This window comes from Cetorhinus maximus, chromosome 15 (genome assembly GCF_964194155.1).
Source record: "Cetorhinus maximus chromosome 15, sCetMax3.hap1.1, whole genome shotgun sequence".
Lineage (NCBI taxonomy): Eukaryota > Metazoa > Chordata > Chondrichthyes > Lamniformes > Cetorhinidae > Cetorhinus > Cetorhinus maximus.
The window spans coordinates 4,338,961-4,411,049 of NC_135893.1; the positions used below are offsets into that span (position 1 = coordinate 4,338,961).

Sequence of the window (72,089 nt, forward strand, 5' to 3'; positions counted from 1 at the left end):
ATGGCAGAAAGGTCTGAGGCAATGACCTTTCCCCATTGTGCCTTTGCAGTGGCTGCCCCAAGCTTTAGTGTGTCCCTCAGCACGTAGTCCTGGACCTTGGAATGTGCCAGTCTGCAACACTCGGTTGGGGACAACTCTTTGTACTGGAAGACCAACAAGTTTCAGGCAGACCAAAGAGCGTCTTTCACCGAGTTGATGATCCTCCAGCTGCAGTTGATGTTTGTCTCGGTGTGTGTCCCTGGGAACAGCCCGTAGAGCACAGAGTCCTGTGTCACAGAACTGCTCGCGATGAACCTCGACAAAAACCACTGCATCTCTCTCCAGACCTTCTTTGCAAAGGTACATTCCACAAGGAGGTGAACAACGGTCTCTTCCCCACCACAGCCACCTTGAGGGCAACGTGCAGAGGGGGTGAGACTCCTGGTGTGTAGGAAGGATCTGACAGGGAGGGCCTTTCTCACCACCAGCTAAGTTACATCTTGGTGCTTGTTGGAAAGTTCTGGTGATGAGGCATTCTGCCAAATGACTTTGACAGTCTGCTCGGGCAATCATCCCACAGGATCCACCATCTCCTTTTCCCGCAGGGCCTCTAGGACGATAAGTTTGGACCACTGCCTGATGGACTTATGGTCAAAGGTGTTTCTCTGCATAAAATTTTCCACGAGGGACAGGTGGTACGGCGCGGTCCAACTACTTGAAGCGTTCCCCAGCAGCGTGGCCAGACCCATCCTTCGCAACACCGGGGACAGGTAGAGCCACAGCATGTAGTGACACTTGGTGTTTGCGTACCGAGGGTCTACGCACAGCTTTATGCAGCCACACACAAAGGTGGCCATCAGGATGAGGGTGATGTTGGGCACGTTTTTCCCTTTATGTAGAAGCTTGTACAGCGTGTCCCTTTGAACACAATCCATTTTTGACCTCCAGATAAAGCGGAAGATGGCTTGGGTGATCGCCACAGTGCAGAAGTGAGGAATGGGCCAGACCTGTACCACATACAGCAACACCGAGAGTGCCTCACACCTGATGACCAGGTTCTTAACCGCAATGTAGATGGAGCGTTGCTCCCACATGCCCAGTTTTCTTTTCGCCAGAGCCACTCACTCCTTCCAGTTTCTAACGCATGCCCTGGTCCCTCCGAACCATATCTCCAGCACCTTCAGGCCGTCTGACCCGATGGTGAAGGGGATAAAGAATTGGCCAGCCCAGTTGCCAAAGATGGTTGTCTCGCATATTTAATCATTGTCTCTGCAGTGCCAGGTTACATATGCTTCCATTTTGCACAGAATGCCAGCTCACATCATTCACTTAACCCCTTAGGTGCTGAAGGGCACTGACTGAAAATTGACAATTTCCCATCAGTCAGCATGTGCAGCTACTGTGATTGATGATTTGTGCCTAAAGTTTACAATATAATGATAGACTGAAAAGATACCCCAGTCATGTAAAGCTGCTGCGGCCCTTTGCATATTGCACTTGAACGCAAATGAACAGGCTGATGGGCACACACCAATGAGGTCAGTAGTAGGAGAAACCATGCATGAGCCGATGGACACAATGTGAGCCGAGTGTATACGTACAACTGTTCCTGGTGCCTGTTATGGTTGGAGTTACAATAGGACAAAAATGACTAAAGCAATGCTTTCAGATAACCCTCATAACTTATTTAATGTATATTTACACATAAGGATTGCCTTAATAAATCAATACATGATGAATTTCCAAACTGTAAAACATTTGGAAATTAAACGTCTGTCAGGTTAACCTCGTAACGAATGTGAAATGCTTGTGTTTGGCTCAGGCTTGTTGGGAAAATGTGTGGCAAACAAATCATGAAGATACCAGGTGAGGTGGCAATGCCAGGCGGTGAAAGCCAGGGTTGAACCAGTCATGGTGGGGCTCATCTCTCAGTTTATAAAGGTCCTTTTTAGCCTAGTTTCAATATCACTCAGACAGTGGCTTCTTAACAATTGTTTCCAACAAATACCATCCACAATTGATCGACACCCTTGTTTTCTCTGTGCCTGCAACCTCAAGTAAGCAGATATTGAAAAATGTCTCGTGGCATCCAGACTTATTTTTGTTGCTATGGGACAATTGAAAGAAAACAACTTGCATTTTTTAATATATAGAAAAAGAACAACTTGCATTTATATTATCGCTGTACCTTTCTCATCAGCTCCCATTATTTCCTACTGTATACCCTGTCCTCTAGTGCAGTTACTGGTAAGATATAAATAGCCACCAGACATCTCAAAGCACTTTACAGATATGAAATGTAGCAAGGTGGCCAAAATCAAAAAGATCTCAACACTTTTTGTGACAAGGAATCATGTAATTATAGCATTTTTGATGATCTGTCGTGAAATGCAAATACTTGAAAGCCACTTCGAATGGGTGGAATTAGTAGATTTCAAGTGGGCAGAAACATTAAATTTCCCTTTGTTTACCTTTAATTACAGTCAAGACTCTGGACTGATGCATTTGTATCAATTCACCGAGGTGACCTCAGCACTTCAGCATTCAATGACCCCACTTAAAGCGTAAATTAAGGATGGGTAACAAAGGCTGTCCTTGTCAGCAATGCACACATTACATTCCTTGAAAGAATATATATAAAAAAACTCTTGAAAATTAATGTGACCCCAGTTGCCAGGAAAAAAATAACAGCAATAGAGTAGCACAGTAACATTTAGCGTTTTATTAACATAAAATAATACATCTTATAAACATGAAAATCTGTGTTTTTATTGTACTTGGTAAAAACATTGTTTTAGATACACATAGTTTTCAGATAAGCTCTCCATATTCCAGGGACAGGAGTCAGTGAAACTTTTCTCATTCCCACACACATGGGCAGAATTTTGCTGTCGGTGAGCAGGGGGCTGGGGCCCGCTCGCTGATGCATAAAATGATGCGGGATGATGTTGGGCGGAACCCCCAATGTCTCCCCGCCCCATTTAAATCTTCAGGAAGGCGGGGGCACAGTGAGATCAGCCGCGGGCCTGCCGACCTGTCAATGGCCAATTAAGGCCCTTAAGGCTGGTGGGCAGGCCAGGAGCCCCGGCCGCAAATAGAAAAAACATGAAACCTCATCCAGCGGCGGGATGAGGTCTCATGCAGGGTTTTAAAAAGTTTAATAAAGTTGTTCTGTAAATTATGAACATGTCCCATCTCATGAGGGGCACATGTTAGGGAAGTTCTTTTTTTAAATTGGAAGCGATCTCCCTGAGACAGCACTTAGCCTCAGGGAGATGTGTGCTCTTTCGTGCGCACGTGTTTTTGGGGAATGCCCCCCGCCCGCACAGGGCTCCCGCCAGACGTCATGCTGGGCGGGACTTAATTGGCCGGCCCACGTAAAATGGCGGCACGGCCCGCTTCTCCGGCGGTGATCGGCTCCCCGCCCGCTGGAGATTGGGTTGGGCCCACCCGCCCGACAGGCAGAAAATTCTGCCCATTGTGTGTAATCAGCTTCTCCCCCATCACATACACCAACACACTCTTTCCCAATCTCATCACACACACCAACATACTCTTTCCCAATCTCATCACACACACCGACACACTCTTTCCCAATCTCATCACACACACCAACATACTCTTTCCCAATCTCATCACATACACCAACATACTCTTTCCCAATCTCATCACACACACCAACATACTCTTTCCCAATCTCATCACACACACCGACACACTCTTTCCCAATCTCATCACACACACCGACACACTCTTTCCCAATCTCATCACACGCACCAACACACTCTTTCCCAATCTCATCACACACACCTACACACTCTTTCCCAATCTCATCACACACACCGACACACTCTTTCCCAATCTCATCACACACACCGACACACTCTTTCCCAACCTCATCACACACACCGACACACTCTTTCCCAATCTCATCACACACACCAACACACTCTTTCCCAATCTCATCACACACACCAACACACTCTTTCCCAACCTCATCACACACACCAACACACTCTTTCCCAACCTCATCACACACACCAACACACTCTTTCCCAATCTCATCACACACACACACCAACACACTTTCCCAACCTATTTCCCCAACACACTCACTCAGCAACTCCTCTTCCTAAACCCCACGTGCCCTCCCTCCCGGGGCTGGAGCACAAAGCTGGGCAGTGGGCTGCAGCTGGTTTGGGGCCTCGGATTGGGCGAGAGGATCCAGCCGTCCTCTGTCAGATAATCTGTTTTTGTGATGTTGGTTGAGGGACCCATATTGGCCAGGACCCTGTGGAGAACTCTCCTGCTCTTCAAAATAAATGGCACTGGATTCTTTAAGTGCATCTTAGTGCGCCGACAGGGCCTCTGTTTAATGTCTTATCCAAACAGACAGGCAGCACCTCTAACAGTATTGTACTTCCTCAGTACAGCACTGGAGTTTCAGCCTAGATTTTTGTGCCAAGTTGCTGGAGAGAGACCTCAGCCTACAACCAGTGCTCCAGCTCTTACAAATTGTATGTCTCCATAAATTCACAAGGAAAATTTCGCCTCAAGTCATGATCTTGCACAGGGGTTGTGACTGGGCAGTGAGAGGGTTACTGACCAGTGCGCTGAGTGGTCAAGGCGAATTGAATAAACTGTGACCAGAGACGGCCCCTGCTCCTCTAGTGCTCCCCCCATGCACGCTCTGCTCCCCCTGCCCACACTCTGCTCTCGTCTAACCACACTTCTACCACAAAAACAAAAATACCTGGAAAAACTCAGCAGGTCTGACAGCATCTGCGGAGAGGGATACAGTTGATGTTTCGAGTCCGTATGACCCTTCATCAGAACTAAGACATATAGAAATGAGATGCAATATATTAAGACATTAAGGGAAGCGAGCTAGTGGCAGATGGCCCTTGTGCGGGTGGGGTGGGGGCGAAGGGATCTAAATGGGCTAAAAGGTGGAGATGAAACAATAGATTGAAATAAATTTAAAAATAGGAGGGAAAAGAAAAAAGTATAAAAAAGATAATAAATTATTGGGAAAAGGGGGATCGGAAAGGGGGTGGGGATGGAGGAGAGAGTTCATGATCTGAAAGTGTTGAACTCAATACTAAGTCAGGAAGGCTGTAAAGTGCCTAGTCGGAAGATGAGATGCTGTTCCTCCAGTTTGCTTTGAGCTTCAGTTGAACATTGCAGCAGGCCAAGGACGGACATGTGGGCATGAGAGCAGGGTGGAGAGTTGAAATGGCAAGCGACAGGGAGGTCTGGGTCATGCTTGCAGACAGACCGAAGGTGTTCCGCAAAGCAGTCACCCAGTCTGCGTTTGGTCTCCCCAATGTAGAGGAGACTTCTACCACTAACTGATCACTGTCCCAGCACCCCCGTTATCTGATGGCAAATTGAACAGTACAGAAAAAAGTGGAATTTCTTTATCAGAATCATTACCCGGACATCTATAGGAAATACCTCGCTTTTCTTAAATGAGTTATGAAAATAATTATCCAATGAAGTTTACAATGTAATGATAGACTGAAAAGATACCCCAGTCGTGTAAAGCTGCTGTAGCCCTTTGCATATTACACTTGAATGCAAATGAACAGGCTGATGGGCACACACCAATGAGGTCAGTGGTAGGAGAAACCACGCATGAGCCGATGGACAGTGTGAGCCGAGTGTGTACGTACAACTGGTCCTGGTGCCTGTTGTGTTTGGAGTTAGAATAGGACAAAAATGACTTAAGCAATGCTTTCAGATAATCCTCGTTGTAACTTATATAACACATATTTACATACTTAATACATATATTTACACATTAGGATTGCCTTAATAAATCGATACATGATGAATTTCCAAACTGTAAAACATTTGGAAATTAAACGTCTGTCAGGTTAACCTCGTAACGAATGTGAAATGCTCGTGTTTGACTCAGGCTTGTTGGGAAAATGGTTGGCAAACAAATCATGAAGATACCAGGTGAGGTGGCAATGCCAGGCGGTGAAAGCCAGGGTTGAACCAGTCATGGTGGGGCTCATCTCTTGGTTTATAAAGGTCCTTTTTAGCAAATTGAACAGTACAGAAAAAAGTGGAATTTCTTTATCAGAATCTTTACCCGGACATCTATAGGAAATACCTCGCTTTTCTTAAATGAGTTATGAAAATAATTATCCAATGAAATTTATAAATCACCTGTTAAGCTATGATTTTTTTTTAGTTTTAAAAAGTTTGTTTACTGAGTTGAGAGACATTAGGGTTGATGTGTTTGGAAAATCGTCTGATTCAGATGGAAGATTGCTCGCCACTGAGCGATAGCTGGCTCATCCATTCTCTGCTGGGATCTTCTACCATTTTTCCACAACGGAGTCAAGTGAAATCAACCAAGCAAAGTCAACAGGTGTTCAAACGTCCTTTTCCGAGTTCTTGTTCCGCTCATGCTGGACTCGATTTACCATCCGGGCTTTTGACATCAGATACAAATTTTCACGATTCATCTTTGTATTTCAAAAATGAATGCATCCATTAAAATGCATTAAAGTCAGGAAGAAAATGTTAAAATGGGTACATGTTAAATTGACATATGGGTACAGTCCACCAATGTTCAACAAAAATTACAACACCAGCCAACAGTTTATTCCTTCTCCTCTGATCTAGCTGCCCGGATGTCTCACCGAGGATGGCAGTATTTGAGCTGGCTGGTGCTCAATCTGAATTGTGGTTCAGGTCTGATTATTCTGGGTGTACGCTACATAAATCACACACAGTTCAGATAATTTGAATATTCTGAAAGGTTGTAACAGGCTGGCATTATAAGTTGTAAATGAACTTGCTGTCTTGGTAGTTCTGAATTTGCGAGTGCCCGTGGTTTCAAGATGCAGCTTGTATCTTTTACATGATGGATTTGGTGCTCCCAATGAGTTTCTGTTCAGATGTATTTATTTGTAGAGGTTTCACCGTGCTTCCATGTTCACTTCTTTTGACAACCCTCTCTTGTCTTCCTGTACTGACTGTACCAAAATGAATTTGGATTTGACAAGTCAATCGCACAAAACACCCAAACCAAACAGACCAAAGTAATCATATTTTTCTGATATTCATTTCATGTTGGCCAGTCCGTGAAGTAATTTCAAAGGAACTTTTGGATTCTTGAATCACAAGGATCTCCTAAAAACGAAAAATACAGAAATGTCACTTTAGAGTTACTGTTTTTATCAAATGATGATACAGACAAAATGAAGAGTCTAAAGACCAATATGTACAGAAAAGGAAAATAATTAGGTGGTGAAACTGAACCAATTTGCATGAAGCAATGGAAAGGTCCTTTAATACAATGGAGCTAATGGTCATCTGACAAATCTATGCATGTACTTGAAATTACAATAGTACAATAGTGTGAGAGATGACCTTAGTTCTAAAGATCAAGACGTAGAATCAGTATGGATAGAGATAAGAAATAATAAAAGTAAGAAGTCACCTGTGGGAGTAGTTTATAAGTGGTATCTTACCAGTAACTGCACTGTCGGACAAGGTATACAGTACGAAATAATGGGGGCTGATGAGAAAGGTACAGCGATAATCATGAGTGATTTCAATATACATGTAGGTTGGACGAATCAGAGTGGCAAAGGTAGCCTGGAAGATGAGTTCATAGAGGCACATTCTACAGCCAACCAGAGAACAGGCTATTCTAGATCTGGTAATTGTTATGACTGGGTGAGGAGGAGTGAGCTGGCTCCCCTTTCATTCAGCCCCGCAGGTTGGCTACAACAAAGGTTTTTAAAAATTATTTTTCCCGTAGATACCTTTTCTAGTCCAAATGTATTTACTTTTTAACAAGGAGTCAATCAAACCAGGTTTACTTGAGTCAAAGAAAGAGTAAGTTTATTAGTTACTAAACCAAAGAAAAAAATAATAAAAGACGTGACGACACATACAGAGAGAGGGAGAGAGAGAGAGATGCTTCCTGCTCTTTTTCAGCAGCATTCTTAGATGACTGTCATGTTTCTTCCTGCTTGTCCCTCTCTCTGCTTTTGGCAGAGCCAGTTTTTAAACTAATTTCTGTACATTCCAAGAAGGGATTCCAATTGACATCTATTGTTGTCGTGATCCCAGTTTTTCTCTTTCATCTCAGAAACGTTTTGACACATTTTGAGATATAAATCAACAGGAGATGGAGTTGTTTCATCCTCCAAAGGGGTTTTGAGTGTCTGGTTGGGTGTAACTGGCTGAGCAGCAAATCCCATTATCTTCACAGAATTACAGGGAATTAAAAGTCCAGCACTTTGCACTTTTAATGCCTTCCTATCAAGAATCCCTGTTTCAACTGGGCCTCGACACACCTCCACCTGCAGGTATGAAATTCCATGCAACATCAGAGAGCAGGTGTGTAGTGCAAATCATACAGAAACTTTCCAACAAAGTGGTCACTTAGAATTTTTTTATTCATTCGTGGGATGTGCACTTCACTGGCTGAGCCAGTATTTATTGCCCATCCCTAGTTGTCCTTGAGAAGGTAGTGGTGAGCTGCCTTCTTGAACTGCTGCAGTCCATGTGGTGCAGGTACACCCACAGTGCTGTTAAGAAGGGAGTTTCAGGATTTGGACCCAGTGACAGTGAAGGAACGGCGATATATTTCCAAGTCAGGATGGTGAGTGACTTGGAGGGGAGCTTCCAGGTGGTGGTGTGCCCACCTATCTGCTGCCCTTGTCCTTTTAGATGGTAGTGGTCGTGGGTTTGGAAGATGCTGGCTGAGGAGGTTTGGTAAATTTCTGGATATCAGATGACTGCTGGTATCCATCTTTGGTCAGTGTCTTTACTTGCATTTAAAAAAAACAGGACTTCTTTAAACAGTTCAATATGCCCGTGGTTAGCTGGTGAAGTTGTTGGTAGATCTCAGTCAATAATCATGTCTGTCATCATGACATAATGTGCAATGACACAGAATTGATTCATGACCTCATAGTAAAGGAGCTCCAGGCTGTCAGTGATCATAACAAGATTGTTATACTTTCCAGTGAGAAAGAAAGACTCTTGGAGAAGATGCATCATTCGCACCAAACTAAGGAAGTTAAAAGATAGTATCAGGTTGAAAGAAAAAGTGTACAATTCCGCGAAGATTAGTGGCAGGTCTGAAAATTGAACAGGATACTTAAAAAAAAGCAAATAATAATAAAAAAAACACGAGAAATCAGAAATTAGAATGAGAGACAGCTAGCTAAAAATATAAAAAAACAGAAAGTAAGACATTTCTATGGATATTTAAAAAAGAAAAGAGTAACTAAAGTGAGTGTTGGTCCTCTAGAGAGAGTGTCTGGGAAATTAATACGGGGAAATAAGGGATGCATTTTGGTAGGAAGAACACATGGAGAGACAATATAAAATAAGGGGTTCAATTCTTAAGGGGGTGCAGGGGCAGAGGGACCTGGGTGTATATGTGCATAGGTCATTGACGGTGGCAGGACAGGTGGCGAGAGCAGTTAATACAGCATCCAGTATCCTAGGGTTTATTAATAGGGGCATAGAGTACAAGAGCAAGGAGATTATGCTGCGTTTACATAAGACACTAGTTAGACCTCAGCTAGAGTATTGTGTACAGTTCTGGGCACCACACTTTCGGAAGGATGCGAATGCATTGGAGACAGTGCATAAGAGGTTTACAAGAATGGTTCCAGGGATGAAGATAGATTGAAGAGGTTGGGACCATTCTCCTTGGAGAGGAGATTTGATAGAGGTGTTCAAAATCATGAGGGGGCTGAATAGAGTAGATAGGGAGAAACTGTTCCCACTTGTACAAGGATCGAGAACAAGGGGGCAGAGATTTAAAGTGATTTGCAAAAGAAGAGAATGTGATGTGACAAAAAACTTTTTCACACAGCGAGTGGTTCAAGTCTGGAATGCACTGCCTGGACACGTGGTGGAGACAGGTTCAATCGAGGCATTCATGAGGGCATTGGATGATTATTTGAATAGAAACAATGAGCAAGGGTATGGGGAAAAGGCAGGAGAATAGCACAACGTCATAAAGCTAATTCGGAGAGCCAGTGCAGACACAAATAACATCCTATATATAACTATAAATCAAGAAGTGAAAGGAAGGGAGGAACTTAAAACTATTACAATTATCAGGGAAAGAGTAATGAGAAAATTATTGGAACTAAAAATTGACAAGTCCCCAGATCCTGATGGACTTCATCTTAAAAGTGGCTGCTGAGATAGTAGATGCATCAGTTTTAATCTTCCAAAATTGCCTAGATTCTGGAAAGGTCCCATTAGTTTGGAAAATAGAGTTTGTAACTCCTCCATTCAAAGAAGATACAGAAAGCAGGAAACTACCGGCCAATTAGCCTAACATCTGCCACAGGGAAAATACTAGAATCTATTATTAAGGAGGTTTCTGCAGGGTACCTTGAGAATCATAATGCAATCTGGCAGAATCAATGTGGTTTTGAGAAAGGGAAATTGTGTTTGACTAATTTATTAGAGTTATTTGAGTAAGTTACAAGCATTGTGAATAAAGGGGAACCTGTAGATGTGGTGTACTTGGATTTCCAAACAGCATTTGGTAAGGTGGCACAAAGGTTACTACACAAAATAGGAGCTCATGGTGTAGGGGGTAACATATTAGCATGGATCAAGGATTGGTTAGCTAACAGGAAACAGAGAGGCGGGGTAAATGGGTCATCTTCAGGTTGGCAAGATGTCGTCAGTGGAGTGCCACAGGGATCAGTGCTAGGGCTTCAACTATTTGCAATCTTTATTCATGACTTGGATGAAAGGACCAAAATGTGTGGTTGCTAGATTTACTGACAACAAAGTTAGGTTGGAAAGTAAGTTATGAAGAGAACATAAGGAGACTGCAAAGAGAGATAGATAAGCTAAATGAATGGACAAAAATTTGGTAGATAAAGTATAATGTGGGGAAATATGAATTTTGGCAGGAAAAACAGAAAAGAAGCATATTACTTAAATGCTAATTAATAGCATTTATTTCACATTTAAATAATGCTAAATTATTTTAGCATTATTTATATTGGTGGCAGAATGGTAATGTCGCTGGACTCGTAATCCAGAGGCACAGCTAATACTTTGGGGACACGTGTTTAAATTCCACCACAGCAGCCAATGGAATTTAAATTCAATCACATCTGGAATTGAAAGCTCGTTTCAGTATTGGTGATCATGGAGCTATAATCAATTGATATAAAAACCCATTTGGTTCACTATGTCCTTTAGGGAAGGAAATTTGCCGTCCTTACCTGGTTTGGCCTACATGTGACTCCAAACCCACAGCAATGTGGTTGACTCTAAACTGCCCTCTGAAATGGCCCAGCAAGTCACTCAGTTCAAAGGCAATTCAGGATGGGCAATAAATGCTCGCCTTGCCAGTGACACCCACATCCCATGAAAGAATTTGTAAAAACTCTGCAGTACAGAGGGATCTGGGTGTACATGAGTCACAAAAGGTCAGTAAGCAGTTACTGCAAATGATTAGGAAGAAAAATGGAATGTTGTTAATTATTGCAAAGGGAATGGAATATAAAAGTAGGGAAGCTTTGCTACAGCTCTACAGGGTGTTGGTGAGACCATATCTGGAATACTCTGTATAGTTTTAGTCTCCTTATTTAAGAAATGATATAAATGCATTAGAAACAGTGCATAGATGGTTCACTTGACTGATTCCTGGGATGAAGAGCTAGTATTATGAGAAAAGCTTGTGCAGACTGGGTCTGTAACTACAGGAGTTTAGAATGAGAGGTGATCTTATTGAAATATAGAAGGTCCTGAGGGAACTTGACAGGATGGATGCTGAAAGGATGTTTTCCCTTGTGGGAAGGACTGGAACTAGGGGACACAGTTTAAAAATAAGGGGTCTCCCATTTAAGATGGAGATGAGGAGAATTTTTTTCTCTCAAAGGGTCATTAGTCTGTGGAATTCTCTTCCCCTGAGAGCAGTGGAGGCTAGGTCATTGAATATTTTTAAGGCTGAGTTGGATAGATTCTTGATGGACAAGGGAGTCAAAGGGTAAAGGTCAGACAGAAAATTAGAGGCCACAATCATATTGAGCCATGATCTTATCAAATGGTGGAGCAGGCTCGAGGGGCCGAATGGCCTATTCCTGTTCATTCATATGTTTGTATGTAATTATGATTGCTGGAACTAAAATATTATTTGAAAGATTTTTAGTCTTTTAACTTGAAAGTTGTTCTCCAGGCTGTGTAACTATGACTTTAAGAGAACAGTGCACCATGATATTAACATACCATGCTGCTTTGTAAGAAGTAAGGGATTCTGCTTCATGATTTCCAGCATCACACGCCCACAACTGAAGCAGGATGATAAGCAAAGGTGCAGGATTTCCCCAAAGAGAAAGGAGGCTGAAGGCACAATGAAACCCGGGTCTCCATGTTTCCATTCAGAGGCCTCGGAATAGGACAGTGAAAGTGGCATTATAGTGAGTTGGAAGGCGAGTATAACTCAGACAAGAAAAAATGAAACAGGCAAAAATCACTCATATTAAAATGTGAAGACATCTCAGCATAAAAAATAAGAACCATATATATAAGCAGAACAAGGAGCTGAAGAGGTGAAAATTCACTGTCAACTCAGCTGATTTTAAAGATTCTAAAGTAAAAAATACCAGCCAATAAAGAATACGCCATCTCAGTGCCTATTTCTCTTTGTGGGACCTCTCTATGCTCAAATTAGATTTCACATTTCCTTAGTTATGATAGTGATTATTGTTCAAAAGAATTTTAATGGCAGGGAAGGTCCTGAGGTTATGAAAGGCGCTACATAAATGCAAATTTCTTTCTTCTATTATGAATGCCCAATTTTGACATTAAACTATATTTATTTTTACTTAGTGACTAAAGATAGTTTTCCTCCCTTTCTGTGTCAGTTACTGGCTGCCACATAAGTTGGCTCAATTGAGGAAAGCCAGCACAGACTTGTTAAAGGTAAACTGTATTTAACCAGTTTGATTGTGTTTTTTGATGTGGTAACAAAGAGGGTTGATGAAGGTAATGTGATTGATGTGGTGCACATGGACTTCCAAAAGGCATTTGATCAAGTGCCACATGGTAGAGTTGGAACAACGTTGAAGCCCATGGAATAAAAGGGAGAGTGACAACATTATCAGGCCATTAGTGGTGAACTTTGGACAGGAGGAAGGTACACTCCACCACTTTCCAAGATGAAGGTGAGAAACAAACAAATCACCCTTAGGGGAGTGCGAAGCGAGAGACATTTCCTATAATCCAGACAACCGTCGAAACTTGTGACTGTCTAAAGAGATATTAAAAATGCAAAGTCCTGGATATTGAAACAATAGCTGTCACAGACAGACACACCCAAATCCTCTTGGAAATACATAATGGGTGACGTATTTCAGGGCAAGGCTGCCCTGTCAGAAATTGTGGAGAGTTACCTGTCATTTGGTCGTTGTTTAAATCTGCTGTTTTCTTCCTGGAGCAGTCTTCTGTTTTCTTGCTTTCAGGTAATAAATAGCCTTCACTTGGTCTCTAACATGGAGAGATAAGTTATTAACCTTGCAAGTATGGTAAGTCACGTTTTGAAAGTAATGCTTCATTTGTCTGAGCTTGATGTTGTGAATGTGACAACGAATAAAGCAGGATATTTGTTCTACGTTCTGAATTGATTGTCATTAGAACACACCAAACGTAACCCTGAGAACTCTGAAGTTTCCAGCTTGAAGAACATTCTCTCTGATCACTTCATCCTCTTTATCTTATATACCCACAGCTGGTAACCTTCTGCGAGCATGTTTCCCCATAAGCTGAAGTGTACATGACCAATGTTCACCTTGGCTAGTCACTGCCAATTTTGATTTGATCACTTCAAAGTTTACCATCATTCCATTAGCACAGTCAAGTCCTCTTAATCTGGACAGCAGAAATAACTTCAGGTTGCTCCTCTCCATAACAAATAGGGCCATACCTTCCTTGGAGAGGCAATCAGTGTCAGGGCCATTGCCGTGTAAACCCTTACCTTTGAAGTTCCGAGAGGGGTTCCCCAGCACATCTTTGGGGTGCCCCCCAAATCAGACACTGGGGAGCTCAGAAGTTACGGCCCATGGTCTTCTCTAATCACCTTCCATGGGGCCCTCCATCCTCATTACTGACACCACATGTTGCCTCAGAACTATGTTTCACCTCTCGCACCATTCATTTTTAGAATGTTTTCATGAGATGTGGATGGTGCCGACAAGGTCAGCCATCCTTAATTGCCCTTGAACTGAGTGGCTTGCTAGGCCACTTCAGAGAGCAATTAAGAGTCAACCACATGGCTGTGGGTCTGGAGTCACATGCAGGCCAGACCAGGCAAGGACGACAGGTTTCCTTCTCTAAAAGGACATCAGTGAACCAGATGGGAATTTAAGACAATAGATGGTTGTTTCAGGGTCACCAATACTGAGGCTAGCTTTATATTACAGATTTTATTAATTAATTGAATTTCAATTCCACCAGCTGCCATGATGGGATTTGAACTTGTGTCCACAGAGCATGAGCCTGAGCTTCTGGATTATCAGCACAATGACATCATCACTACACCACCATCTCCCCTTCAGATCAGATCCTAATCTGCCCACAACACTGAAACCATAATGATTCTCGCAAATGACATTTTATATAAGTGCAACTGTGGCTTATTGTCCATGCATATGGACTCCTCCACTGTCTTGCACACCATGGAATACTGCACCTTCCTCAAACTGCTCTCCCCACTGTTCACTTTTGTGACACTGCTTTTTCCTGGTTTCACTCCTACCTTCACACCATAAAGCGACAATGTTTCAACTAGTTTCTCCTCCTATTCCCTCAAGGGCGCCTCTGGAGTCAATCATTGGCCTCTTTTTTTATTGAATAACTCCTACCCTTTGATGATATTATCCTAAAGCACAAGTCAATTAGTACATGTATGCTGAAGACACCCATTACTATCTTGTCACCTGTGCCATCGATTACACTTGGCTGATAGACATCACCTATCTGACACAAGACCCAGATGAACCAAAACTTCCTCCAGCTTTATATCAACAAGAGTGGACCTTGAATTCCCATAGGCATTTATATACCTCAATCCTAGACTCTGTCTCCCATCCCATCTCCTATTTCTTGTCAGTCCTGGGTATGAAGCCTTTGCATATTGTGTTGACCTGGAGCTCAGCTTCCTCCCTGTCATCCAACCTGTCGCCAATTTAATTTTCTTTCACTTGTTATATTGTCTACCACTGCCTCTATTTGTTCTCTTGGCTACCGAGACTCTAATCTTAGCTTTTATTATTTTACAGCTCGATTTCTCCAACATTCTCTTCACCATCTCCCGCTTTTCCCATTCATAAACTACAAATCATCCAGAATTCCATGACAAGTTTTCCCGCCAGCGACAAGATCTGTCTTTGCTAAACTCCACGAGTTTCCAGTTTCTCTGAAAATCAAGATCTTGGGACAATTTTACAGGGAAAATGACTGATATAATGCCAACTTTAGAATCATATTGGAACATGTTTATGGAATGTTTTGAGTTTTTAGATTTGTAGATAATACTATTTTACATGTGTGACTATGTATATTAAGAATATATATTTACCTTTCCAGCTGTCGTTTTATCAGCATCTGTCGCTAAGAGAAAAATAGAAGCAAAATAGAAGTAAAGGCTGTGAACATGATTTATTCCATTTTGTTCTACTTTACCAGCTTTTATTAACATTAAAATAGCAGGTGTTCTTCATAGCAAATGACACACTGGCCTCAATTTTAATACATTCTCACCCTTGCTCAGCACATGTGGCAAAGGTTAAAATTAGGCCGAGGTGACTTAACGGCTGAGGCTGCATCGTACCGACCTGGCACCATCTTACCTTTGCCAAAATTGAAGTCAACCAAGACCCTCACTACCGGCAGATAGGACCTGCCAGTAAATTAAATTCAAAGTCTCAGCCTGAAGATACCAATCAGGCTGCAACGTAATAAACAAAGTCAGGGGGACGTCCACACTGACTGCAGCAAAATACCAAAAAATCTCAGTTAGGACTCCTTGTGGGCCAGGTGGATCAGGAATGCTCTCCCTCCGCCTCACCAGGCTTTGCAAGGAGTCCTTTGATCTCCTAAGACCTGGCTTCCCTCAATTGTTCTTGAACCTTCAACTCCCATCTGCACTTCCTCTACCCCCCACGATCTCCTCCAGGCCCCTCTTCCCACTAATTGTCAGATACTGATCCCATGATTTCTCTGTTGTGACCTCCTGCTGCCAAATTTCCTCACGGGTTTGACAGCAGTATACACTGTTCAAGAGAAAAGTAAATTATTTCCAATCTAATTGAAAGAATATGGCAAATCATACTGGAACAGGAAGATGTACACAGTAAATCAAAAGAAGTACTCACCTTCACGTTTTGAACGCCTTCTATTTCTCTTCCAAATAAAAAAAGCCACCGTGCAAGCTATGATGAGCACCACGATGACAACAGGCACAATTATATTGACCAAATTAGGCTTTTTTTCACATATCGTGTCAGTACTAGAGGTCCCTAGTTTGACCTGATTTTGGTTGCGTTCCTTACAACTGGGGAAAATGCAGAAAAAAGTTAAATCAAATATCCACGTTAGTTGTTGTATTAATATTTATAATGAACCTGTGACAATTAATCTCTTATGGAAATCTTATTCCAAGCCCATTACCATTACAGGAAATGATGGAAGGCTGATTCATTATATTTAATCAAAATAACTACTGGCCAGGCACCTTGAATAACTACAAGATCCTCTTCAAAATAGACCCATGGGATTTTTCACTTCCACCTAAAAGGACAGATGGATCCTCAGTTTAATATTACTTGTTGAATAAGGCACTGAAGTGCAGCCTAGATTTTTGTGCTCAAGTCTCTGGAGTGTGGCTTGAATCCATGGGCATATGACTCAAAAAGGTGCTTTCCCACATTCTCTTCTCCATAAACCTCAAGTCATCCAAAACTCTGTTACCTGCACCCTAACTTGCAGCAAGTCCTGTTTCTGATCCCACTTGTGCGCGCTGACTTTCATTGGCTCCCGGTCAGCAACAACTTGATTTTAAAATTCTCATCCTCATTTTCAAATCTCTCCATAGCCTTGTCCCACTCTATCTCTGTAAGCTACCTCAGCCCCACAACCCTCTGAGATCTGTGCTCCTCTAATTCTGACCTCCTGTACGTTCCCAATTATAACTGCTCCACTAGTGGGGTCACGCCTTCATTTGCCAAGGCCCCACGCTCTGGAATTCCCTCCCTACATCTTTCCCCCTCTCTACCTCCCTTTCCTCCTTCAAGACAATCCTTAAAACACACCTCTTTGACCAAGCTTTTGGTCATCTCACCTAATATTTCCTTATGTGACTCGGTGTACAGTGCTCCTGTGAATAGCCTTGGGACGTTTCGTTACTTTAACTGTGCTTTTTTGTTGTTGTTGTTGCTTTGACTGAGGCATGGCTACAACTATTTCAAATCCACTTCGGCTTATAAGTGTCAACTAACATTTGTGCCGCTGTTATTACCAAGTAGTTGGTAAAGCTGAGTTATTTAAAAATCTCAGAGGGAAACTTTAAATAACTGTAATAACCTATATTTTTAAGTGGTATGTTTCAGATGCAGCTAGAAATTCAAGAATCAGACCACCAGTCCTCGAGAGGTTTTATATTAAACTAAATGAAACATTTCATTAAGTTACAACACATTAAACACATATACATGGCTACAAATTACCACTATCTGAACATATAACAAATTGCCAAACTAATCTCCATTGAGGCAACAGCAACACATAGGGGAGAATAATCCCCCCGTCGGGGGGGTTTGTGCGGGGATGGGCAGGAGCGAGCGCGAACCCGATCGGCGCTCCCGATCCGGTGGGCGCCGCCAGTTTACGTGGGTGGGCCAATTAAGGCCCACCCATCGTGACGCACAGCCGGAAGCACTGAGCAGTCCCTGTGCGGGCAGTGGGGGGGGATTCTCTGAGAGGTTCCCTGCGCTCTTAGAGATCTCCCCGAGGCACAGAGGCGCCTCAGGGAGATTGGTTTCAGCGCTAAAGTTTGAAATAAAGGTTTGTAACACTTTTAAAACATGTCCCCTCATGTGACACTATCACATGAGCTGGGACATGTCAAAGGCTAAAAGTATAAATTGTTATTACGTTTTAAAACACTTCATGAAACCTCAACCCGCCCATTGATGAAGTTTCATGAAAAATGGGAAAACCGCCTGGGCTCTTCACGAGCCCGCCAACCTTAAGATTGGGCGGGCAGCAATCTTAACCATTCTTAACAGGTTTAATGACTTCCTCAAGGGCCTTAGACAGTTTGGCGGGTGCGTAGCTGACATGGCTACATGTCCGCCGAACTGACAATCTAAATGATGCGCGGTGACATTGGGACGACCGATCGACATCACTGCGCAGGTAAGAGAGTTTTGGATGACATTTTACGCGTCAGCGAGTGGACCCCGCCCCCGCTCGCCAACAGGAAAATTATTCCCATAGACTTTCAAGCAGACACCAGGCAAAGCATTTTCACTTAACGCATTCAAAATAAGGTTCCTTTCACTTTGGTTCCTTGCACACACAGTGGTAGGCTTAAAGGCATTGATCTTACATTGCCTCTGCCCTGCACGCACAAAACTGGTACCGGTTAAATCCAGCATATCTCATTGAATGTAAATTCTCATTGTATCACTCGTCCTTTTGAACTCCACCTCTTCTAACAGTAAAACCCTTTTCATAGTACCAATTTTATTCGTAATATAAACATATTGCTTGGTCTCTGCTAGCTAGGTGCCAGATTTCACTCGCCTTCTTGAATGCTCTATTCAACAAAATGCAAATGCACTCTACCTCTCTTATATCTCAAAACTAGTACACATCAAAGCACTCAGACTAGCTGGCTTTAATCCAATTAAGACACACCTATTGAGTGTCATGGGGAGATGGTTAGATTCTCTCTTGTTGGAGATGACCATTGCTTGACACTTGTGTGGCTGTCATGAAGCGATTAATGTATATAATATTATTGGAAATTTGTTTTAAAAATAGAGGTTTTTTTGTTCTTATTTTGGATTTCCAGTATCCGCTGTATTTTGCTTTTATGTTCATTTCCCAAAGAGGGGGTAATCAACCAGCTGTAGAAGTTGGTGGGTTGGGCCTGCTGCGGGGCGAGGGGAAAGGGGGCTGAAACAGATGTTGGGTGGGTGCAAGATTCTTAAAAGCCCACAAAAATTTCCTTTTTTGGAGGCCTCTGGTGATGTCTTTAAGAATCGCCAGTTAGGCCTTTCAACTTAGGCCAATCCCCCCGTATCAATATCCTGGGGGGTTTCCATTGACCAGAAACTGAGCTGGAGCAGCCATATACATACTGTGGCTACAAGGGCAGGTCAGAGGCTGTGAATTCTGAGGCGGGTAACTCACCTCCTGACTCCCCAAAGCCTGCCCACCATCAACCAGGCACAAGTCAGGAGTTTGATGGAATACTCTCCACTTGCCTGGATGAGCGCAGCTCCAATAACACTCGATAAGCTCCATACCATTTAAGACAAAGCAGCCGCTTGAGTGACGTCCCATCCACCACTTTAAATATTCACTCCCTCCTCCACCAATACACAGTGGTAGCAGTGTATACCATCTACAAGATGAACTGCAGCAACTCACCAAGGTCCCTTCCAGTACCTTCCAACCCACGACCTCTACCTAAGAATAAGGCAGCAGATGCTTGGGAACACTGTTCCCTTCCAAGCCATACACCACCCTGAATTGGAACTCTGTTTCTGTGCCTTCACTGACACTGGGTCAAAATTATGGGACTCCCTTCCTAACAGTGCTGTGGGTATACCGACACCAAGAGTGCAATGGCTCAAGGAGATAGCTCACCACCACCTTCTCAAGGGCAATTAGGGATGGTCAATAAATGCTGGACTAGCCAGCAATGCCCATGTCCTGTGAAAGGATGGAAAAAAAAAATAATTTTCATGAAACTTCAGTAACAAGGATGAGATTTAACGAGACAAAATCTCAGAACTGAACTCTGCTGAAGCATCACACTGAAACGCTAACTGGTCTTTTTCACTTTGCTGATTGATCTGGTGTGCCCTTGTAATATTTTCTTTTTCTAAAATTTAAAATACATGAGATCAGAAATGTCTCCTAATGATAATACCAGGCGAACACCAAGTGAGTCTGTATGACATTCCTGTCACAGCTATTAATCAGTAACGTAGAGGGAAGATGGATATGATTTGAAAGTAGTTAAGTGTCATTTACTATTATCGTGGCCTGTATTGTTCATTAGGTCAAACATGGGCAAGCAAACCTCCTGCTGATTACCACCTACCACCCTCCATCAGCTGATGAATCAGTACTCTTCCATGTTGAGCATTGCTTGGAAAAAGCAATGAGGGGGGCAATGGCACAGAATGTACTCTGGAGAGAGTGCAGAGTAGGTCTACAAGAATGTTGCGAGGGTTAGAGAAGTGTAGCTACGAGGAGAGATTGGATAAGTTGGGGTTATTTTCCTTAGAACAAAGGTGACTTGATTGAGGTGTACAAAATTATGAGGGGAATAGATAGAGTGGACAGAATAAAATTATTTCCCATGATGGAGAATTCGAGAACCAGGGGACATAGATTCAAGATAAGTGGCAGGAGGTGTAGGGGGGACAAGAGGAAGAACTTTTTTTACGCAGAGGGTAGTGGGTGTCTGGAATTCGCTGCCCAAGTTGGTGGTAGAGGCAGAAACTTTAAACTCTTTTAAAAAGTACCTGGATCTGCACCTAAAGTGCTGTAAGCTGCAGGGCTATGGGCCAGGTGCAGGAAGGTGGGATTAGAAAGGGCAGCTGGGTGTCCTCAGGCTGGCATGGACAAGATGGGCCTTTTCTATGTAACTTTTCTATCCTGCTATGCTTCTATGGGTGGGGGGCTTCAATGTCCATCACCAAGAGTGGCTCAGTGGCAGCACTATTGACTAAGCTGGCCAAGTCCTGAAGGGCATTTCTGCCACAGTGGGCCTATAGCAGGGTGATAAGGAAACCATCAAGACCGAAATACCTAATTGATCACACCTTCACCAATCTACCTGTCACGGATGATTCTGTTCATGACATGGTGCAGTAACCACCACATGACCTTGTGGAGACAAAGTCTCGTCTTCACACTGAAGACACCCTCCACTGTGATGTGTGGCATTACCATCATGCTAAATGGGACAGGCTTAGAACAGATCCAGCAGTTCAAAATTGGGCAGCCATGAGGTGCTGAGGGCCGTCAGCAGCAGAATTGTAATCAACCACAATCTGTAACCTCATGGCCCAGCACATCCCCAACTCTACCAATACTATCAAGCAGGGGGATCAACCATGGTTCAATGAGAAGTTTAGGACAGCATTCCAGGAGCAGCACCAGGCATACCTAAAAAAGTGGTGTCAACATGGTGAAGCTATAACACAGGACTACTTGCATTTTAAACACAGGAGCCGCATGCGAAAGGCAGAGCTAAGTAATCCCATAACCAACAGATCAGGTCAAAACTCTGCAGTCCTGCCACATGCAGTTGGGAATGATGGTGGGCAATTTAAACAACTAAATAGAGGATGAGGATCCACAAATATCCCCATCCTCTGAGGGGGGTGCCTAGCACATCAGTTCAAAAGACAAAGCTGAAGTATTCGCAACCATTGTCACCCAGAAGCGCCGAATGGATGATCCAAATCGGCCTCCTCCTGAGATCCCCAGTATCACAGATCCAGTCTTCATCCAATTCAATTCACTTCACATGGTATCAAGGACCGATTGAAAGGAATGTATTTGGCAAAGATTTTGGGTACTGACAACATTCCAGCTGTATTAGTGAACACTTCTGCTCCACAACTATCTGCAGCCCAGCTGCTGTTCTAGTACAGCTACAACACTGGCATCGACCCAACAATGTGGAAAATTGCCCAGCTACGTCCTGTCCGCAAAAAACAGGACAAATCCAATCCGGCCAAAAGCTGCCTCATCAGTCTATTCTCAATCATCAGCAAAGCGATGAAAGGTGTCAACAACAGTGCTATCAAGCTGAACTTACACAACAAAACCTGTTCACTGATTCTCAGTTTGGGTTCCACCAGGGTCACTAAGCTCCAGACTTTGTTAGTCATGGTCCAAAATGGGCAAAAAAGTTGGATTCCAAAGGTGAGGTGAGAGCGACTGTCCTTGACTTCAGGGCAGCTTTTGACTAAATGCTGCACCAAACAGTCAATGAGAATTGGGGAAATCTCTCTATGGTTGGAGTCATGCCAGGAAAGGATGATAGCTGTGATTGCTGGAGGCCCAATCATCTCAACTCAGGACATCGCTGCAGGAGTTCCTCAGGGTAGTGTCAGGCCAGGCCATCTTCAGCTGCTTTAACAATGCTTCTCTCCAACAAGAGGTCAGAAATGACATTGTTTGCTGATGATTCAGTGTTCAGTGCTAATTGCAACTCCTCAGATACTGAAGCAGTCCGTGTCCATATGCAGCAACACCTGGACAATATCCAGGCTTGGGCTCTAAGTGGCAAGTAACTTTCATGCCACACAAGTGCCAAGCAATGAGCATCTCCAACAAAAGAGAGAATCTAACCATCTTCCCAAGACATTCAATGGCAATATCATTGCTGAATCCCCCAACATCAACATCTTCGGGGTTACCATTGACCAGAAACTGAACTGGACCAGCCATATAAATACTGTGGCAACAAGAGCAGGTCAGAGGTTGGGAATTCTGCGGTGAGGGACTCATCTCCTGATTCCCTGAAGCCTGTCCATCATCTACAAGGCATCAGTCAGAAGTCTGATGTAATACTTTCCACTTCCCAGAATGAGTGCAGCTCCAACAACACTCCATCCAGGACAAAGCAGCCCACTTGATCGGCATGCTATCTACCACCAACTGTCACTCCTTGCACCAAAGGTGCACAGTGGCAGCAATGTGCACCAGATACAAGATGCACTGCAGTACCTCGCCAAGGCTCCTTCAACAGCACCTTCCAAACCCCTGACCTCTACCACCTAGAAGAACAAGGGCATCAGACCGATGGGAATATCACCACTTGCAAGTTCCCCTCCAAGCTACACATCATCCTGTCTTGGAACTATAACTCTGTTGCTTCACAGTTGCTGGGTCAAAAGCCTGGAATCCTCTTCCTAACAGCACTCTGGGTGTAGCTACACCACATGGACTACAGCGGTTCAAGACAGCAGCTCATCAACACCTTCTCAAGGGCAATTAGGGTTGGGCAATAAATGCTGACCTTGTTAGCATCGCCCACGTCTCATAAATGCAAAACAAAATATTGGAGAAGTTTGGATCTCAATGTCTTGTGAGGTGGTGGAAGTTACAGGAATAGGAAAGTACGAGACCCTGGACGAATTTAAAAACAAGGATGAAAGATCTAAAATTGAGGTACTGCCAGACTGGGAGCCAATGCAGGTGAGCACATACAAAGATGATGGGTCAGTGGCACTTGTGCAAGTTGAGATATGGGCAGTAGAATTGGATGAGCACAAGTTTAAGTACGGTGGATGATGGGAGCCTGGCCAGGGAGGGCCCTGGACGAGTCAAGTCTAGAGGTAGCAAAGGTGATGTGAATTTCAGCAGCAGATGAGCTGAGGCAGGGGCAGTCGATATTACAATAATAGAAATTGGGCAGTCTTGGTAATGGGGCAGATACGTGGTTAGAAGCTCAACTCAGGGTGACATGAAGTTTCAATCAGTCTGTTTCAGCCTCAACTCAGTTGCCAGCAAGAGGAATGGAGTCGGTGGCCAGGGAAAAGTGTTTGTGGTGAGTATTGAACACAATGGCTTCAGTCCTCCTGATGTTTAGTTAGAGGAAATTTCTGCTCATTCAATACTGGAGGTTGGACAAACAGTCCGACATTTTAGAGGCGGTGAAGGGGTTGAGAGAGGTGGTGGTGAGACAGAGCTGAGTGGCATCAGCGTAAAGTGGAACGTAACATTCTGTTTTCAAATTATGTTGTTGAAGGGCAGTATATAGATGAGAATTAGAAGGGTCATAGAAACATAGAAAATAGGAGGAGTAGGCCATTCAGCCCTTTAAGCCTGCTCCGCCATTCATTATGATCATGGCTGATATCCAACTCAAAAGCCTGCTCCTGCTTTCTCCCCGTATCCTTTGATCCCTTTCGCCCCAAGAGCTATATCTAACTCCTTCTTGAAAACAAACAATATTTTGGCCTTAGCTACATTCTGTGGTAGCGAATTCCACAGGCTCACCACTCTCTGGGTGAAGAAATTTCTCCTCATCTCAGTCCTAAATGGTCTACCCCGTATCCTCAGACTGTGACCCCTGGTTCTGGACTCCCCCACCATCGGGAACATCCTTCCTGCATCTACCGTGTCTAGAATTTTATAGGTTTCTATGAGATCCCCCTCATTCTTCTGAACTCCAGCGAATATAACCCTAACCGACTCAATGTCTCCTCATAGGTCAGGCCCACCATCCCAGGAATCAGTCTGATAAACCTTTGCTGCACTCCCTCTATAGCAAGAACATCCTTCCTCAGATAAGGAGACCAAAACTGCACACAATATTCCAGGGGTGGCCTCACCAAGGCCCTGTATAATTGCAGCAAGACATCACTGCTCCTGTACTCGAATCCTCTGGCTATGAGGGCCAACAAACCATTTGCCTTCTTTACCACCTGCTGCACCTGCATGCTTACCTTCAGCGACTGGTGTATGAGGACACCCAGGTCTCGTTGCACATTCCCCTCTCTCAATTTATAGCCATTCAGATAATAACCTGCATCCTGTTTTTGCTACCAAAGTGGATAAGCTCACATTTATCCACATTATACTGCACCTGCAATGCATTTGCCCACTCACTCAGCTTGTCCAAATCACACTGAAACATTTCTGCATCCTCCTCTCCCCTGTCAGTAAACTCTGTGTTGGGAGTATTGCTTTGTGCGAATCGGAACTCTGGCCCGTAACTTCCGTGGAGTGGTAATCAGAGTTAAATTGCCACTCCGCTCCCAGCTGATTTACCATGAAATCCAGCCACTCCTTTTCCGCCCGACCTTTCAACTCAGGCCGGGTGAGAACTGTGCAGTACAGCGGGCTCCTGAGGCTTTGTGTCGAGGGCAGGAGAGTCAGAGATAAGGAAGCCACGACCTCTTTTTACAGCACTAGCTGCTGTAAAGGAGGTAAGTTTAAGGGTCCAGTTATTTGAGAAGCCTGGGCGAAGGTAAGTTTGTAAGGTAACTGGGCAGGTTTGGGGGTAGGGGGTGGATCGGGTGCTCAGGGTTGGTTGGTTGGGGGAGTGTCATGAAGCTATTTATGTATATGATATTATTGGAAACTATTTTTTCTTTTAAGATAGAGGTTTAGTCTGTGGGTGAGTCTTAATTGGATTAAAGGCAGCCAGTTTGGGTGCTTTGATGTGTACTAGTTTTGAGATGTAAGAGAGGTAGAGTGCATTTGCATTTTTTTGAATAGAGCATTCAAGAAGGGGGGTGAAATCTGGCACCTAGCTAGCAGAGACCAAGCAATATGCTTATATTACTAATAAAATTGGTACTATGAAAGGGGTTTTATTGTTAGAAGACGTGGAGGTCAATGGGGCCAGTGATACAATGAAAATTTACATAGAATGAGATGTATTGGGTATAACAGACAGCAGTTTTGTGTGTGCAAGGCACAGGCAATGTAAGATCAAAGCAGCTGTAAGCCTACAACTGTCTCTGCAGAAACCAAAGTGAAAAGAACCTCATTTTGAATTTGTAAGGTGAAAATGCTTTGCCTGGTGTCTGCTGAAAGTCTACGGGTTGCTGTTGCCTTAATGCAGATTAGTTTAGGCATTTGTTAAAAGTTATGACAGTAGTAATTTGTAGCCACGTGTATATATTTGATAAAAACAAAAACAAAAAACTGCGGATGCTGGAAATCCAAAACAAAAACAGAATTACCTGGAAAAACTCAGCAGGTCTGGCAGCATCGGCGGAGAAGAAAAGAGTTGACGTTTCGAGTCCTCATGACCCTTCAACAGAACTGAGTAATATTATAAGAGAGGTGAAATATAAGCTGGTTTAAGATGGGGGTGCGGGGTGGGGGGGAGAGAAGTTGGGGGGGATGGTGGTTGTAGGGACAAGATGTCACAGACAAAGGAACAAAGAAGTGCTGAAGGTGGTGATATTATCTAAACGAATGTGCTAATTAAGAATGGATGGCAGGACACTCAAGGTACAGCTCTAGTGGGGGTGGGGTGGAAAGACTAACAGGGCATTAAAGGTATAGATTTAAAAATAATGGAAATAGGTGGGAAAAGAAAAATCTATATAAATTATTGGAAAAAAACAAAAGGGAGGGGGAAGAAACGGAAAGGGGGTGGGGATGGAGGAGGGAGTTCAAGATCTAAAGTTGTTGAATTCAATATTCAGTCCGGAAGGCTGTAAAGTGCCTAGTCGGAAGGTGAGGTGCTGTTCCTCCAGTTACGTTGGGCTTCACTGGAACAATGCAGCAAGCCAAGGACAGACGTGTGGGCAAGAGAGCAGGGTGAAGTGTTAAAATGGCAAGCGACAGGGAGGTTTGGGTCTTTCTTGCGGACAGACCGCAGGTGTTCTGCAAAGCGGTCGCCCAGTTTACGTTTGGTCTCTCCAATGTAGAGGAGACCGCATTGGGAGCAACGAATGCAGTAGACTAAGTTAGGGGAAATGCAAGTGAAATGCTGCTTCACTTGAAAGGAGTGTTTGGGCCCTTGGACGGTGAGGAGAAAGGAAGTGAAGGGGCAGGTGTTGCAGCTTTTGCGTGGGCATGGGGAGGTGCCATAGGAGGGGGTTGAGGAGTAGGGGGTGATGGAGGAGTGGACCAGGGTGTCCCGGAGGGAACGATCCCTACAGAATGCCGTCAGGGGGGGTGAAGGGAAGATGTGTTTGGTGGTGGCATCATGCTGGAGTTGGCGGAAATGATGGAGGATGATCCTTTGAATGCGGAGGCTGGTGGGGTGATAAGTGAGGACAAGGGGGACCCTATCATGTTTCTGGGAGGGAGGAAATGGCGTGAGGGCGGATGCGCGGGAGATGGGCCGGACACAGTTCAGGGCCCTGTCAACAACTGTGGGTGGAAAACCTCGGTTAAGGAAGAAGGAGGACATGTCAGAGGAACTGTTTTTGAAAGTAGCATCATCAGAACAGATGCGACGGAGGTGAAGGAACTGAGAATGGGATGGAGTCCTTACAGGAAGTGGGGTGTGAGGAGCTGTAGTCAAGGTAGCTGTGGGAGTCGGTAGGCTTGTAATGGATATTGGTGGACAGTCTATCACCAGAAATTGAGACAGAGAGGTCAAGGAAGGGAAGGGAAGTGTCAGAGATGGACCATGTGAAAATGATGGAGGGGTGGAGATTGGAAGCAAAATTAATAAATTTTTCCAGGTCCCAACGAGAGCATGAAGCAGCAGCTAAGTAATCGTCGATGTACCGGAGAAAGAGTTGTGGGAGGGGGCCGGAGTAGGACTGGAACAAGGAATGTTCCACATACCCCATAAAGAGACAGGCATAGCTGGGGTCCATGCGGGTACCCATAGCCACACCTTTTATTTGGAGGAAGTGAGAGGAGTTAAAGGAGAAATTGTTCAGTGTGAGAACAAGTTCAGCCAGACGGAGGAGAGTAGTGGTGGATGGGGATTGTTCAGGCCTCTGTTCAAGGAAGAAGCTAAGGGCCCTCAGACCATCCTGGTGGGGGATAGAGGTGTAGAGGGATTGGACATCCATGGTGAAGAGGAAGCGGTTGGGGCCAGGGAACTGGAAATCGTGTCAGCCTGTTCCTGCCCCACGGAATTCATTTCTCATTATCTTGACTCCCTTCTCTCTCCCCTTGTCCAGTCCCTTCCCACCTACATCCGTGATTCCTCTGACACCTTACGTCACATCAACAATTTCCAGTTCCCTGGCCCCAACCGGGAACTCATAATCGGGAGTTTAGTTGGTTGGGGCGGGTTTGGTGGTGGGAGGTGGGGGTAGTTCAGTGGGATGTCAGGGGCAGGGATAGGGTCAGTATTATAGTTACCCAGAACTTAGAAGTGGTTTTAATTCTTCTAACTCTTTCTAGGTAACTGTTACTGTAAGACAGTCGGAACCATCCGAAGCTTGCAATTTATGCCATGCTTTCAGATAGATCCCATTGCTGGCCAATTGCCCAACAGGAGTTTGAACTTCCTGAGCAATTGCTGTGCAATCCTTAGGTGGGGACTTCCAGGGGTAGGGGGTGGGGATGGGGGGAGTTCCCCAGCACATCCAGTTCCGATGTCCTGGAGCTCAGAAGTTATGGGCTCTGTCCCTTCTCCTCTGATCCCCTCTGTCCTGCAGAGTGCAGATAAAAATGACAAAGTGCAAGCTTGCAGAAATATCCTCAAGTGTTGGAAATCAGCTACAAAGAAGTAAAAACACACTCTCAGAATAAGTCCTGTGAGCAATAGCCTTTCACTTAGACAAAGAAACGCCCGTCCTCGATCAGTATTTCAAGGCTTTCCAGCCTGTCAATTTCACAGACCCATTAATCCCTCCTTTGCTCTCACCATGTTCACCCTGGTGAGCTTCACACAGCCCAGGAAACCCAGTGCTGGCAGTTAAAGCCAGAATGCAGAGATAAATCTTCAGCCAATTGTTTTTAACGTAAGTAATGCATCGCCCGAACTGTCCCACAGGGGCTTTGCATGTGCTTCCGAAACAGGACTGGTTAAAGAAGTTGTCACGTTCTTGTCGTGTTCCCAATATGCTGGCATTTTTGCTTCTTTAACGACCCCGCCACCCATTCCAATCTACACAAACTGACAGCCCTTCCCCAGCCACGAAGTTCAAATTCCCCTCTGTATATTTGCAAATTACAACCAACCATACACTGATGTAGCAAGTTAAAAATTCTGGAATTTTTTTGATGTACTTACTCAGTCCATTTCTCACATGCTTCAGTTGATGAATCGGTTCTTGAATATGTTCCTTCAGGGCACACCTCGCACACAGTATCTGTGAAATCTGTACCTGAAAAATAAATGTATCAATGTCGGTATCAGATCTTTGGAACTGACTTTGTATTGCCAAGGTCTGTTTGGAAAGCAGGCCTTATGCTTGAAATTACCAGCTATAATACAAGGTACATGAAAATCTGTGTAACTTGCAGGTAATGCACCCAAATTCACTCAGTAATGGTCCCTGCAGCCTGAAAGAGTGACCCAGCAGGATCATCACCAGAGGCTCTTCTGACCAGTATTCACCACTATTGAGACCTCAAAATCAGGACCACCATTCCCGTTATTGTTTTATGCCAGTTTACTCTCAATTATTTGAAGCTTTTTTGTTCTAAAACCACCCGCATTTAAAATAGGGCAAAATAAAACTTGAGGGGAGGTGTAGTATAAGGGTTTGGCACATAAAGGGTTTTTACGTTACCATTACCACAAAATTTTTTGTCTTATCATTATGAATGATAAAGTCGCCATGTTGTACACCATGTTTTTGGGAAGTTACAGGTGCCCACACAGCCACTCGTACATTGTTTCGGTCTGATTATTTTGTGTGCTTAATTATCTCTAACCGGTGTTGGCTTACAGCTTGCACTCAGTAATCACTGTAAACATGTTCAATAAAATAATTAGCACCCCTTAAGATCCAATTATCTTGTGTACTTAAATCTACTGTGTGGGGTTGCAGTTTGCAGTCCATCTTAAGAGGTAAGGACTGTATTACTCCTACTCTTCTTACTGGAGGAATTTGGGATATAGGAGGGAGGTCTGTTGTAAAATGGTGGATGTAGTTCGATAGTTCTTAGTAAGTTATTCGTAGACTTAGGTAGTTCAACCAAAAGTGTTTATTAACCACTAGTAACTATATATATATATATATATATGTATACAGTAAAGGGTCTAACCTAGGAGCTGTCTACATGCTTGCTTCTACACACAGCTCTGTCCAACACTACACTGGCCTCGAGCTGCGAATCATGTGTCCCCTTACATCATTATGTGGGTGGTGCTGCACCCAGTCCCATGTTAACTCTTTATGTTTCAGACCCTTATATACATCTCCGCCGAAGTCTTTATCCAACGTATTTATAAGTTATCCCTGTTTACCCACTGTATTAACAACATTACTACTATCACATCTCCCGTCTTCAAGTCTCTGAGTTCACTGGTTCAGGCGGTCTGGAGGCGTTGTAACCCTTCTATATCTTGTTCTCACTACAATCAGAGGAATGGTAGGCCCTATCATTGCAGGTCCACCTTATTGAATTGGAAGTTGTTCTGGCATCAGGGTGTCTTTTCATCATTTTTCTGTTCTTTGACACTGAATTGCTCTTTGCTGATTCCCCAGTTGTAGTGACAGAAATTAGTTGGTTTACCCTGTTCTTTACGAGGTAAAGGAATTCACAGCTCATCTCTACAGTGTTCTTTCCTTTCCTTCCATCGTGTGGCTCGTCATGATACATATTGGGACAGAAGATGGCCCTTCCTGTTGTGAGGGTGTGATTGGTATTCAGCTCACCTTTTCGCTTGGCAGCATGTTGTGATCAGTGGATGGCTGCTACTATTCTCCAACATCATCCATGGCACTGTCATGCTGGCTGGAGATTGCAGCGTCGCCTTTGTGGCCTCCGAGTTTATCTGACCAACAGAGTCAGAGCCAGAGGTTGAGGTTCTTCTCGCTGCTGGTTGCTCTCTTGATTATCATCAACTCCAGGCGCTGTGGTAACCATGTGAATGGTTGGCTGCTCTGACCAATGAAGGGCTTCTGGTACCTGCACAGAAAGTGGACAAACCAGCTGTGCAAAGAGAGAAGACAATTCAGAGATGAAGGCCTAGTCGAGAGGACCTTTCTTGTTGGAGTGCTTGGGAAATTGCAGTTCTGTATAATTTATGACAGATGTTGTCTTGACATCTTCTGCTTTTTTGAGGAGATTTAGGGTTACACAGGCATCTCTGCTCAGGAGAGAAAAAGAATGGTTACAGGTGATGTACATTAGCTCGAAGGTTTGATTGGCACCGTAACTTAATGGTTCCAGAATTATGCCTATGACCGGAAGTCGGATACCTCTGGGCCCATAAAGTGGTGTGTCTGTTGTTCTTAGCCAGGGGGGTCTCAGCCACGGTTCTTTGCCAATAGGATGGTAACCTTGGTTCTCATGTCCAACTTAAAGTTTGTGAGATTTACTGAGATGTCTGCATTCCAGAATGAAAATCCAGGGTCTTTGACCTGACCCAAGAAGCATGGTTGTGTGTCCTCTTGGTGTGCTGTCTTGACCTCATGAATCATCTTGCGATCCTCTGTGTTTTGATGTTTTAGCTTTGCACATTTTTCCAATGTGTCCTTTTCAGTTGCATTAAAAGCATTGGGCTGAAATTGCTGGACACTGATCATGCCTGTGGGGCCGCTTTGCTCCACAGTGCTGGCATGGTTGCTCTACTACTCAGTTAGGGTATTGTTTCCCTTGGCTTGGAGTGTCCCTGTTTCTGTGCTGTTTCTCTAGCTGGACAGTGGGGTTTACTTTGTACCACGGTTTACTTTCTCCTCTTAATATGGATCTGTACTCAAATAGATTTCAGATTGCTTGACAAGGGTCAAATCTTCCTTCACTTGAAGCATGTCTGAGAGTATGTCGTCCGCCACTCCTACACTATTGTATCCCAGATTAGCTCAGATTTCACATCACCGTAATCACGGCCTTCGGCCATCTGTACAGCTCATTAATGAAGGAGACAACAGATTTGCCTGGACGCTAGACATGTTTGTTAAATTTTGCTCTTTCAAGGATTCTGTTACTTCAGAAGTTTAAAAGAAGTGTTGAATGGTTTTCAAACTTCATCAAATTATGCAGATGATTCATTTATTCCTTATCTAGCTATTATATCATTGGCTATCAGGCCTACCGAATAAAGCAGTGTGTTAACTTGTTCAGCTTCTGTCTTTTTATCCAAACCTGAAGCAATCCTGTGTCTAAGGAATGGCTTTCTCAAGTTTCCCAACTTTGTGATTGATTTGGGCCTTGGATAAATCCAAGGAACAGTAGATTTCTGATGCATGGTTAAATATTTTTAAATGCAGGTTCAGCTTTAAGAGGTTTCCGAAAATCCAAGATGGTGCCACTGTATGCTTCTGTGCAAAGGGTTTTTCGCATTTGCTGGTTTTGGCAGGCTCCTGCAGGCATGGTGCTCGCAATCTCAACATTTAGATTTTTTGAACAATGGCTGCCCGGACAAACTAGTTAAAGCGCTCCCTGCTTTAGTATTATGTTTTTGGGTTGTTGAATTGTCGAATTCTGGCTTTTGCTTGGTTGTAAAGTTGCCTACTCAGTCGTGATTAATCTTTCATTATTTTTTTCCTTTTAGAAGTGGGCTTGGCTGTGGCAGCATAATTTAGGCACAGAATCAGGAATCGGGTTTCTCTCAGTGTGATTTAAATGGCAATTTCTGACCACTGCAATTTTTAAACTTCTTCAGGACTTGCTTAGTCCAGGAATCTTTTTACTTTTTATCTCATACCCGCTAGGTCTGCTGACTCTGCATCTCTGGGTTTTGAAACTTGGTTTCCATGGGATCCCATGTAGTCTTTGGCTGCAGTGAAGAGTTTTATTTCTGCCCTCAGCTTCCAAGTTTTCTTTGGAGCTTTTCTCTGGTGATTTCCATCTGCGCTTTCGCTTCTTGAGCTTTTCTGCCGGTCAGAATGCTTCTTTGATTTTTTTCCTTTGGTGTTCCAGGATTTTAATTTTCTTCTGCAGCCTTTGCAAGGTTTTGGGTTCTTCCATTCACCATCACCATGTTGTAGGATGTTGGGTACAGCTCAGTAACTCTTAGTAAGGTAATAATAGTCTTAGGTTGTTCAATTGTCAGTATTTATTAACTACTAGTAACTATATCCATGTGTACAGTAAAGGGTCTAAGCTAGGAGCTGTCTCCATGTTTGCTTCGACACACCGTTCTGTCCAACACTGCAATGACCTCTAGGTGTGGGTCATGAGTTCTCTTACATCACTATGTGAATGGTACTGTACCCTGTCCCACATAAACCCTTTATACAACACGGTGCAGACAGCAGGAATAAAGCTATCAAAAGCTCTGCCATCAATGGTTGGAAAATGGGAGGGAGAGTTGTCCAGGAGGCTGGAATCAGAGGGTTGTCAGGTTCATGAGAGGATCTGTGGCTGGAAGTAGTTACAGAGGTAGGGATGTGAAAATCCATGGAGGGATTTGAGGATGAAGCCAGTGATTTTAAATGGGATCTGTTGTCTAACAGGGAAGACGTGCAGGTCGGTGAGCAGAGATGATGGGGTAATGGTGTGGACAGGAATGTGGGAAGCCCAGGTTTCAGGCAAAATTGAGTTTTGCCCAGTAAAAGGCAAGTGATGAATTAGGCAAAGGGAGCCTAAATCCATATGGCCTAATAATAGGTGAAAAATGTTCCATAGGATGAATTAGTGCATCTGAAGATAGGCCTAAAGGGCTGAATTTTCACTTTGGGGGCACAAAATAAGAGCTGGGACTATTTCCAGATCTCAAACCAGCCCAAAAGGGGCAATGTTGACCTGGAATGTTGACAAGTCCCCTTAATTGACACTGGGACTGTTTAAGGGCAGCTGGCGGGCTCTCGAAGCTGGATTGCCAGAGGCCTTCCAGCTTCAGAGATGCGCCCGGTTGCAGTGCAAGTTAAACAATTATTGAGCCTAACAGCCTGTCTGCCTTGTGGGGCGGGTAGTCTTCCAGTGCCCTGAACCCACATCGGCCATAATGGCTGACGTCAGGAAGGGGGTCAGGAAGCCAGCACGCCAGCCAGCCACATAATTTTTGTGCCCCATTTGCCTCCATTCCCGATGTCAGCAAGGCCCAAAAATCCAGCCCAGAGACTGTCCCAGATTTGTCCATGATCCTTATTGGAATAAACCTGACAAGCTTCAGGTGCCATTCGGGTGTCCCAATGCAGATTGCCTGTCTGGGAACAAGCTCCCTCTAGTTATATCAAATTTGGTTTGTTTCCCTAGTCCTGCCCATAATCAAATCCATCAGACCAATAAAAGGTCAAATGACACTTTAGGATCAAGTATATGGCAACCAGCCTTCGTACCTGATTGTCCATCCTCTGCTGCTACTATCCTAAGGGATATAGTGGAGGAAAGTCATGCATATTATCTTTCACCATAAGAGAGGATTAATTAATGAAACATAAGGAACTCTGAAGCCATACCTTTCTCTTTAACTCCTTCACCTGGAGGGCATGTTTTATGCTTTCTACCCAGCTGGCAGGGTTTGTCTATGCAGTAATAACCTTCTCTTGGTTCACATACTGTATTTTGTGTATAGGTACATTCACGTTTAACTTGAAGCCCAAGCTCTATAAATAGAAAACATGATAGAAATGAAATATGAACTACTTCATTTTATACCTCCTTATGAGGTACACAATGGATACAAAACATGAAATAGCGAAGGCTTCTCTTTTAAGATTAGAATCTAGAGGATTGATTTTGACTTTTGGGTGGCCAACTGGGTGGAGCGCATCAGCCAATCATTCAATCTAATGAAGAAGAGGGCACCATGATTCGGAGCCCCCAGACTTGTTGACATGAGCCAGCAAGTTGTAATATTTAATAAGGGGGCGTGGATTGGGGGCCAATCTCAGAGTCACAAAGTTCCTGCTTTTCCAGTAACTTGTTCTCATTGTTTCTTTATTGTCATGTTTCTATTTTGCACATTCCTTTCAAACATTTTCCCCTTCCTTCACACAGAGACTCTGACTGGCGATTTTCTGGTTCATATTTTTCAGTTAATATTTTTAATGTTTTCCTCAGATTCTTGAGTGCTTTTTTATAGATCAGTTTTTTTTAAATCATATATACTGAGTGTCTTGGCTTTCACTTACAGGAGGAGATTAAGAATGGGAAAATTTTGATTTGGCTCATTTGTGGCTGCATTTAGCTCCTTCCATTTCTTGTTAACAATCCTTTCAGCATTCCTTTCTTACAACTTTGTTGACGACTACCACCTAGTTCTGTAGGAGCATTAGAAGGTAGAACAGGAGTAGACAATTCAGTCCTTGAACCTTTTCAATTGAATTATGGCTTGTGTTCCTCCACATCATTTACCCCTCTTTGCTCCGTATCATTTTGATACACTTACCAAAAATCTATCAAATTCAATCTTGAAAATTTCAACTGACCTAGAACCCAGAGACTTTCAGGAAGGCAGTTCCATATTTCCACTATCCTTTATTTGAAAAAACTACTTTCAAATTTCACCCTTAAATGGCTGAGTTCTAATTTTAAGATTACACCCCTTGTTTTGGATTTTCACCCCATTTGAGTTTCTCTGTATCTTGTCAATTAAATCCCTTTAATGTTTTAAAGCGCTTGATTACTTCAGCCCTCAGAACTAAGCTCAAGGCAATACAAACAGAATTCATGAAATTTGTACTCACAATTTATTTTTCCCGTTAATTCCTAATATAATTCTGATGAATCTGTGCTGCACCCCCACCAAGGCCAATGTCCAAGGTCAACAACCTGAATCATGAACAGGGCCTTCCTCTCTCCACTGATGATGCTGCCTGACTTGCTGGGCACTTACAGAACTTTATATTTACATGTTAAATATGCGGGCAGTTGTTTTTCATCCCCAATAGTTCAGTACTGTAATTAAATGCCCCAAGCAGTCTGGATTATATTGCATTAGCTCATTTCAACGAGAGTATCTGAAGGGATGAACTGGTTTCATGTCCACGGGCAGAAGACTCAGCAACTGCTCCCATTCCTCTACAACACAGATGTGTGTCCTGCCTGAAAGGACGTCCTTTGTTCATTGACTGCTGATGCTTCATCCTGAGCACTTGTTGGGTCGTTTTTTTGTCAGTGGTGGTTTGTCATTGTCTTCCACTCATCCAAGCCTACTGTAGCCAGAACAGGAGTTGAACCCATACTGTTGCCATTATTCCGAACCACACACTAACCACATAAGCTAACCAGCCACCTTCCTCTACTACATTAAATGACAAAAGAACAAAGAACTAAGAAAAGTACAGCATAGGAACAGGCCCTTCGGCCTTCCAAGTCTGCGCCGATCATATTGCCCGTCAACTAAAACATTTTGTACTTCCGGGGTCCGTATCCCTCTATTCCCATCCTATTCATGTATTTGTCAAGCTGCCTCTTAAACACCACTATCGTACCAGCTTCCACCAGCTCCTCTGGCAGCGAATTCCAGATACTCACTACCCTCTGCGTAAAAAACTTGCCCCGCGCATCTCCTCTATAGTTTTCTCCTCTCACCTTAAATCTATGTCCCCTAGTAATTGACTCTTCCACCCTGGGAAAAAGCTTCTGACTATCTACTCTGTCCATGCCACTCATAATTTTGTAAACTTCTATCAAGTCGCCCCTCAATCTCTGTCGCTCTAGTGAGAACAATCCGAGTTTCTACAACCTCTCCTCATAGCTAATGACCTCCAGACCAGGCAGCATCCTGGTAAACCTCCTCTGCACCCTCTCCAACGCCTCCATATCCTTCTGGGAATGTGGTGACCAGAATTGCACGCAATATTCCAAGTGTGGCCTAACCAAGGTTCTATACAGCTGCAGCATGACTTCCCAGCTTTTATACTCAATACCCCTGCCAATGAAGGCAAGCATGCCATATGCCTTCCTGACTATCTTATCCACCTGCGTTGCCACTTTCAGTGACCTGTGGACCTGTACACCCAGATCCATCTGCCCGTCGATGCACTTAAGGGTTCTGCCATTTACTGTATAATTCCTGCCTGTATTAGACCTTCCAAAATGCATTACCTCGCATTTGTCCGGATTAAACTCCATCTGCCATTTCTCCGCTCAAGTCTCCAACCGATCTATATTCTGTTGTATCCTTTGACAATCCTCTTCACTATATGCAACTCCTCCAACCTTAGCGTCGTCTGCAAACTTACTAATTAGCCCAGTTACATTTTCCTCCGAATCATTTATGTATACTACAAACAGCAAAGGTCCCAGCACTGATCCCTGTGGAACACCACTAGTCACAGCTCTCCATTCAGAAAAGCACCCTTCCACTGCTACCCTCTGTCTTCTATGACCAAGCCAATTCTGTATCCATCTTGCCAGCTCACCTCTGATCCCGTGCGACTTTACCTTCTGTACCAGTCTGCCATGAGGGACCTTGTCAAAGGCCTTACTGAAATCCATGTATATAACATCCACTGCCCTTCCATCGTCGATCATCTTTGTCACTTCCTCGAAAAACTTGATCAAGTTAGTGAGACACGACCTCCCCATCACAAAACCATGCTGCCTCTCACTAATACGCCCATTTGCTTCCAAATGGTAGTAAATCCTGTCACAAAGAATCTTCTCCAACAATTTCCCTACCACTGACGTAAGGCTCACCAGCCTGTAATTTCCTGGATTATCCCTGCTACCCTTCTTAAACAATGGAACAACATTGGCCATTCTCCAGTCCTCTGGGACCTCACCCGTAGCCAGTGAGGATACAAAGATTTCTGTCAAGGCCCCAGCAATCTCCTCCCTTGCCTCCCTCAGTAATCTGGGGTAGATCTCATCTGGCCCTGGGGACTTATCCACCTTAATATTCTTCCAAACACCTAAATCCTCCTCTTTTTTGATCTCAACATGATCCAGGCTATCTACACACTCATCCCAGACAAATCGACTGCTAAGTCCTTCTCTTTGGTGAATACTGATGAGAAGTATTCATTTAGTATCTCTCCCATTTCTTCTGGCTCCGCACACAGATTCCCACCTCTGTCCCTGAGTGGGCCTACCCTTTCCCTGGCTACCCTCTTGCTTTTTACATATGTATAAAAGGCCTTGGGATTTTCCTTAATCCTGGTTGCCAGTGACTTTTCATGACACCTTTCAGCCCTCCTGACTCCTTGCTTAAGTTTCTTCCTACTTTCTTTATATTCTCCACGGGTTTCATCTGTTCCCAGCCTTCTAGCCCTTACGAATGCTTCCCTTTTCTTTTTGACTAATCTCACAATATCCTTCATTATCCAAGGTTCCTGAAACTTGCCATGCTTATCCTTCATCCTAGCAGGAACATGCCAATCCTGAATTCTTATCAACTGATGTTTGAAAGCCCCCCACATGTCAGTTGTTGATTTGCCATCAAACATCCGCCTCCAGTCTAGATTCCTCAGTTCCTGCCTAATATTGTTATCATTAGCCTTCCCCCAATTAAGCACCTTAACCCGAGGACTCCTGTTATTCTTATCCACCAGTACCTTGAAACTTACTGAATTATGGTCACTTTTCCCAAAATGCTTCCCTACTGAAACTTTGACCACCTGGCCGGGTTCATTCCCTAATACCAGGTCCAGTATTGCCCCTTCCCTAGTTGGACTATCTACATATTGTCTCAGGAAGCACTCCTGGACGCACCTTACAAATTCTGCACCATCCAAACTCCTAGCACTAAGTGATTCCCAGTCAATATAGGGAAAGTTAAAATCACCCACCACAACAACCCTATTGCTTTTACATCTTTCCAAAATCTGCCTACATAACTGTTCCTCAATCTCCCGCCGGCAATTGGGAGGCCTTTAGTAAACCCCGAACATTGTGACTGCACTCTTCCTATTCCAGAGTTCTACCCATATTGCCTCGCTGCATGAGCCCAACGAGGTATCCTCCTGTTGTACAGCTGTGATATTCCCCTTAACCAGCAGTGCAACTCCCCCAACTCTTTGACATCCCTCTCTATCCTGCCTGAAACATCTAAATCCTGGAACGTTTATCTGCCAATCCTGTCCATCCTTCAACCAAGTCTCTGTAATAGTAATAACATCATATTCCCAAGTACTAATCCAAGCTCTCAGCTCATCTGCCTTGCCTGTTATACTTCTCGCATTGAAACAAATGCATTTCAGACCCCCAGTCCCACTGTGTTCAGTAATTTCTCCCTGCCTGCCCTTCCTTTTAGTCCTACTGGCCATATTCACTGGTTCCCAGACCTTTATTTCACCTGCTGACCTGTTTCTCTGGTTCCATACTAGTTTAAACCCTCCCAAGTGACACTAGCAAACCTTGCAGCCAGGATATTGGTGCCCCTCCAGTTTAGATGCAACCCGTCCTTCTTGTACAGGTCCCATCTGCTCTAGAAGAGATCACACTGATCCAGATATCGGAAACCCTCCCTCCTACACCATCTGTTCAGCAACGTGTTCAGCTGCACTATTTTCCTATTTCTAAGCTCACTGGCACGTGGTACCGCTGCTCTGGGTACTGCTGTTGTTTTCCCCTGATAGGCCATCCCCCCCCAACAGTATCCAAAATGGTATACCTGTTAGAGTGGGGGACAGCCACAGGGGATTTCTGCACTGATTGCCTGCCCCTTCTAGCGGTCACCCATCTATCTGTCTGTACCTTGGGTGTGACCACATTTCCAAAACTCCTGTCAATGACGCTTTCCGCCACGTGACTGCTCCTAAGTGCATCAACTGCTGCTCCAACCGATCCATGCGGTCTGTGAGGAGCTGCAATTGGGTACACTTCCTGCAGATGTAGTTGTCCGCGACACTTGAAGCATCACAGATTTCCCACATCCCACAGGTGAAGCATTTCACCCCAGCAGAAGAGGACTTGGCTGTCATGGCCCCTTCCTCTCAACAGATTGTTTCCTTTATGAATAGTGACTATTTGGGTGACGGTCAGGAGAGTTAATGGCACTGGCGCAACCACATACCAGCATAGGTCAGCATTCTTGGCAAAAGAGACGACAGAAAAAGTGTGCTTGTCTAACAGGAAATGTGATAAATGTAATTGACATTTAATCTGATCACACCAAACTCCAAAACAAGGTTTTGGTCACAGGAAATTCTACATCAGATTTGAAGTTGAACTGTACGATTTCATCATTGATATAGTCAGACACTCCCTCCCCAACAGCACTGTGGGTGTGCATACACCACACGGACTGCAGCACTTTCAAGAAGGCAGTTCACCACTATCTTCTCAATGGCAATTAGGGATGGGCAATAAATGCTGGACTAGCCAGTGAAGTCCACGTCCCATAATTGAATAAAAAACAAATTATGGATCTGTAGATCAACAACAAGGTCCAGGAATATTATTTGAATAAAATTTGTGGTACTATAGAACTGTGCAAGTAAAGGCTTCCGGCACTGTCTATCCCCTGTGAATAAATGTATCTGTTAGCATCACCCGGAGCAGCGCTGCATGCATGAGATTTTCCACTGTTTGTTCAAGAGTAGTGAGAGCAAACCAGTTAAGGAAAATCTTGAACAATGATGTTTTGCTAAACCATAGCATTTTTAAACAATGGCTTGATAACTGCTCCTAAGAAAATACTCAATCTACAAAACTGTTTAGAACCTAAGAAATAGGAGCAGGAGGCCATACTGTCTCATGAACCTGCTCTACAATTCAATAAGATCAAAGCTGATCTGATCTTGGCCTCAACTCCACATTCCAGCCTGTTTCCCCATAACCCTCGACTCCCCTATAGTTCAAAAATATGTCTATCTGTGCCTTGAATATATTTAACCAGTCAGCCTCCACAACACTCTGGGTAAAATAAATGTGACTGTGATGTTTACCTTGATCACAAGCTGCACATTTAAAACATTTCTCTAACCCATTAGGATGGTCGATATATTCTCCAGTTGTACATGGTTTACATATTGTACCAAATTCTGTCGTGCAATGATTGAACACTATAGTGCCTGCAAAACAAAAACATATGTGTAAGTCAGATGCGAAATTACAAAACTTATACTGCTCCCAGAAAACTGTTGACAGAAAGGATTTTGCTGCAAAAAGCTATGAAATTGAAATGAGAACCTTTATTATTTTTAGACAGCAATTACAGAAGATCAGAAAAAACAGGAAAATTATAGTATAATCAAGGGGTTTACTCATGTAAGGGCATGAAGTTTGGGTACTTACCCATTAGATATCAGGAGTAAGTGAAGTTTTAACAATGTAATATATCTTTAAGCTGTTGCTGCAATTCCACATTCTTTGGGTGCTTTTCTATACTTGTTAAAAGTCTCAATAGTCTGCAGGGAGTTGTCTGGCTGGTGCTGAAGTACCTTATTGATGACTTAATGGCTTGTGCACAAACTAATTTCACCCAGACATGGGTGACTTCATTGGGCTTCCTCTTGGAATTGTGCATGATTGCAAAAATGTTAGAGGTCACGCAGAGCAGGATGAGCTGCTAGCACAGGGAGGAGGAGGAGGGCTAGAAGACAACTCAGCAGAAGGCCATATTCGCAGAGGGTCTTTAGGGAATAGATTTACTGCAGCACAGATGTCTGGAGTGCTGTGAACCCCTGGAAGCCCCTTTCACTTTGGTATTAAGAGTCATGATGGCAGCAGGCTGAGCTTCTATCTCAGCAAGCTGAGTTTGCATAACAACAGTCTCAGCTTCCACTGCAGCACTCGAGAGTGAATGTATGCTGCTTGTGCTGTAATGAAAGCCCAGACACCGGCCGTCAAATGCAGCATATTTGCTGGTTCCACAAGTGTGTTTGTTAAGGTGACCTTCCATTCCACCTTTGAAAGTGTGAGTTCCAAGCTCTGTGGAATGCCCTGTGTCAAGTTGGTGCTGGACTCCTTCATAGTCCTTAACACAGAATGCAGGTTTTCCTGCAGGTAGCCTGGCCTATCTAAAGTCCTCACCTGAGTCCTCTGCTGCAGAAGTAGTGTGCAACCTTATAGCATTTGAAGATATACTTGCTAACCTTGACAACTTGTGTGAGAACATTAAACTTCCTGCACTGCATCCAGGTCCTTGGGACTAGATTCCTGGCATTGACCTCGTCTGTTCCCTTTTGTCACTGCTTTCTGAGCATGTACCTGGAAGGCTTCCGGCACCTCCCCCACCTCCCCCTTTAGGGTCCAGAATTTCTCTTTTTCCTTTCATCTCTTCCACCAAGACCTCCAGTACAGCATCTGAAAGCCTTAGTCCATGCTCTCTCCTCTTACCAGCCATTGTTGATTCTGACATCGTGCAATATTTAGAATGATCGCAGCACCACCAGCAGCTACAATGCCCTTCCCCTTTAACAGGTGCAGTCCAGGTACCAACACTATTGACCCTTCTGTTGGTGTGTGCAGCCATTGAACAGTCTGGGGAGTATTGGCTGCACGCAGAAAGCGTTGGAAGGCACAGGCAGCACGATTTTAGCATTTTGCCTGGCTTTCAAATAATGGGCGTGGTTTAATTGTGTATCACACTCCCTGTGCCCTCCTTTAGGGGTTATCCAATTTAATCTCCTGCGTGTTTTAGTGAGGATTCTTCAATCTGATTGGTTGACCCTTGTGTTTTTTCCTCCTACTCAGATGCCTGATTACAGCAACCCTCTGCTCAAAGGACTGCGAAAACTTGGATGCAGCTGTCAGCGAGGTGAACGGCTCATTGAAAAACATGGAGTAGCCAATATATTAACAGGAGTATTAAAACATGAAACCTCAGTCAGCATTTTCTGCACAGCCACAGCCTCGTCTTATTTATGATTTAAGTAAGTATACCTGAAAATGAATATTCCAAAGTTTATTGTGGTAAAATTAGAAACAATTTTACATACAAATACCATTGGGTAGGTGTCATTGAAAAATATAATCAACAATACAACTATTAATCAGAGCTTTAAATACTGAAACAATTAATGACCTGTATACTTTTGAGAAACTGAAATGTTTTACAGAAAAAAACACATACCTTAATTAATATTTAAGGAGAAGGGGAAACAGGCGCCATATGTCTCATACAATAGGCAACAGACACTGATAGAAGAACATTTATTCATGTAGCACTTTCAAAAGTTAAAGAAAATGACCACATTTTTTGTGGGGTAATGACAATTGTTTAAAACACAGGCCATCACTTACCTGGTGAACACATCGAGCAGCACTCTCCATTAATGGTATACTCGCCTTGGCCACAACAGACCACAACTTGTAGGTATTGAACCAATAGGAGGATGAAACAAATCTGAAAAAAATAAGTGAATTGCCATGCACTTTAATTACTATATTTTACTTTGTGTCCATTTTCCCCTTCAACAACAACAACTTGTACTTATTTAACACTTTTAACATAATAACATGGTCTCAAAGCACGTTATAGAAGTTTTATAAAACAAAATGTGACACTGGGCCACATAAGGAGATAATATGGTAGATGACCAAAAGTTTAGTCAAAAGGGTAGGTTTTAAGGAGCATCTTAAAGAAGGAAAAGAAAGGTCGAGAGGCTTAGAGGTTTAGTGAGGGAATTCCAGTGCTTAGAGCCTTGCCAACTGAAGGCATGGTCACCGATGACGGAGTGATTAGTTTTCCAATTCGGTACTGATCTTCCTTCAGTAGAGTAGTACAGGCTGAGCTGTGGAATTCTCCATCCCCATCAAAGCTGACCATCAGTGAGAATTAAACACTTTCAGTCAGAAGATTCTTCCCAGCTGATTTTTATTATGAAGTGCTTGGAAGAAAAGCCTAACAGAGCATACTACAATGTTTATATGTGATTAAAACGATGGGATCGGGAACAATAACCTTGAGAAGGAAGGAAAAAGCAATTTATGCAACTGGAAAAAGCTTTCGTAATGAATTACTGGACAGACAACAGAGTATGGATTAATTTTTAAAAACATGTTTTACATTGTTCTACAGGCTCTGCACTGACAGTTAAAAGAAGGCACAGATACTCTATTATCACTAAAAGAATAAAGACCTTTTCATGCAGATGGTCAGCAAAACCTACTAGGTATTCAACAAGATCTGAACAATTGAAGTAGTTTATAAATATTTTTTGTAAATAAAACACTTTTGTGCTTGGCGATAAACTGTACTTTATAAGTACATAGACAATTTCTATTAATTTAGAGTCATTTTATTCAAATTACTGGATTTATTTGTATGTTTTAAACCCCAAATCCGTTCTGATTAAAAGAAAATTTCATAGAAATGGAATATTTTAGGTGTAAAAATTGGCTCACTGATAAATCAAGAATACTAAAAAATAAAAATAAGTTTATGCATTTTAACTGTTTGTGGCAGTTCCTGAATCCTGATTTGTAGCTTTGAAGAAAAAAAATAAGTAATTTGACTTGTTAACTACTATTTCAAGATTGGTAAGTTTTCCTAACTATGTATATGCATATGAATCTGCATGGCTAATTGAACAGGTAGTGAGTGATTACCAGGTATTTGTAGCTAGGTATAACCAGAGAATACCCCGAGTACTGCTAGGTTGGTGACACTGTGCTATTGTCATCTATCGTGGAAAGAAAATAAATCCGCTAACCTAAGTAAATTTGCACCCTGACAATCAGGCAATATATTTAAAATAGCAGCATAATTAGCTAAAGTTCCCAATTTTACTAAGAGATTCAATTGTTTAACAGCTAACCAGGTGGAAACTCCAAACAAAGAAGAACTAATGGCTTTGTCAGTTGGTAGCACTCTCGTATCTAAGTCATAAAGTTCCATTATAAATATCAAGGCTAGCTCAGTGCAGCACTCCCTAATCACTATTAGAGATGCTGTCTACTGGATGACACGTTAAACCGAGGCCCTGTTTGCCCTCTCAGGTAGATGTAAAAGATCCCATGGCACTATTTTGAAAAACAGCCAATGGGCCGTAAATTCCGATGGAGTGGCAATTGAGTCGATTGCCACTCCACTCAAAAGTTCTCACCTTGAAATTTCCGCGATCCTATCTTGTTCGACCTTGTGACTCAGGTCGGGCGTGAGCTGGTTAGTGCAGTGTATCTCTGGGGCCTTGCGTCAAGGGCTGTGGAGTTGTAGGTAAGGAAGCCAAGCCCCCTCTTTTACTGCACTAGCTGGTGTAAACCAAGTAAGTTTAAGGCCAGGTTTAAAGGTCATTGTCAAGCTAGGAAGAAGGGAAATATATATGGTAAGAGTTTTAGGGTTTAGGATTTCAGGGGCAGGGGGTACGTTTCGAGTTGGGCAGACCTTGGGAGGGTTGGAGATGTCGGACTAGGTCGGGCGGGGGCAAGTCGGGTTGGGGGGGGGCATTGTCACGTAGGGCGGCGGGTTTGTCGGGTCAGGAGGGATGTCAGGTTGTGTCGGGGGGGGAGTTTAACAGGTCAGTTCAGGTCTTGGTGGGGTGGAGGGTTGTTGAATTGGCTAAGCTTGGTGGGTGGGGGGTGGGGGTGGGGGGAGGGGGGGTGGTGTTGGGTCAGAATGGGCCTGGGGTGTGTCAGGTTGGATCGACCCTGGAAGGGAGTGGGGGTGGGAGGGGGGAGATGGATCTGGCTGGGGGCGGGGAAGGGGGGGTCCCGTTGGAGGAAGAGAGGAATACCCATGGGAGTAGGGGGTCCCTTGGGAGGTTGTGGGAATCCCATTGGTTGGGGAGTTCCCATGTGGGGGATTGGTGGGAGAGTCCCATGGGGGCATTAGTTGGGGGCTGGGGGACTCCACCGGGGACGTGTAGTCAAGGGCTTGGGGGAATCCCATGGATGGAGTCCTCTACGAGGGGGTAGTCACGGGTGGGCATGTCCCAGGGGGGAGGGGCGGAGGGTAGTCAAAGGGTGGATGAGTCCCATGGGGAATGTAGTCGGGATGTGCAAGGGGTCCCTTGGGGGTTTGGGGCTGTGGGGTTAGTCTTGTGGGATTCAGTATGGGTCTGTACAAGTTACTCAGAGGCCAGAGTTTGTTTTAATTCTCCTAACTATTTCTGGGTAACTATTGCTGTTACACAGTAGGAACCATCATAAGTTTGCAATTTAAATCGCATTTTCAGATGGTTTCCAGTGCAGAGCAATTGCCCATGGGAGGTTTTCACTTCCCAGACAATTACCATGCATCTTTGGGATACCCCCCCCACCCCCCCAAATACAATACCCTAGAGCTCGGAAATTACAGCCCAATATTTATCCTTCAATCAACCCCACAAAAGCAGATTATCTGGTAATTATCACATTGCTGTTCAGGGGAGCTTGCTGTGTGCAAACTGGTTGCTGCATTTTCCATATGACAGAATCACAAAATTGTTAGGAAATATAGAGATATTTGAAGTAAGTTATGTTTGTATTTGTGGGCGTTAGGAATGAGCTTTAGCTTTAATGTTTCAGTTTGATTTGTATTTCTGCATTTGTGTTTTGAGAAAAGGTCAAATTGAGTTTTAGTCTCGCTTTAAAAGGTGCTTGCATTTCTGATGAGAGTTTTACGACTTAAGAAGTTAAGCAAACACAAGGGTATAAAAATAACAGAGATAAAAACAAAAAACTAATGCGGATGCTGGAAATCCAAAACAAAAACAGAATTACCTGGAAAAACTCAGCAGGTCTGGCAGCATCGGTGGAGAAGAAAAGAGTTGACGTTTCGGGTCCACATGACCCTTCAACAGAACAGTTCTGTTGAAGGGTCGTGTGGACCCGAAACGTCGACTCTTTTCTTCTCCATCAATGCTGCCAGACCTGCTGAGTTTTTCCAGGTAATTCTGTTTTTGTTTTAGAAAAATAACAGTGCTGTTGCCTAGCAATGGGGGTCCAGAGAGGTAGGTCCCTCCCACAGACACAGACAGAAAAGCTAAAAACCCAGCAGTTTTGAGTTCAATTGTTTTGAAGATAGCTGCCAGGCAGAAGCAGCCTAGAAGGAACAGATCCCAAGTCCCAAGCTAAAATTGATTGAAAGTAGTTACCAGAGGAGAGACTGGAGCAAAAGTGACAGATAGCAAGTGCCTAGCTAAAGAAAAGACCCCAAAGTCCAGAGGAGTGAAACAGGAGGAAATCCCAAGCAGATCTTCTGGTCAAAAGGAAGGACAGGAACCTGGAAAAGGTTCTGCTAGGTGAAGTTAAGAGTGAGGGGCAGCGAAAGGCTCCAAGCTTAAAGAGATAAAGGCTTCAGAAGTCAGAAGGATCAAAGAGACAATTGAAGGTTGGTGACTCTTTGCTATGGGCATGTGAAGCAGTGGTACCGTTGACGGCTGAGTCGGTGAGAGAGCGTGCGTGGAAGACAGCTTGAATGCATCTGGTAACCCAGGAGAGAGGAACATCAGAAGGAGAGATTGAAACCCTGGATGTGAACCTTTCCAGAAGGCGTCACTGAGAAAGCGTCGGTTTGGGAGAAGATTCCAAAGTGAGTTTTTCGAGAATGGAGATTGGAAACCCTCATGTGAAAGATGGTTTTCAGTGAGACTGGTTGGCTCATCATGTGACAAGTATTTGGGAGGAGTTGATGAGAGCTCCATTGTATCTGGTTGCAGTGGCATCTGTCACTTGATTTCAGAGCGTGGTGTGTCTGACCACAGATCGCCATAGATTTACATGGCCTCTGCATTTACTGTGAACATTAAAGTATAAGTTAGCCTTTGTAACTTGTGTTATCCTTATGAATCAGTATATATCTGTAAAGGTCTAGTTGTGGGTGAAGGAGTATTGTAATATAGTTCATCTTTTCTTGTTGAATAAATGTTTTATTCTTTTGTTAAAAGTTTATCAGCTGACTTCTGTGTCTCTGTTCAGTAGCTACTCTCCACGTATCTGAACAAACAAATTAAAAGTTAGGATTTATCAAGCTGGGTTCCACTCTGGGATTAGGCTTGTCCAGAGGTAACCTCAGCTGGGATCATAACAGAATTGTTATGGTGCAGAAGGAGGCCATTTGGCCCATCACATCTGCACAGGCTCTCCAAATGAGCATTATGACTTAGTGCCATTCTCCTGCCTATTCTCTATACCCCTGCACATCGTTTCTATTCAAATAATCGCCTAATGCCCTCTTGAATGTCTCAATTGAACCTGCCTCCACCACACTTTCAGGCAGCATTCCAGACTCGAACCACTCGCTGCATGAAAGATTTTTTTCACATTGTTTGCATGATGGATAAATGCTATATTGACTGGCAATGCAATGTTCTTGAAATATAATGAACTCTTATTAATGTAAATGAATTTCTGAAAGGAACCAGCAAGATTTATTTTCACTTTTACTGATAATAGCTTTATATTTCCAAGGAAGAAAATTCAAATTTTCTACTGCATTTGCTGCTCCCGATGCGGTCTCCTCTCCATTGGGGAGACCAAACGCAGACTGGGTGACCGTTTTGTGGAACACATTTGGTTTGTCCGGAAGCATGACCCAGACATTAGTCATGAAGCTACTAATGTATATATTATTGGAGAACATTTTTATTTTAAAATAGAGGTTTAGTCTGTGGGTGTTAATTTGATTAAAGCCAGCTTGTCTGGGTACTTTGATGTGCACTAGTTTTGATATGTAAGAGAGATAGAGGGGATTTGCATTTTTTTGAATAAAGCATTCTAGAAGTGGGGTGAATTCTGGCACCTAGCGAGCAGAGGCCAAGCAATATGTTTATGTTGCTAATAAAATTGGTACTATGAGAGGGGTTTTATTGTTCAAAGAAGCTGGTGATTCAATGAGAATTTACATTTAATGAGCTGTGCCAGGTATAACTTCAGCAGTTTTGTGTGTGTAGAGTAGAGGCAATATGAGATCAAAAGCAGCTGTAAGCCTCCAACTATCTCTACAGGAACCAAAGTGAAAAGAACCTAATTTTGAATTCGTACGGTGAAAATGCTTTGCATGGTGTCTGGTTAAGTCTATGGGTTGCTAATGCCTTAATGGAGATTGGTTTGGGAATTTGTTAAAAGTTATGATCATAGTAACTTGTAGCCATGTGTATATATTTAACTTGTGTAAATAAATTTGTGTACGTTAGTAAAATGTTTAATTTAGCTTAATATAAAACCTCTCAAACTGGTGGTATGATTCCTGACTTTAGAGTTGCATTTCAAACATAACACTTAAAATTATAGGATATGACAGTTGTTTAAAGTTTCCCTCTGGGATTTTTTTTTAAAGAGCTCAGCTTTAGCAACTGCTCAGTCATAATACCCTACTGTCGTTTGCCATTTCAACACACCATCCTGCTCTCATGCCCACGTATCCGTCCTTGGCCTGCTGCAATGTTCCAGTGAAGCCCAACGCAAAGTGGAGGAACAGCACCTCATCTTTCAATTAGGCACTTTACAGCTTTCCAGACTTAACATTGAGTTCTACAACTTCAGACCGTGAACTCGCTCCACTAACTTCACTCCCTTTTTAATAAATTTATTTTTATTTTTCATCCACTTATTTTCATTTTTATTCATATATTCATTGTTTTATCCCCTTTTCTATCCTTTTTCCCCAAACACCGCTCCCTTTCCCCATCCCACCTCCAAAACAGCCATCTGTTACTTGTTCCATGTTGTTCTTTCACAGAGTGCTTACACGTTGTTCTTTCACAGAGTGCTTACCCTTGTAACTATTATCACATTCTGCTTACTTACCTTTATGCCACTAATAGCACCTTCTTTAGACCTTACCATTCCCTTTCTTTGTCAATTACCCCTTCCCACCTATCACTGGCCTTCTATCCAGCTTCACCTGCCCCACCCCCCCTTAAACAGTATAAACGTAATCATATTTCGACTTCTCTTTAGCTCTGAAGAAGGGTCATACATCCTTACCTGGTAGCATTTATGCACGAGCCAATGTTGGAGCTGCTGAATAGTCTTGGTATTCATAACTCTTTTGAAATGAATGGACCATGGGATTTTAACCCAGCGACAGTGGAAGTCCAAACTGGCCTGTTCTCTGGTTGGGTCCAGAAGGTATTATTTTAAGAAATGAGGATGCTCTATGAACTCAGCCTTGAGGCTCCCTTTGACAGTTTTATTTGTCCAATCTATAAGAAGATTAAAATCATACTCAATCATTGCAATGCCTTTTTTTAAACCAAACACCATAATTTTTTGATTTATACTCTGTTTTACAGTGTAGCTACTGTTAGGGGGCCTATAAACTACATCCACCCAGCGACGTCTTTCCCTGACCATTTTCTTATCTCCACCCAAATTGATTCTCTATCTTGATCTTCTGAGCCAAGATCATTTCTCACTACTGTACTGATATTGTCCTTTATTAAAAGAGCTACCTCCCTCCTTTTCCTTTCTTTATATCCTTCCAAAATATCAAATACCCTTGAATATACAGTTCCTAGCCCTGGTCACTATGCAACCATCTCAATGATCCGTTCCACAGCTAAATAGCTTAGTGTACCCCATTACACATGGAAAGAAGCGAGAAATTCATTTTTCAGACAAAAACTGTTTTCAGAAGTTCAGGCGAAACGTTACCTTGTCACTTTTCTCTTCTCCAGATACTGTCTGATTCCATATTTTCCTTCTCTTTTACAGATTTTCAGCATCTAATGTATTTTATTTTGATATATCTTTTCCAGAATTGCACAGAGGGGACTTCAGTCACTCCTTAACTGGTAGCATTTATCCACGAGACAATGTTTTGAGCTGCTGAATAATCTTGGTACTCATGACTATCTTCAAATGAATGGATCATGGAACAGCCCTGGAGCAGGCGTTCACAGACAAGTGCTGGCTTTGCATGCAAACTATGTATTTAAACGACAGCAACTTGCATTCATATAGTATCCTTAACATAAAGTGTGTTACAAGCATTAACAAACAAAATTTGATAACAAGCCACATAAGGAGATGTTAGGCCAGATGAGCAAAAGCTTGGTCAAAGAGATAAGTTTTATGCAGCATCTTCAAGGAGGAAAGAGGTTTAAGGAAGGGATTGCAGCTCTAATGGACTTCATAGCTCAAGGCAGGGCCACCAATGGTGGGGCAATTAAAATCAGGAATGGTCAAGAGACCAGCATAGGCGGAGTGTAGAGATTTCAGGGGATTGTAGAAGATTAAAGACAGGGAGGGGCAAGGCCATGGAAGAATTTGGTAACAAGGTTAAGAATTTTAGAATCAAAATGTTGCTTAATTGGGAGCCAATGTAGATCAGGGTGAGCAGGACTTGGCGTGAGTTAGGACATGAGCAGCAAAGTTTTGAATTACTTCATGTTTGTGGCAGGTAGAACTAGTTAGGCAGGCCAGAAATGCTTTGGAAAAATGAAGTTTAGAGGTAACAAAGGCATTGATGAGAGTTTCAACAGCGGATAAGCTGAAGCAAGGGCAGAGTTGGCCAACCTTACCGAGATCAGGATAAGCAGTCTTCCTTTGGATGTGCAGTAGGAAGCTCATTTGAGGGTTGAATATAACACCAAGGTTGAGGACAGCTGGGTATTTTCAGCTCTGGAAATTGATGCTTTTTGCTGAGAGACAGTGTGTAGATGAGGAACAGGAGGGGGTCAAGGATAGATCCTTGCCGGTGGGGGGGGGGCGGTACAAGGGGCAATGGTGGAGGAGCAGGAAGAAGACCCATTGCAGGTGATTCTCTGGCTGCAAATGGATAGATAAGAATGGAATCAGGTGAGCATAGTCCTATCCAGCTGGATGATGGTAGAGAGGTGTTGCAGCAGAATTTCATGGTCAACTGTGTCAAAAGTTACACACAGGTCAAGAAGGACAAGGAGGGATAATTTACCGTTGTCACAGTCAACTAGGTTATCATTTGTGACTTTGGTAAGAACTATTTCAGTACTATGGCAGAGTAAAAAAACTGAGTGGAGGGATTCAAACTTGAATTTTTGAGAAAGATGAGCAGGGATTTGGGAGGTCGACAATGCATGAAAGGACTCGGGAGAGGAAACGGAGGTTGGAGATAGAGCTATAGTTTATGGGGGAGGGGTCATGAATGTTTTTTGAGATTTGAAGGAGGGGAACAGTGCCCGAGGAGAGCGTACCGTTAATAATATCAGCTAACACAGGAGCCAGGAAAAGAAGCTGGGTGCTCAGCAGTTTAGTGGGATTAAGATCTAAGCAACAAAAGGCCAGTCTCATCAACAAGTTGAACTCTGAGAAAGCATATGGGGAGATAGGAAATAAACCAAAGAAAGAGGTGAATTCAGGGTTAGGACTGTAGGTATAAAACTCTTTGTTGTTGATGTAGTTAATAGAATTCTGCAAGGGAGCATGGATGCCAACATGTTCCATCAATGGTCCCCTACACCTAGAGAAATTCTGTCACACTCGATAGTATTGTCCCTCTTTCCTGTTGACAGACAACATCCACTGGAAAGGAGATAAACTGGGAAGCTCTCTGAAACAAGGCAGCAATCATCTGCTTTATTTGGCAGTGAGTTGCCAATTAATTTATGTGGCACATATCACGTAGCTTGAAAGACAATTATCAAAAATAATTTAGTGACACAGACAAGTTATCTGCCAAACCTGGCTAGGGTGCTTCTGGGTTATTGAATCAGAACTATTATTTAACAGGACCCTAATCCTTCAGCAAGTACAACATTTTAATGCAGTCATATTGTGACAAATTCAGAGGTGAACTCATGTGACTGTAGATACACTGCCGTTGGTATCTAAATTTGTGCCAAACACCATCTGTGCAACAAATAGCATTGACCAAAATGATGATGATAAAATTATGGAAATTAAAGCATATTGAATAACAACCATGGATTTCACACTGCACAGAATGGTGAATTTTTTTTACTCAAGTCTCTCTGTAGAGAATCAGTTGTCAGTTGAAATCCTGCATGGTAACTAAATCACCTAAGTGCACTTAATATATTTATAATAAACATAAGGAAATGGTACACTTCAGGAAAGATAATTTCAAAATTGTACAACCTTTAAATTGCGTCATGGATAATGGGGGTAAAGCGTTGAATTTAATGGTCAGAACATATGGTTCCTAGCCCTCCAGAATTGCCCTGGAGACACCAGATATTAAAGTGATCTCCAGGTCATTGTAGACAACAATCCAGGAGAACAAGAACCTTCCCAAAGAAACAAAGTGCTGGGAAAGAGCTCTGGCAGCATCTGTAATCAGAGTTGATGTTGAGATTAAGATGGTTTCTTCAGAACTGAACTTTTATTTTTATTTCAGATTTTTGGCATTGACAGTATTTTGCTTTTACCCAAGAGTCTTCTAATAATTGGGTCAGGGCCCCTTGGCTTTCCAGTTGGAGGAGGAAGGCATTGGATAGATGGACATGTCAGAAAGCCAAAAGCAGGAGTGTGGGAGTGGTGTCGTAAAAACTTCAGGAATGTGTCTAGAATTGGTGACTCCATTGAAAACTCAGAAACAGCCTCCAGGGTTAAATTGGAAAGCACTCTCCTGGATCCACAGGAAAATTGTAAACAAGCTTTCAACTGTAACTTTTCCTGAATACTCAGTTTATGGAATCTGTAGTTGATATTAATGCAAATAATCCAAGCCAGAACATCCAATCTCAATGTAGGTTAAAAATGTCAAAATTTCCTCACTGCCCAAGGGCCCAAACACTTCTTTCAGGTGAAGCAATGCTTCACTTGCGCCTTCTTCAGCATTCGCTGCTCCCAATGCGCTCTCCTCTACATTGGGGAGACCAAACGCAGACTGGGTGACCGCTTTGCAGAACATCTTCGGTCTGTCCACAAGCATGACCCAGACCTTCCTGTCACTTGCCATTTCAACACACCATCCTTTCCTCATGCCCACATGTCCATCCTTGGCCTGCTGCAATGTTCCGGTGAAGCCCAACGCAAACTGGAGGAACGGAACCTCATCTTCCAATTAGGCACTTTACAGCTTTCCTGACTTAACATTGAGTTCAACAACTTCAGATCATGAATTCTCTTTGCCATCCTCACCCCTTTTTTTCAATATTTATTTTTATTTTTCAATTTTTATTTTTTATCCACTTATTTTTATTCGTTGTTTTATCTCCACCTCTTATCCTATTTTTAATCTCTTTTCCCACCACTGTCCTCTCCCCCAACCCGGCCGTCTGTCACTGGTTCATGTTTTTTCCAGTGTTTACCTTTGTCCTGCTGTCATCACATTTTGCTTTTTGACCTTAATGTCACCATCTGCACCTCCTTTAGCCAGTATCACTATCATTAACACCCTTTGTCCTTTAGTTTTTAACATCCTTGTCAATCTGTCCTTTGCCCCCACCTATCACTGACCTTCTGTCCAGCTTCACCTGCTCCACCCCCTTAAACAGCATAAATTTCATCCCAGTTTTACTTCTCTTCAGCCATGAAGAAGAGTCATATGGACTCAGAACGTTAACTCTGTTTTTCTCTACACAGTTGCTGTTCGACCTGCCGAGTTTTTCCAGAATTGTTTTTATTTTAAAAATGAACGTTGGAGCAACCGTCATTCTCGGGTTTTCAAGAAGCTTCCACCACCGCGGGGGGGGGGGGGGAGGAGGGAGAACCAATTGGAAACAAAAACAAAGCGATTTAGAATCAATTAATTTCCTGTTAATTAAACTCCGATCAACAATAACATGTTTTCGCCACTTTCTTCTGTTTCGGTCTCGGGTCCATCTCCACAGGATCAAATAAAACAAAAAACAAACTCCCCGCCCCGGCCCCGCCGCCATTTTGAGTGTTCGGAGCTCGAGCCCCGGGAATGTCCCGCCCGAACCCGGAGCCTGGAGTAACCGGGACACTCACACCCGGGACACTGTCTCAAACCCAATCACTAACCGGAGAGATCCCCATTCCAGAGAGATGGGAACCCGACCCCAATCCCGGAGAAAACACCGTTTAAAACTGTCCCTGCTCCGAACTCCAGCCTCGAGCGGAAGATGAAGTCTTCATTTTTACTTCCAGTTTCGGAAATTTAGCTCCGCCTAAATCATTCCCACAGGATTAAAGAAATCCAGTACTTGGATGTTGTTAATGATTCTCCCATCCTGCAGACCCAATGTTGAGTAGAGTCCTGTCTGTATGTTTTGCTGCTGGTTAAAAACTCCTCTTGCAGTCTTCCTGTCGCTCAGTGTTTATGTGGAATGGGTGTTTAAAAGGCCAATTTAAAAATTGGTTCAGTGGGTCTGGTTCCTCTTTTATGAAAGCAAAAAAACATACAGGATGCTGGAAATCGAAAACAAAAGCAAAAATACCTGGAAAAACTCAGCAGGTCTGGCAGCATCTGCGGAGAGGAGCACAGTTAAGGTTTCAAGTCCGAATGACCCTTCAGAATCCTTAGATAAAAACAAAAAACTACTGCGGATGCTGGAAATCCAAAACAAAAACAGAATTACCTGGAAAAACTCAGCAGGTCTGGCGCCATCGGCAGAGAAGAAAAGAGTTGACGTTTCGAGTCCTCATGACCGTTCAACAGAACTAAGTAAAAATAGGAGAGGGGTAAAATATAAGCTGGTTTAAGGGGGTGGGGGGGAGAGAAGTTGAGGGGGGTGGTGGTTGTAGGGACAAGCAAGTAGTGATAGGAGCAGATAATCAAAAGATGTCACAGATAAAGGATCAAAGAGGTGTTGAAGGTGGTGATATTATCTAAGAGAATGTGCTAATTAAGAATGGATGGCAGGACACTCAAGGTACAGCTCTAGTGGGGGTGGGGTGGAAAGACTGACAGGGCATTACAGGTATAGATTTAAAAATAATGGAAATAGGTGGGAAAAGAAAAATCTATATAAATTATTGGAAAAAAACAAAAGGGAGGGGGAAGAAACGGAAAGGGGGTGGGGATGGAGGAGGGAGTTCAAGATCTAAAGTTGTTGAATTCAATATTCAGTCCGGAAGGCTGTAAAGTGCCTAGTCGGAAGATGAGGTGCTGTTCCTCCAGTTTGCGTTGGGCTTCACTGGAACAATGCAGCAGGCCAAGGACAGACATGTGGGCAAGAGAGCAGGGTGGAGTGTTAAAATGGCAAGCGACAGGGAGGTTTGGGTCTTTCTTGCGGACAGACCGCAGGTGTTCTGCAAACCGGTCGCCCAGTTTACGTTTGGTCTCTCCAATGTAGAGGAGACCGCATTGGGAGCAACGAATGCAGTAGACTAAGTTAGGGGAAATGCAAGTGAAATGTTGCTTCACCTGAAAGGAGTGTTTGGGCCCTTGGACGGTGAGGAGAGAGGAAGTGAAGGGGTAGGTGTTGCATCTTCTGCGTGGGCATGGGGAGGTGCCATAGGTGGGGGTTGAGGAGCATGGGGTGATGGAGGAGTGGACCAGGGTGTCCCGGAGGGAACGATCCCTACGGAATGCCGCCGGGGGGGGTGAAGGGAAGATGTGTTTGGTGGTGGCATCATGCTGGAGTTGGCGGAAATGGCGGAGGATGATCCTTTGAATGCGGAGGCTGGTGGGGTGATAAGTGAGGACAAGGGGGACCCTATCATGTTTCTGGGAGGGAGGAGACGGCGTGAGGGCGGATGCGCGGGAGATGGACCGGACACGGTTGAGGGCCCTGTCAACGACCGTGGGTGGAAAACCTCAGTTAAGGAAGAAGGAGGATATGTCAGAGGAACTGTTTTTGAAGGTAGCATCTTCAGAACAGATGCGACGGAGGCGAAGGAACTCAGAGAATGGGATGGAGTCCTTACAGGAAGTGGGGTGTGAGGAGCTGTAGTCGAGGTAGCTGTGGGAGTCGGTAAGCTTGTAATGGATATTGGTGGACAGTCTATCACCAGAAATTGAGACAGAGAGGACAAGGAAGGGAAGGGAAGTGTCAGAGATGGACCATGTGAAAATGATGGAGGGGTGGAGATTGGAAGCAAAGTTAATAAATTTTTCCAGGTCCCGACGAGAGCATGAAGCACCACCGAAGTAATCGTCGATGTACCGGAGAAAGAGTTGTGGGAGGGGGCCTGAGTAGGACTGGAACAAGGAATGTTCCACATACCCCATAAAGAGACAGGCATAGCTGGGGCCCATGCGGGTACCCATAGCCACACCTTTTATTTGGAGGAAGTGAGAGGAGTTAAAGGAGAAATTGTTCAGTGTGAGAACAAGTTCAGCCAGACGGAGGAGAGTAATGGTGGATGGGGATAGTTAGGGCCTCTGTTCAAGGAAGAAGCTAAGGGCCCTCAGACCATCCTAGTGGGGGATGGAGGTGTAGAGGGATTGGACTTCCATGGTGAAGAGGAAGCGGTTGGGGCCAGGGAACTGGAAATTGTTGATGTGACGTAAGGTGTCAGAGGAATCACGGATGTAGGTGGGAAGGGACTGGACAAGGGGAGAGGAAAGGGAGTCAAGATAACAAGAAATGAGTTCCGTGGGGCAGGAACAGGCTGACACGATTGGTCTGCCGGGACAGTTCTGTTTGTGGATTTTGGGTAGGAGGTAGAAGCTGGCCGTCCGTTGACCTTATCTCCTCTGGAGATCTTCCTCCCACAGCTTCCAACCTGATAGTCGCCCAACCTCGGACGGCCCGCTTCTACCTCCTACCCAAAATCCACAAACAGAACTGTCCTGGCAATGAGGTAGGTTTAATAAATGATCTCAAAGTAAAAGATACCCTAGGAAACAGTGACCATAGAATGGTAGAATTGAGCATTCAGTGTGAGAGTGAGAAACTTGGGTCAAAAGCAACTGTGCTAAACTTAAATAAGGGTAATTACAAAGGAATGAGGACAGAGTTGGCTGGAGTCGACTGGGATAGGATTTTAGCAGAAAAAACGGTTGATAAACAATAGCAGACATTTCAGAAAATAGTTCATGATTCACAACAAAGATATATCCCAGTGTGGAAGGATTCAAGGAAGGGGATAAAACAACCATGGTCAACCAAGGATGTTAAGGATAGCATCAAATTAAAAGAAAAGACATACAATGTGGCAAAGACTAGTGGTAAGTCAGAGGATTGGGAAAGTTTTAAAAACCAACAAAAGATGACCAAAAAAAATAAAGAGGGAGAAAATAAACTTTGAGGGTAAACTAGCAAGTAATATAAAATGCACAGTAAGAGCTTCTTTAAATATATATAAAAAGGAAGAGAGACCAAAGTGCACACAGGCCCCTTACAGAACGAGGCTGGGGAAATAATAATGGGGAACCAGGAAATGGCAGAGGAGTTGAATAAATACTTTGCTTCAGTCTTCAAGGTAGAAGATATCAATAGCATCCCAATACTAAATAATCAAGAGGCAAAAGACAGGGAGGAAATAAATACAATAACTATCACTAGAGAAAAAGTACTGGGGAAACTAATGGGTCTGAAGGCCGACAGGTCCCCTGGACCTGATGGGTTGCATCCCAGGATATTAAAGGAAGTAGCTACAGAGATAGTGGATGTACTGGTAGTAATCTTCCAAGAATCCTGAGATTCTGGAAAAGTCCCAGAGGATTTGAAAATTGCCAATGTTGCCAATTCCTTATTCAAAAAGGAAGGGAGAGAAAAAGCAAGCTAACTATAGGTCAGTTAGCTTAACATCTATCATTGGAAAATTTTAGTCTATTATAAAGGATGCAAGAGCAGAGCATTTAGAACTACATAATCTAATCAAGCAGAGTCAGCATGGCTTCAATGAAGGGGAAATCATACCTGACAAATTTATTTGAATTCTTTGAGGAGGTAACTAGCAGGATAGATAAAGGGGAACCAGAAGATGTCATATATTTGGATTTCCAACAGGCGTTCAATAAGGTACTGCACGTTAGGCTACTTAATAAGATTAGAGCCCATGGTGTGGGGTTTGTATATTAGCATGGACTGAGGATTGGCTAACTAATACAAGACAAGAGAGTTAGGATAAGGGGGCCATTTTCAGGATGGCAACCTGTAACTAGTGGATTGAAGTTTTGGTCCCCTTATCTAAGGAAAGATATACTGGCATTGGAGGCAGTCCAGAGAACGTTTACTCGGTTGATCCCGGGTATGGAGGAATTTTCTTACGAGGAGAGATTGAGTAGATTTAGCCTGTATTCATTGGAGTTTAGAAGAATGAGAGGTGACCTTATTGAAACATATAGGGCAGAATTTTGCCCTTGTTGGGTGGGCTCGGTGGGGGTGGTCAGGAAGCCGACCACTGCCGTGATCAGTCACAGAGCTGCCTCAGGGAGATAAACGGTTTTTTAAAAAGATGCTAAAGATTTCAAAATATGTTCCCTCGTGTGACTGTCTCACGTGAGCAAGGACATTCTATAAATGAAATGTAAAATGTTTTATTTTATTTTATTTGCTGTTGGAAACCTCATCCTGGCCGAAGTTGAGATTTCCTAAAATATGCAAAGGCCGCTTGGCCTTTTCGCCTGCCCAGCAACTGTAAGGTTAGACGGGCAGTGAAAAATTTAAGTTAATTATCTTCTTAATGGCCATAATAGGCCTTTTCATTGTCGGCGGTTTCAAGTGTCTGCCGATTCCCGTGCACGCCCGCCGACTGAAATATCGCGCAACTGCGCGTTGACCGATATGAACGCTGGTCATTTTACACTTGAGCGGGTTGGGCGTGGGCCTGCCCGGTGAGGTAAAACTTCTGCCCATAGATCCTTAGGGGGTTTGACAGGGTAGATGCTGAGAGTTTTTTCCCCTTGTGGGAGAGTCCAGGACCAGAGGGCATAATCTCAGAGTAAGGGGTCGCCCATTTAAACAGAGATAAGGAGGAATTTCTTCACTCAGAGGGTAGTTAATCTGTGGAATTCTTTACCACAGAGGGCTATAGAAGCTGGGTGATTAAGTATATTCAAGACGGAGATGGACAGATTTTTAATCAGTAAGGGAATCAAGGGTTATGGGAAACAGGCAGGAAAGTGGAGCTGAGGATTATCAGATCTGCCATGATCTCATTGAATGATGCAGCAGACTCGATGGGCCAAATGGCCGACTTCTGCTCCTCTGTCTTATGGCCTAAGAAAGGTTGAACAGGTTGAGCCAATACCCATTGGGGTTTAGAAGATTGAGAGATGATCTTATCGAAACATATAAGACCCTGAGGGTTTTGAAGGGGATGGATACTGGAAGCATGTATTCACTTGTGGTGGAGACTAAAACCAGGGGACACAGTTTGAGAATAAGATGTCTACCATTTAAGATGGAAATGAGGAGAATATTTTTTCTCTCAAAGGATTGCAAGTATGTGGAATTGTCTTCTCCAGAAAGCAGTGGAGTCCGCATCACTGAATTTATTCAAGGCAGAATTACACAGTTTTTTGATAGACAAGGGAGTCAAGGACTATGGGGGGCAGATGACAAAATGGAGTTGAGACCACAACCAGTTCTGCCATGATCTTATTGAGTGGCGGAGCAGGCTCAAAGGGTTGAATGGTCTACTCCTGCTCCTAAGTCCCGTGTTCCTATGAAAGAGTATTATTATGCACAATATCAGGTAGAAGACTGTTCAACCTAAAAGCCTGTCTTGGAACTTCACAATGTAATGCCAAACCCCCTTAACATCCAACTTCAGCCTTGAGTCAAATGTTAATACAAATTGCCACAATAGTTTAACTGTATAGCTACAGATTCAACAGTCAGAGAATATATTCATCAGGAACAAGTTATCACCTACAGTGAAATAGTAAAAGGAAGAATTATTATAAATATGTTAACTGTTCATACATTAATGTCGCATCGTGTAATTAAATAAACATGAAACAGTGTAAAACAAGAGTGAGAGTACAGATAAATAGTATAAAAGTTAAATTGTGTGGTGCAGAAGAAAGGGATGAGAGAAACACTCTTCACTGTCTCCATTGACAAATGGATCACTGACATATACAGTAGCTCATCAAGTAATTCTATAGGGACAGCACTAACTCCTGGGAGTGGACGGCAATCTGAAGTGGGAGTCCAATATGTAGGTTTTATGTGTGAGGACTGATATTCCTGCACACTTAGCTTCATTCTTGGCAATCTTAAAATTACAACTTCTATTTATTGACTCAGTTCATTGGAAATTCATCATGAAATTCATTTAATGGGCGAAAATAAAATTGCAACATCGTTTATAGGAAATAAGTACAGGTACAGTCTGCAGTAGGCTTCCTGCTATCCTTCTGGTTCTGGTTATCAGACTATACAAGAAATAAGGGGGATGGGGTGAATTTCCACAGGCATTCCCCAATCTCATGCTGAAACATCAATGCAAATGCCGAAGATGGATTGTCCTGGACCATTTATGCTTTTCCCTGGGGTTTCTGTCAATATTGTGCTAAAGTTAAATCAAGCGATTGGGGAAACCCATGGAAGTGTCACACCATGGGCCTTTAGAAGATACTTCAAACTCTTAATGACTGAACCAACAGTTATTGTTTGAGAAGTATTTATACCATTACCATCATCTCTAAGCCTCCTCAAAATCACACGTCATCCTGTCTTGGAAATATATCGCCATTGCTACATTGCTGCTGGGTCAAAATCCTGGAGTCCCTCCCCAGCAGCACTGCAGCAGTTGAAGATGGCAGCTCACCACCACCTACTCAAGGGGAATGAGGGATGAGCAATAAACGCTGCCCACGACTGATGAATGAACCATTTATCCTGCAACGTAATTATCATAGAATGATACAGCACAGGAGCAAGCCATTGTTGTTCCTTTGAATAGTTGTGCACATTGCAAATTTGTTGCCTATTTTCTTCGATTTCTTGACTGCATTTTGATTACGGTCAGTGATAATGTGAGATGATGAAGCATATTCATTTTATGTGGTAAATTGAGACTGCAACTTGAAGCATCTTAGTATGGTCCAGTAAAAATAAATGATGCTTATTGTGCCTTTTGAGCAAGTTTATACCTTCAGCAAGCAAAGCTTTGTTAAAGACAGCAAGTTTGAGCATCAGTTATGTCATGTGAGCTTTCGTAGCTGTTAGTGCCAATCTAAAGAAAAGCTGTGAAATGCTTTGGGACATTGTTCTCTGTGAATGACACATATGAATGCAAGTTGTTAAAACCTGATCCTCAGGGTAGAACTTTAATGGAGCTAACTCACCAGGGAACGGGGAGGTGGGGTGGTTGCTGCCAGAGGATGGGAACCCTATCTTTGCAGAAGCGGGCTTTGCCGTAGCCATTTAACTTCCAGGTTTCCCGACCAATCACAGAGCATGGGCATGATGAAGCCGACCACTTGTCAATGAAAGAATTTCTATTTAAAGGGTCCATGGCATGGGTCAGAATGGCTTGTAAAAGGATTGAGAATGAGAAGGCACAGATTTAAAGTGATTTGCAAAAAAAAAGCAAATGCGATGTGAAAATTTTTTTTTTCACATAGCGAGTGGTTCGAGCCTGGAATGCACTGCCTGGAAGTGTGGTGGAGGCAGGTTCAATCGAGGCATTCAAGAGGGCATTAGATGATTATATGAATAGAAACAATGTGCATGGGGTAAGGGGAAAAGGCAGGAGAATGGCACAAAGTCATAATGCTTGGAGAGCCTGTGCAGACACGATGGGCCAAATGGCCTCCTTCTGTGCTGTAACACAATTGTGTGATTCTGTTTCTGAAGGCTGCACACAGGAAAAGGATGAATACGAGACATGGGAAGGCTGCCTCTCCTGGTTTTCTGGCTTTTCCCTGGAGATGATACAGGCGGTGCTGGGGGCTCAAAGAGATTATTGTTTTCCGTGGATGGGCAAGAGGCCAGTCATTAAAACTAAACAAGAAGTCTATGAAGCAGTCAGCAGCAAGAGTGTTGTCCCTGGAACTTGGTACAGTACCACAAGAGGTTTGTTGACCTCATATGGGTATGAAAGCTGAGTGGCATACCACTATCAGGTGCCAATTCTCACTCTCTGACTTCCACAGCATTTCCTGCTCAGCATTCCTCAGAACACGCCTTGCAGCTCTGCTCACTTTTCTCTTCGAGGCACCTCCTCAAATCCCCAACTGGACAGTCAGCATTCACACTCGCCCTCATCATGGTATCATCCTGCACCCATCACTCACAGAAACCCTCTACAAGTGTTGTCAATCCATCCTTTCCGCATATTCCATTTCTCCCATTCATAATTCTCTGTTTTCTCTCACTGCAGGAAGAGAGCTCATAACCCCAGGGAGAGACAGAGACCCAGGCTGGCCCTGCAGTCAGTACCACCCTGACTGCTGCAGAAGTCGAGGCATTGGATATTGGCAGTGTGGCACAGTCTGTGGACGTGGGCAATTGAGAGATGGGGACCTCCCACATACCAGGTGATAGAATTAGATATCATTCTGCATGACATAGACTTTGAACTCTTCCACATGTCAGTTCAATTTCATGTCTTTCATCTCCCATAGGTCCTTCAAAGCTGATGGAGGAGGCAGATGAGTCATCAGAGGAGGGCATGCACTCTTGGGGGAGAACAGTCATATACATGACTAATGCACACCCTCCACCATTGCAGAAACACATCTCAGTGGGGAGCCCAATAGAGATAACTAAGTTGTCATATGGTGAGATGCACATCACGTGTACGCAGGGATAGGTGCTGAGGAGTGGAGGCTCCCCATTGGGTGAATGCTTCACCTTGCCTGTTCAATGCCTCACTAACGTGCTCTCCAGCTTTGGCTAGCTGGGAAATGCAGGTGGGCTATGAGAGAGAAGATGGAGAAAGGGCAACTGGAAATGGGGACTCTTCTCAAGGTGCCCCCACTTCTCATCCCTTGCCCCTGCCCCCAGACAGAGCTGCCTATTGCCCCATAACCTAGTCTTTCCATACACAGGTGTAGATGGGACAGTCTTTGGCAGGGCCCTCCCGGGCCACAAAACTCAGAGTGTACTCCACAGACATTTCAGCTGTCAGAGCAGTGGAAGGAGCAGTCAGCCTCTAACACTGTTGAAGCCACAGGGTAAGATTGATAGACAACAGAAGAAAAAGATTTCTAAAATAAAAGCAAAATACTGCAGACGCTGGAAATCTGAAATAAAAACAGAAAATGCTGGAAATACTCAGCAGGTCTAGAAGCATCTGTGGAGAGAGAAACAGAATTCGTCAGAGCCAGCTCTGAAGAAGAGTCACAAGGATTTGAAACGTTACCTCTGTCCTCTCTCCTCTCTCCACAGATGCTACCAGACCTGCTGAGTATTTCCAGCATTATTCTGTTTTTATTTCATATAAAAAGATTTCTAAGATGTACAAGGGTATTTACTTGGGAGTTTATATGAGTCCAAATGTCGTTAAGGTTATGGAATTATAACTGAATGAAGCACCTTATTTGAACTCTCCATTGTCCTTCCTTCTGCACTGTTGCATTCCTGATTCCAAATGGATATCAGCCTTCAGAAGAGTGGTACGACCAGAGTGGAGAACAAACTAAGGGTGTAAATATGATAGAAGGATTTATGCTGGTGGGGGATGCAAAGGGGGATTGTAGTGCCATGTGGTTTCACACATTCGGGTGATCTTAAGTGTGGTTGTGTGAGCCTGACATGGCCTTCTCTCGCAGTCAAGCTGTAGACACCCAGTCCAAATCAGCTCCCCCTCTTCATCTTCTTCCTCCTTGTTGGCGGATGCTGAGTGGTCTGTACCTTCCTTCACCTTCAATTCCATTCCTCTCTGCAGCGCCATGTTGTGCAAGACCCTTGCTAGTGCATACTGAAGGGCCCCCATGCAGATCTATCCAGGCACCAGAATCACATGTTCAGCAACCAAATGACTTGCTGAATGATTGCCCATGTCGTCATGTTGCACCTTTCCTCTGCACCTGTGGTAGGGCCCCTCAGAAGTGTCATGAGCCAGGTTCTCAGAGGAAAGCCCTGTTCTCCAAAGAGCCACACGCTCAGTCTGTGTGGAGGCGTGAAAATCTATGGGTGATGTGACTGTCACAGAATCCAGGATACTTTGCACAGACATGCGTGAAAACCTTCTGATGGTCACCTACCAGCAGAACATTGAGGGAGTGGAATCCCTTCCAATTGATAAATACTTCAATATAGTGCCATGGGATCTTTTGCATCTACTTGAGAGGACAGACGGTCCTCAGTTTAACATTACATCTAAAGATGGCACCTCTAACAGTGTAGCATTCTCTCAATACTATGCTGTAGTGTCAGCCTAGATTACTGTGCTCAAGTCCTAGAGTGGGACTTGAATTCACAACCTTGCAACTCAGAGATGAGACTGCTACCAAGTGAGCCAGAGCTGAACTAAGACAATGTCTAGTGCAGCCATGTACAATTTGTGACCTGTGTAATTGAGGAACATTATGTAGTTGTCTGTATCAAACTCTTTGATCAGAGTCACAGAGAATGCCATTTATCACTTTGGCCAAAGCCGTCATTGTATTGTGAAAAAGATGAAATGGGGCTGGAGAGATTCAAATAAGGAATTCTGAGAACAATTAGAACAGAGCAGGGAGTTGCAATTTGTTCAAGAAGCTTAAGAAAGGAAATGGGGAAATTTAAGAAATTTAAAGCATTGGTGAGTTTGACTGTTACAGATTATGCTGTTCTACTGGTGGAAGCAGAAGTAGACAGTACCCTGGATGAAAAACAGGCAGGCTTCTGGGGTAGCAGATCATGTTGTGAGCAGATTTTTACGTTCAGGAAAATCATGGAGCAGGGCCTAGAGTATCAGAAGCCACTTGTTAGCAATTTCATTGATTTTAAGAAGGTTTTGATAGCATCCATAGCAGTCACTCTCGTACTTGGCGAGGAGTACGGCATCCTGGAGCTGGCCAAAGAGGAGCTGGCGAAGTACATTCGAGGAGGATGTCCAAGACCGGGACACCACCTGGGCTGTAGCGAAAGAGATTGCAATGCACCGGGGCTGGTGGTGGTGTCTAGCTGTCCATTGTCCTGGATGGGACTGGAGGAACTAAGTCTAAGTAAATAAATAAGCTAGTGGAAGTGTCTTCATGTCCCCAGCTAGCAGTTGACATATATCCCTAATAAGCTCTGGGGGAATGAGGTAATGTCTTCTGCGGCACTGATGTTCAGAAAATTCTTGGTAAAATCTCTTGGTCTTTAAAGACTGTTGAATGGGCATATATGTGCATTGCCTTGGTCTAAGAGGCTCCAATCTAGCCTCTTCCAAGCTTACGCTCGATGCTCAGGCGTTTAACATATGCTATGAATGTTTTCATTGTATTTTCATTACCTTAGTGTTGTCATTTGAACATTAAGGCTGATTCAGTTCTAGTGTACCTACCCTAGCTTTTTACTAATCCACCTCCTGCTTTGGTTGAGTAGGCCTAAGTACCTTGTTTGTCAGGCACCAAGATTATTTTTTTTATTTATATATTCGCTCGTGAGATTTGGGTGTCGCTGGCTAGGCCAGCATTTATTGCCCATCCCTAATTGCCCTTGTTCAGAGGGCTCTTTTTTTAAAGAGTCAACCACATTGCTGTGGATCTGGAGTCACATGTAGGCCAGACCAGATGAGGACAGCAGATTTCCTCCCCTAAAGGACATTAGTGAACCAGATGGGCTTTCACAACAATTGACAATGGTTTTGTGGTCATCATTAGACTTTTAATTCCAGATACTTATTGAATTCAAATTCCACCATCTACCTTGGTGGGATTCGTACCCAGATCCCACAGCATTACTCTAGGTCTCTGGATTACCAGCCCATTTGACCAACTGTGGCATCGAGGAGCCCTAGCAAAACTGGAGTCAATGGGAATCAGGGGAAATCTCTTCGCTGGTTGGAGTCATACCTAGCACAAAGGAAGATGGTTATTGTTGTTGGAGGTCAGTCATCTCAGTTCCAGGACATCACTGCAGGAGTTCCTCAGGGTAGTGTCCTCAGCCCAACCCTCTTCAGCTGCTTCATCACTGACCTTCCTTCCATCATAAGGTCAGAAGTGGGGAAGTTCGCTGATGATTGCACAATGTTCACCATTTGTGACTCCTCAGATATTGAAGCAGTCCATGCCCAAATGTAGCAAGACCTGGACGATATCCAGGCTTGGGCTGACAAGTAGCAAGTAACATTCATGCAACACAAGTGTCAAGCAATGATCATCTCCAACAAGAGAGAATCCAACCATCGTCCCTTCATGTTCAACGGCATTACCATCACCAAATCCCCACTATCAACATACTGGGGGTTACCATTGACCGGAAACTGAACAGAACTAGCCATATAAACACTGTGGTCACAAGACCAGGTCAAAGGCTAGGAATAGCATGAGGAGTAACTCACCACCTGACTCCCCAAAGCTTGTCAACCATCTACAAGGCACAAGTCAGGAGTGTGATGGGATACTCCCTACTTGCCTGGATGAGTGCAGTTCCCATAACACTCAAAGCTTGACATCGTCCAGGACAAAGCAGCCTGCTTGATTGGCACCACATCAACAAACATTCACTCCCTCCACCACCAACGCACAGTAGCAGCAGTGTGTATCTACAAGATGCATTGCAGGAATTCACCAAGGCTCCTTCGACAGCACCTTCCAAACCCATGACCACTACCATCTAGAAGGACAAGGGCAACGTGATGGGAACACCACCACCTAGACGTTTCCCTCCAAGTCATACACCATGCTGAGTTGGAAAATATACCGCTGTTCCTTCACTGTAATTGGGTCAAAATCCTGGAACTCCCTTCCTAACAGCACTGTGGGTGTACCTACACCGTGGGTGTACCTGCTACGACTGCAGCGGTTCAAGAAGGCAGCTCACCACCACCTTCTCAAGGGCAATTAGGGGTGGGCAATAAATGCTGGCCCAGCCAGCAAAGCCCACATCTTGTGAATGAATGAAAAAAAATTCCACTATCCCACCGCCACCCCTTATCAAGTTGCAACCCCTATTGAACTCTTAAATGTTCATATCTAGCCTCTTTCACCCCCCCTTCTCCTCTTCATCCCACTATTAATGGCCCCCCCCCCATCTATTCGCCTCTTTCCACCTTTAATAACCTACTGAAAACATTTTTGATCAAACTTTTATTCATTTCTCCTTACTCCAACAATGGCTCAGCATCCATTCCTTCGACTGTTTTATCTCTCCCTCTGTAAAGTATCTTGTGTTGTTTTCTACATGGTGCTAAATGAAGTTAAGTTTTTGGAGAAATAAAGGTAATTCTTTGAAAGGTAGTGGCAGAATGGAGAAGTACCTTCGGGAAGTAAGAGTGGAATGGAAGGGGAAGTGGTGGTCTCTAGCACTGGAGAAGTGATGCTGGGAACGGATATGGATTCTGTGAGCTGGACTGCATATAAGAGTGAATCAGAAGCAGGACAGCACATTTTTTACAACATTTTTGTTTAATGGTCTTTGCATGGCCATAAGAAAACTTGCAGGTGTGCACTTCTCAAATAGATTGTCCGAGCCTGAAAGGTTGGACAGGCTAGGTTTGTATCCACTGGAGTTGAGAAGAGTAAGACTTGATTGAAACATATAAGATCCTGAGGGGCCTTGACAGGGTACAGAAATTCCTCTTGTGGGAGAATTTAGAACTAGGAGTCACTGTTTGAAAATAAGGGGTCACCCATTTAAGACAGAGATGAGGAGAAATTTTTCTCTCAGAGGGTAATGAGTCTTGGGATGGAGCTGCCTCAAGGAGATTAAGGACATAATAAAAGTTTTTAAAGAATAAAGTTAACAATTATTTAGACATGTCCCCTAGTATGACATGTCACATGAGCAGGGACATGTTTTTATATTCAGGAAAATGTTATCATTTAATTAATAAAAGCTTTAGGAAACCTCAATCCGCTCGTGGAGGGAGGAGGGAGAGTCGGGGCCTGTGCTCTTTCGCGCATGCGCGCAATAGAGCACAGAAATCTCCCTGAGGCACAGGGAGATTAAGTTCATATTTGAAGTTTCTAAACGGGAAAGATAAAAATTATTCATACGTGTCCCCTCATGTGACAATATCACATGAGCTGAGACATGTTTATGATTATCAATTTTTAAAAAAATTATTTAATAAAACCTTCATGAAACCTCATTACGCCCGTGGCTGAGGTTTCAGGATAAACACACAGGCTGCTTGGGCTCTTCAACTGCTCGACAACCTTATGGTTGGACGGGCAGCCCCGTCAATTAGTTTAATTGGCGTATTAATGGCCTTAGCAGGCCTTTGACAGTTCGGCCGGTGCACGCCAGCCGAACGGAAGATTGGATGCACGCCTGAGCAGGATGCAGACTTAAAGCAAAATAGGTTTGCGAGAAGCCAGAAGATCCAAGGAAACAGTTGAAGGTCTGTACCTCTTTACTATGGGAATGTGAAGCAGTGGTATTCTGTTGGCATGGCTGAGTCTGAGAGAGTGCGTGGAAGGAAGCTGGAATACATGTGGTGATCCAGGGGAGAGGAACATCAGTAGAAGTGTTCAAAACCTTGGAGGTGGACCCTTGTGGAAGGCATCCGAGAGAAAGCTTCATTTAGGAGAAGGTTCCAAAGCGAGTTCTTCAAGAGTGGAGATTGGAAACCCTCACGTGAAAGACTGAATTCGGTGAGATTGGTTGGCTCATGGTGTGACAAGTGTCGGTGGGTGGGGGAGTTGATGAGGGATCTATAGCATCTGTTTAGGGTGGCATCTGTTGCTTGGTTTCAGATTGTGGTGTGTTTATTGATTTACATGGACTGTGTACTTACTGGGAGCATTAGAATATAAGACAGTGGCCTTAGACAATGGCCTTTCCCTATTGCACCTTAATATTCTGTTAATATCCACTGTTGAGGCTCACGAAAATATAATGACTGGTTGGGAGAAATACTAGGGGGTACCTGATGCTTCTGGAACAGTTTCACAGAAAGGAGAGAATGACTTCTTCAGAGGGGGAGGGGGAAATCCTTTCTGAATTACCTATTTTTTCCACTCTGCCTATGATTCAAAGCAAAATGTAATTTCCAGACACCATCATTTGAACTCCTACTTTTTTTCCATTTTTCAATCCTTCACCTGCCTACTAATTGTTTCAACAACAGATATAAAAAAGGAGTTGAGTTCACACCTGGGACAGCACTAAGTTTCCATTACTTGTTTTTGCATTCTTTCTAATATGTTTTTATTTTAACACTGAATTTACTTCAGACATTTTTCATAATTTGAATTACTACTACTTTCGCATGCAGCAGTGGGCTTATAATCGGATGTCCAGTTTGGTTATCCATTTGATGGCCTCCTGTGTTGCTGGGTGAAGAAATGAGGTGTCTCCTGCAAAAGATCTTAGCGGACAGATTGATGGGATGTACTCCATGGTCTGGGACTTAGGGCCACAATTTGTATTTTGGGTTATCCTTCATCTTCTACTCAGGGAGCAGGTGGACGCATCATCCATGCTCTGTGTGGAACCGGTTGAACGCCGTTCATTGTCTTCGAGGCAAGTCGAAGCCAGGAATCTCTGCTGTTGGATCAATGATGAAGTATTGATTCTTTATGCTGCATGTGTCCCACAACTCTGTCCATCTGGAAAGTGGGTCGATTCCAGCTGAATGAATATTAGCTGCTGTTACCCAGAATGGTCAGTGTGATTTTAAGGCTTTCTTGGTGGCTTTTCAAGTCTTGATGAATGGGAAGATTGATGTTGTTCGTGACTTTTTCCAGCTCACAGCATATTGGTGTCATGGTGAATGGCAGATAGTGTAATGTGGGGCAGTACTGGGAGCTCTCTCAGTTTTGGAGTGGGTTCACCCTGGTTTTTTACCTTTTGGGTGGCGTTGTTGAGATGAGACCTATAGGTGAGAGTATTTTGGATGGGGGTCATGGTAAGTTGCCTTTCACAGAAGGAAACATTGAGTTCTTTCCCAGCGGCAGTTTAGTTCCGGTGGAACTATACCCTGACACTAATGTCTTCTCTCGATTAGCTGGCCCGACCAGATCTGGAAGTAGCATTTCAGTAGGTCCAAGTAACTTCTGAGTGCCCTACAGTCTTTAGCTGCCTCTGGAACCTTCCTCCATGTTGGTCATGAGTGAGAGGGCCTGGTAAGAGTAGTTTTTCCTTATCTGAAACCCACTTGTTGTTGATGACAACCTACACATGGTCTCCCTGTGTGTTAGTTTATCAGGAATTTGCCAGCTGAAGTCATCCTGAAGACAACTGGATTCCCAAATGTAGCCTCCCAATCTGAAAACCATGAAAACATGATTTGAATTGGATCAAACAATTGTCACTAATTCACAATGTGCACCACTGCTTGCTGTTTGCATTTCATTACATAGTGTGTGTGACGTGTCAGCCAGTTAGTAGCACTGTCACCTCAGTTTCAGATGGTTATGGATTTGAGTCCCACTCCAGGACTTGAGCACAAAAGCTAGCATGATACTCAGTGCAGTACTGAGGGAGTGCTATGCTGTCAGACCAATGCCTGATCAGCCCTCTCAGGTGGAGTATTTTGAAGAAGAGCAGGGGGTCCTCCCCAATATCCTGGCCAATATTTAACTCTCAATCAACATGATAAAAAACCGTGGCCCTGGTTTATTTTTAAACTATTCGAGGGATGTGGGCATCGCTGGCTAGGTCGGCATTTATTGCCCATTCCTAATTGCCCTTGAGAGGTGCAGCCCATGTGGTGCAGTACTGTTAGAGAGGGAGTTCCAGAATCTTGACCCAGCAACTGTGAAGGAACAGTCATTATCACATTACTGTTTGTGAGACCTTCCTGTGTGCAAATTGGCTGCCATGTTTCCCTGTATTACAGGAGTGACTACACCTGGCTTAATTGGCTGTAAAGAGATGTCTGTGGTAATGAAAGGTGCTATGTAAATGCTGTAAAGAGATGTCTGTGTTCATGAAAGGTGCTATATAAATGCAAGCCTTTCTTTTCAGTGCTTCTGACATGTGTGGATAATACTGAATGAAATAGGTAGGCTGAGGGATGGAAAACAATTCTGAGATAAAAAGAAGGTTTAATGCATGTGGTCAGCCATCACCGGTAGGTATAAATAGTGTAGGTCCATTTTTGTTTTCAATATAATGTGTACTTTTTTGGGGACTTGCCAACAGCCATTCAATTCACCTTTCAATGCCCACGCTTTATGAAAGACAAAGGAGTTTTCTGAATGTCGTGAGAGATTAGCCAATTACATTGTTTACATTATTTAGTGAACTTAATTCAGTCCTGTGAATTTTTAAGGTGTCAAATTAAAAATAAAAAGCTTGCAAATGCGGGAATCTGAAAAACAACAATAATTGAAAATGCATTACAGCTATCCACGCTGTTTGGTAGCTCAGCAACAGTAGGGCACACGGGCATTTGAGGATATGCCAAGTACCTGTGCAGTTTCAGAGATTTACGGAGGTACCCACACTCAACACAACGCTACCTCACTGCCTGAGTGAACCCGCAGGTCACTACAAACATCAGGCAACATCGAGGCCAGCTTCTCTGGAGCTTCTCTTTGCCTGAGATCTTAAGCTCAGCCATAGCTTCCATCACAAATTGTCAAAGGCTTCAAGCTATGGCAGTATTGCTTGCCTGAGTTCACTACATTGAAGAACCAAGTAATGCAAGATTCAAACAACCGCAATACTACTCACTAGTCTGCTCCCTCACAAATCTTTGACCATGTTGTGGGGAATCTAGCAGCATAGGAACAGCAGGAGCTGGCATAA

At 43.6% G+C, this 72,089-nt stretch overlaps 1 protein-coding gene across 1 annotated transcript; it reads right to left on the minus strand.

Moving 5' to 3' along the window:
* Positions 1-1,652: 1,652 nt before the first annotated feature.
* On the minus strand, positions 1,653-54,773 carry LOC144690364 (tumor necrosis factor receptor superfamily member 5-like). Its single transcript, XM_078557789.1, has 10 exons — positions 54,430-54,773; positions 49,486-49,703; positions 42,880-42,982; positions 40,581-40,706; positions 34,203-34,349; positions 28,919-29,012; positions 16,371-16,549; positions 15,575-15,606; positions 13,392-13,485; positions 1,653-7,128 (listed from the first exon to the last, which is right to left on the minus strand). Exons 2-10 carry the CDS (start codon positions 49,540-49,542, stop codon positions 7,091-7,093), a joined length of 870 nt encoding a protein of 289 aa, XP_078413915.1. The 5' UTR covers positions 49,543-49,703; positions 54,430-54,773; the 3' UTR covers positions 1,653-7,090.
* Positions 54,774-72,089: the final 17,316 nt, after the last annotated feature.

Bases quoted from the DNA above. Each gene is read 5' to 3' on its own strand.
- LOC144690364 (XM_078557789.1), bottom strand. From the start codon at position 49,542: ATGAATACCAAGACTATTCAGCAGCTCCAACATTGGCTCGTGCATAAA. The intron at 40,707-42,879 runs GTAAGTGATGGC...TTTGTTTTGCAG, and splicing joins CTGCTCGATGTGTTCACCAG to GCACTATAGTGTTCAATCAT. The intron at 34,350-40,580 runs GTAAACATCACA...TTCTATTTATAG, and splicing joins ATGTGCAGCTTGTGATCAAG to AGCTTGGGCTTCAAGTTAAA.